At 40.1% G+C, this 60,948-nt stretch overlaps 2 protein-coding genes and 1 long non-coding RNA gene across 3 annotated transcripts; 2 read left to right on the top strand and 1 right to left on the bottom strand.

Moving 5' to 3' along the window:
- Nucleotides 1-17,663: 17,663 nt before the first annotated feature.
- syngr3a (synaptogyrin 3a) lies at nucleotides 17,664-45,184 on the top strand. Its single transcript, XM_022214512.2, has 4 exons — nucleotides 17,664-17,841; nucleotides 21,227-21,461; nucleotides 23,563-23,708; nucleotides 40,267-45,184. Exons 1-4 carry the CDS (start codon nucleotides 17,740-17,742, stop codon nucleotides 40,474-40,476), a joined length of 693 nt encoding a protein of 230 aa, XP_022070204.1. The 5' UTR covers nucleotides 17,664-17,739; the 3' UTR covers nucleotides 40,477-45,184.
- Nucleotides 36,035-37,591, top strand: LOC127531622 (uncharacterized). The gene is made up of 2 exons (XR_007938755.1): nucleotides 36,035-37,183; nucleotides 37,343-37,591. It is a non-coding gene; the product is annotated as an uncharacterized LOC127531622 (long non-coding RNA).
- A 467-nt stretch (nucleotides 45,185-45,651) lies between the features above and the next one.
- znf598 (zinc finger protein 598) lies at nucleotides 45,652-57,667 on the bottom strand. Its single transcript, XM_022214513.2, has 12 exons — nucleotides 57,373-57,667; nucleotides 56,841-56,953; nucleotides 55,914-56,043; nucleotides 53,731-53,942; nucleotides 53,388-53,605; nucleotides 53,196-53,289; nucleotides 50,972-51,171; nucleotides 50,722-50,800; nucleotides 49,751-50,625; nucleotides 48,712-48,877; nucleotides 47,655-47,802; nucleotides 45,652-47,468 (listed from the first exon to the last, which is right to left on the bottom strand). Exons 1-12 carry the CDS (start codon nucleotides 57,544-57,546, stop codon nucleotides 47,094-47,096), a joined length of 2,784 nt encoding a protein of 927 aa, XP_022070205.2. The 5' UTR covers nucleotides 57,547-57,667; the 3' UTR covers nucleotides 45,652-47,093.
- Nucleotides 57,668-60,948: the final 3,281 nt, after the last annotated feature.

Genomic DNA, 60,948 nt, shown 5'->3' on the forward strand with positions numbered 1-60,948 from the left:
AAGTAAACAAAGAGAAAACAACAATCTCTGCTGTCAAAGACCCAGATGGAAACATCAGCCATGACCCAGATAAGATAAATGATAGAGATAGAGATTTCTATAAAGGTGTAGGGTACTACGTTATGATTTATTGCTCTCGTTATTAATAATTGGGGCACCACCCTAGATCTCTAGGGAAAAATATTAATTTTAATAAAAAATTTAATATTCATAAAAATTTTGATCAATCTCATATCAAAAAGTCTTGAATCCTCGGTTAAATTGACCACATTCTACACAAAGAAACACAAGACTGTAATTGGTCTATAATGAGGTATTTATTAACTATTCTATGAAAATAATGACAAGTGAACTATGTACAATGTAGATATGGTGTGTGTGTGTGCGTGCAGGACTACATGTGTGTGTGGAATGTGGGAGTGTGTGTGTGATGTGTGCATGTGTGAGGGATGTGGAAGTAGGTGTGAGAGAGAAGGAAATATGGTGAGGATTAGCCAGAGCTAACCTGACGAGGTAACCGGTAATTTGGATTAAGAATTCTAATGATTTGTAAAAGAATAAATTGATGAAATGAATAAATTGACCAGGCGGTTAGTACATCACCCATAGAATGGAATCAGAGCAAACTCAGCTGGAGTTATTGAAGTGAACCGTCATGGGGCTGGGACTTGCGGGGCCTTCAGATTCGCAGCACACGGTCTGGACCTGCGGGTTCGGAGCGGTGCGTCGTCGTCGTTGTGGCCACGCCTAGATGTCCTGCTGCGGGTTGATCGGTTCTATGCAAAGACCTGATCCAGCAGGTCTCCGGAGTTCTCAGCTGAGTGCTTAAAAATTATGGTTCTCAGGCTTTAGCCAAGAAAAACGGGTGTTGATGAAAAATTGTCAAAATTAAGAAAAATAAATGCTGGTTCTGAATCGGTTCTTCAGATTAAAACGAATAACGAGCAAAATGTCTCCTTAAGTTACAAAAATGTTAAAAGATAAATAGTTAACAAACTTAGATGGTGAGGGAATTTCAAAGATAGGAAAAACGCGCTTTAGGTAAGAAAATAATGAGAGAGACTTTGGTTGGCCTCTCAGTAAGAGAGGGGTAAGAGGCAAGAGAGAAGAGTCGGTAAGAGAGTGGTGATGTGGGCTACGGCTGACTTTATCTGTGGGTCCAGCTAAGGGGAGGACCTGGGCGGAGAGAGAGAACTTTTAGGCGCGAGTCTGGTGGAATTTGGAATCTCTTTGTTCTCACAAAGTAGAGAAGAAAGAGGAATCCAGAATGGATTAAAATATGATATTAAACGCGCAAAACACGATCTGTCTATCCCACCATATTCAGTTGTGTGAAAGTGAAATGTGTAGATTAATACATATGTTCATATTATGTGAATCATTTCATTCATAACTATATGTTTATGCAACACGGTCTCACGGGGATTCGTGAAACTGTTACGTAAATTTTTTGTTTCTTTTTCGTGCGCACCAACACGATTTCGTCATGTTTTTCGTGCCGCTCACCACGAAATGTTTTTCGTGTTGCTCACAACGAAACCCGCTGTGGTAATCACAGCTGAAAGTGGTTTATACCAGCGGATTCATGACGATCTAAGCTGTCCATCGGCGTATACTGCTTGTGTGATCGCGTTTGCGGCCGCCGGCCGCCGGACATTCTTGAAATTCCTATGCAAATTGGGAAAAAAAAAAAAAAAAAAAAAAAAAAAAAAAAAAAAAAAACAAGATAAGTGTACCACCGGGTTATGGTTATGGTTAGGGTTATGGTTAGGGACGATGTCATGCAAAATATAGCGTTGGATTCGCCATGGTTTTACATTAAAAATATAATACACACATTCGTTTGAAATACGTTCTGGGTGGCACGAAAAGTCCGCCGTTTAAAATACATTGGTGCGCATTTCGTGGTGAGCGGCACGAAAAACATGACGAAATCGTGTTGGTGCGCACGAAACCGAAACTAAAACTTACGTGACAGTTTCACGAATCCTCGTGAGATCGGGCTGGTTTATGACATTAAGAATATGTATCACAGTGAAAATATAACAACAAGTCAGAGATTTGGTAACAGGTAAATACAATGGTCATCATTCAACCTAAATAGAGAGGAAATTCAGAAGTTAATACTGGAATTCATTCCAAATCCATAGTATCCTGGGGAAGAAATGATTAAACATCACAAATTAATATCTAGACTTCTATAACAGATATAACTGTCAAATTCGGATATGATGTACAACATAATCTCACTATAACTTTGGTAATCAGGAAAGAACAAAATAAATCTCAGAAATATGAACTTTGAAGTAATTAGTTTCTTCAGTTAAAGAGTGTGTCTCTCTCTGTTCCAGCCTCCTGCCATAAAGTTTTACGACTTGTTATCTGATCTGTGGAATGCAGAGACATCTCCGGCTGAGGGTCTCCTGAAGCTGAAAAGGGATTTTAGCATGAAAGTTCATTAAACAAACATCCATAGCATATAATTGAAAGTCATTGTCTTTTAAAAAGAAGAAGTTATTCCAGGGGTTTAAATGTTCACAGGAGTTCCATCCTTCTGTGAATGAAAACCTACAGAAATACAAATGTCTCAATCCTCCTATAGAGATGGGCGTTGGTCAGTGCTGGAGAGAGGGAGAGCTTATCTGAGTTTTGATCAGCTCAGAAATTCCAGGGCCTTTGCAGTCTTGCTACAAAGGATTATACAAATCACATATAAAGACAACAGAAGAGGACATTAATCAGTTCTTTAGTTCAATTACTCTACCAAAACTACAACATGAAAATAGATTGGTGTTGGATTCTCCTCTGTCAGTCGAAGAACTTCAGAAATCTCTGCAGCATATGCCGAACAATAAAGCACCCGGTCCAGATGGCTATCCAGTTGAATTCTATAAAGAATTTTGGACAACGTTGGCTCCCACCTTTCATAAAATGGTAACAGAAATTAAAAACAAACAAAAAATACCTTCAAATATGAACTTAGCCAAAATTATTTTGTTATTAAAACCAGAAAAAGACCCCACACTTCCATCTAGCTACCATCCAATTTCATTAATAAATGTAGATCTCAAAATTATCAGCAAAGCTCTCGCCAGTAGAATAGAAAAAGTAACCCCCCTTATAATACATCCTGATCAAACAGGTTTTTATTAAAGGGAGACATTCCTCTACTAATATGCGCAGATTAATTAACATAATAGATTATTCCACAATACATCATTTAGAATCCACAATCATCTCGTTAGACGCAGAAAAAGCATTTGATCGAGTAAATTGGAAATTTCTGTTTGCAACATTAAACAGATTTGGTTTTGGGCCATCTTTTATAGACTGGATAAAAATCTTTTATAATAACCCGGCTGCTTGTGTTAAGACCAGTGACCAGACTTCTCCAAGTTTCTGTTTGCAGAGAGGCACTAGGCAGGGCTGCCCACTTTCTCCATCACTTTTCGCCATCTTTATTGAACCTCTTGCAGCTGCCATAAGACAAAATACAGACATCAGAGGAATCCAAGCCAACAATATAGAACATAAAATAAGTCTTGATGCAGATGATGTATTACTTTTCCTAAATAACTCCAAATCATCTATCTCCCAGACAATTACGCTTATTAATACATTTTCATTGATATCTGATTATTCTATCAACTGGTCTAAGACTACAGCCATGCCTATTACACACGTGGACAAAATTGTTGGTACCCCTCAGTTAAAGAAGGAAAAACCCACAATTCTCACTGAAATCACTTGAAACTCACAAAAGTAACAATAAATAAAAATTTATTGAAAATTAAATAATCAAAATCAGCCATCACTTTTGAATTGTTGATTAACATAATTATTTAAAAAAAAAAACTAATGAAACAGGGCTGGACAAAAATGATGGTACCCATAACTTAATATTTTGTTGCACAACCTTTTGAGGCAATCACTGCAATTAAACGATTTCTGTATTTGTCAATGAGCGTTCTGCAGCTGTCAACAGGTATTTTGGCCCACTCCTCATGAGCAAACAGCTCCAGTTGTCTCAGGTTTGATGGGTGTCTTCTCCAAATGGCATGTTTCAGCTCCTTCCACATATGTTCAATGGGATTCAGATCTGGGCTCATAGAAGGCCACTTTAGAATAGTCCAACGCTTTTCTCTCAGCCATTCTTGGGTGTTTTTGGCTGTGTGTTTTGGATCGTTGTCCTGTTGGAAGACCCAGGACCTGCGACTGAGACTAAGCTTTCTGACACGAGGCAGCACATTTCTCTCCAGAATGCCTTGATAGTCTTCAGATTCCATCGTACCTTGCACACTTTCAAGACACCCTGTGCCAGATGCAGCAAAGCAGCCCCAAAACATTACTGAGCCTCCTCCATGTTTCACCGTAGGGACAGTGTTCTTTTCTTCGTATGCTTGGTTTTTGAGTCTATGAACATAGAGTTGATGTGCCTTACCAAAAAGCTCCAGTTTGGTCTCATCTGTCCAAAGGACATTCTCCCAGAAGCTTTGTGGCTTGTCAACATGCATTTTTGCAAATTCCAGTCTGGCTTTTTTATGAGTTTTTTCAGCAGTGGTGTCCTCCTTGGTCGTCTCCCATGAAGTCCACTTTGGCTCAAACAACGACGAATGGTGCGATCTGACACTGATGTACCTTGGCCTTGGAGTTCACCTTTAATTTCTTTGGAGGTTGCTCTGGGCTCTTTGGATACAATTCCAACGATCCGTCTCTTCAATTTGTCATCAATTTTCCTCTTGCGGCCACGTCCAGGGAGGTTGGCTACTGTCCCGTGGGTCTTGAACTTCTGAATAATATGAGCCACTGTTGTCACAGGAACTTCAAGCTGTTTAGAGATGGTCTTATAGCCTTTACCTTTAAGATGTTTGTCTATAATTTTTTTCGGATGTCCTGGGACAATTCTCTCCTTCGCTTTCTGTTGTCCATGTTCAGTGTGGTACACACCTTTTCACCAAACAGCAGGGTGACTACTTGTCTCCCTTTAAATAGGCAGACTGACTGATTATGAGTTTGGAAACACCTGTGATGTCAATTAAATGACACACCTGAGTTAATCATGTCACTCTGGTCAAATAGTTTTCAATCTTTTATAGAGGTACCATCATTTTTGTCCAGGCCTGTTTCATTAGTTTGTTTTTTTAAATAATTATGTTAATCAACAATTCAAAAGTAATGGCTGTTTTTGATTATTTAATTTTCAATAAATTTTTATTTATTGTTACTTTTGTGAGTTTCAAGTGATTTCAGTGAGAATTGTGGGTTTTTCCTTCTTTAACTGAGGGGTACCAACAATTTTGTCCACGTGTGTAATTGTGACATACCAAGAATATCTAACATCACAATACAGTCTGGAAACCTCAGATATTTAGGCATAAATATCTCTCCCAGGATATCAGAACTTACAAAACTAAATTATGTTCAGTTATTGAAAACAATAGAGGACGATCTTATACGGTGGAAGCACTTACCCATATCACTCATGGGGAGAGTAGCCACTATTAAAATGATGGTTTTACCTAAAGTTAACTATGTATTCTCAATGATACCATCCAAACCATCCTCCTGTTGGTTTAAATCACTGGACTCATATATATCCAAATTTCTTTGGAAAAACAAACCATCACGTATCAGTTTAAAGACTCTACAACAGACTAAAGATAGAGGTGGACTGGATTTACCTAACTTCACTCACTACTTCCTAGCAAGTAAGTTGCAGTATATTTCCAAATGGCTAAAACCTAGTAATGTAGATGAGTTATGGTTAGATGTAGAGCAAGCAATATGTGAGGACATAGCCGTTTCTGACTTGCCATTTATCAGCACAACTATTAAATCTCATCAGTGTTTCAAAAGCATTAATATCAGCTCCTCTTTAATGGATTGGTGGGAATTTCTAAAATTAAGTAAGTCTTCAGTCATTCCATGTAAATTTACTCCAATCTGGAATAACCCTGACATTCTACAAAATAAAAAGATGATACATTTTACTCACTGGAGAAACCAAGGGATAAAACAGTTAGAACATATCATAGAAGATGGTAACTTTCTGTCATTTCACACACTCACTTCACAATATGGAATTAGCAACACAAATTTTTTAGAATACCACCAACTTAAATCGATTATTGGAAAAAAATACACTCTCAACCAATTACACTGGCAGCTTCCTCTTAGAGTAGAAGAATTCTTAAATTTTCGTCCCCCAAAGCTATTATCAAAACTATATAGAATATTATCAAAGTCAGAAGATACAATCTTTCTTCCTACAACAAAATGGGAAGCTGACCTATCCAATAATCTTAATCAAAATCCATGGTCACAAATATGTTTAAATACCTTTAAAATCTCAAAGAATTCAAATATGCAACTTATACAATTTAAAATTCTGCACGGAGTTCATTATACAGGACAAAGGATGTTCAGGATGGGTCTGTCCCATTCGAATATTTGCTCACACTGCAGTGATAACATGACTGACAGTTACCTCCATGCCATGTGGTCCTGCGCACCTGTGCAAAGGTTCTGGCTTGAGGTATGTGAAGACCTGTCATTATGGTTTAAATGCAACATTACTGCAAGTCCCACATTGTGCCTATTAGGTGACCTAGGTGAAATCAACATAGGATCTAACTCTGTATGTATGGTTCTCACCAGCTTATGCATCGCAAAGAAAACTATCCTTATAAATTGGAAAGCCAAAAACAATCTGAACAATAAGCAGTTTAGGAATCTCTTATTAGACTACATCAGCTTCGAGACAATGTCTGCAGGTTCAAGGGATCAGTTAGCTGATTTTCGTTCCCTCTGGTCCCCTGTGATCAGCTCCATCACCTAATGTAAGGGGCCTCGCCACCTTGGCGGTCGGATGTCGGTACGGGGGGCCTGGGGACTGGGTGCTTGGTGCTGTCTTGGAGTGGGGGTCTGGGCTCCCGCGCTGGGGGGGCGGCTTCGTGCTTGGTCCGGTCTGGGGGCGGGGTGGTGGCGGCGGTTGGGGCTCTCTGGCGGCGGTGGGGTTGGGTTGCCGGGGGAGCCTGGGCCGGTGGCTGCCGACCCTGGGCCGGGTGGGCAGGGTGTTCTGGGGTGGGCAGGGTGTTCTGGGGTGGGCGGGGTGCGGGGCCCTGGGTCCGGGTGTCTGGGGTTGCCTCCTCCCTTGGGGGTGGGGGGTCAGCCTTGCTGGGGGGCCTGGTTGGCCCGGATGTGCTGCTGCGGGTCTGGGCCGGTGCCTGGCCGCTGCCCGGGGATCTGGGGTGCAGGGGTGTTGGGGTGAGTGGGGGGGGGCTTGGGTGTGTGTGTGTGTGTGTGTGTGTGTGTGTGTGTAAGGGGTCTTGTGCCCTTGGGGGGCGGCCGCGGTGGGCCTGGGGATGGTGGGCCCTGGGTTGGGCTCTTCTGCTGCCCTCTGTCCTCCCTCGCCTTTCCGCCTTTTGATGTGTGGCGGTGCCCTGGATCTTGCTCTGCGGTGGGGGCACCGGCCCATGCCGGGTGGCCGTCTGGGGTGGCTGGTTCACCTGGCGATGTTGACCCTCTGCCTGGGGGAGCGGGGGTTGTCTCTTTGGTGCCTGGGGCCCGGGGTCCTGTGCTGGGTCCGCCCGGGGGTCGGCGGCCGCCGATCTTGGTCGCCTGGGGCCCGGCCCTGCTGGGCGCTGGAGGTCCTGGCCGGGTTCTCCCTCTGCCCCCTTCCGGGCCGGTCCGTGGTCGTCCTCGTGGTTTGGTGGCTCGGATCTCTGCTCTGGGATTGCTGCCGGCTCGCCTGGGTCTTGTGGGCTCTCGGGCCCGCTTCTGGCCTTCACGGAGGTCAGAGGTCATAGTTGCATGATCACAGTCACAATTGCACCGTACTCTGCATGTGAACATAGCAACCATGTTGTCTTGGGGGGTGTTAAGTTTGTCCTGGTGCCAAAATATCAAAAGACATGTTTCCTCAGTTTGTGTGTTTCACATAGATGATTTGAATAATTACTAGCTGTGTTTCGTAACAAAACCCGTAGGATGCGTTCCGGTGTGTCTTTGTTAAGATGTACTAGCTTGTTATCTGTTGTGTCGGTTTCAATTGAAAGATAATTGTATTCTTGCACTTTTCCTTTTCTCTTCACTATCCCCTCTTGTTGTTGTTTTTTTTCTCCTTTTCTCGTTTCTTTCTTCCTGCCTTTCCCCTGTCAGGTCCGGCAAATTTATGTATATTTAACTAATCAACAAGTATTCAATCAAATAAATTACTGTACAGTATCAAGGGGAGTCTTATACTTACGAACTCCCCTTGGAAAAGCAAACTTGTATGGCACAATGCAGCAGCCAGATCCTCATTCTGCCTGCTCTGTTGCCGGACAGGACACATACAAAAAAAAAAAAGAATTTCACAAAAGAAAACGGCACCTGCCAAACACAAAGTCACAACAGTCAATACCGAGTATGGCCTCCATTTGCTTCGATGCAGGCAGCAATCTGCTGGCGCATGCTTTGGACCAGGCTTCTGATTGTGGGTTGGGAACAGCCCATACGCCTGGCTACATCACTGTAGCTCAAACCGGCCTCCATCATACCCAGTGCCCGGAGACGTTGTTCATGTGATAGACGCGGCATGATGCTGTTCACTGGACTAACAATGGTGGCCTTTTTTGGGCCTTTATATAGGCCTTCAAAACCCATTCTTAAATTGTGCAGATACTCACTGAGTATTGCTTGGTGTGTATTTGGTTCACTTTTGCAAAGTGACCAACCCATGTGCAATGAATCATGACAAAATGACAACTCATCATTATCTCAACTACCAGGGCACTAGATCATCAGTAAATCCACAATGAATAATTACAACCCCCCTACAAGTAGAATTCTGCGTACATTTCTACCTCAAAGTTTCTATTGACTGTCAGTATATATTGTTGCCACTATAGTAACATATGACAATGTGTATTAATTAATATATTGCATTAGCTATATCATTATAGTATATTTTTTATAAGCGTTTTCTTAGTTATTCAGATGACAAATTTCTGTGGAAAAAATATTTATTTGCATAAAACAATCAAGAAAAACAGACAAAAGGCAAAGATGAGGCTGCGATACACACCTATGACAACTGCATATGACTAAATGTGTCCATTGTTTGTAGTTGTTACAGGTATCTGGCCTATCGGAGTTTTGTGAGCTGGTGCTGGGGGTTCTTGGGATGCAGAATCCGTGTTGTGATTCCCGTTTGTGTGGTTCTTTGTATCCGCACACAGTTTCCTGATGTGCAAGAACACTATGTGGGATTCAGACTGGCCCTCGGTTAAACCTGGACACATAGCTGGCAATGACCTCCTCCTTGTCAGGCCGCTCATACTGCGCAGTTAGGTCCTCTGGAACAGGGATGGCCAACAGTGCATTCACGTATGTTGCAGGGTCCAGAAACACTTGGTCAAAGATGAGGTCCATCATGTCAGCAACGTACCGTTTAATTGAAAACATGTACAAAAGACCATTTGTTTATTATCTTTGCTGTTTTTTGTGTAATTATTCTTATTATTATCTGGTCTGATATAACACCTGTCTGTCCTTGTACTTGCTTCTAATTTATTTATTTATTTGTGGTTTTTTTTTTTTACTGTTTTTTCCCAAATCTCCAACAATTAAAAAAAATTGTGTTAGAACATTAAAAGAATGTAATACTTACGAAATGTTGGCTCTATCTTGTGTGGGTTGGCCCTGCATTCTCCCTTCATGGCCTTTGGAAAGTGGACCTTGAAGAGAGGTACACCTTCCTGTGTTTTTGCTTGAGGCCGGTCAGCGTTTTCATTGTAATACATAGCAGCTAGGTACAGTCTGAAAATACAACAAAAACAAAGTTACAGATGTTTATAACAAAGACATGATGTGTATAGTGTACCAAAATTTCTAAATTACAAAAGTTTGATTTACCTGCACAGCATTCCAATAAATGGGAAAACCACATTCTTCGGGGCAAATCGAAGAATCACAATGTGAAATGCCTCTAATGATGAAGTCTGGTAGCCTAGCCGCACTAGACAACCCACGGCAACGAATTTAATTCTCTGCCAGGATGGGTCTACTTACCCTCGGTAAACCTCGAGGTTGGATGCTCTTAAAACTGGCCAACAAATCACCATGAAGTCTCGAGTCAGAAGGCGGGCATAACTAAGTGACGACAGAGGCGCGATGATTCTGACAGAAACAACCGGAAACAACTAGCCGAGCCGCGCTAGACAACCCACGGCAACGAATTTAATTCTCTGCCAGGGTCGACAACAAAAACGACAACAGTCGTTGAGGTCCATTAGCACAGACTCTGAATAATCTTTCTGTTAACATGTCTGTAATATACTTGAGCTTCAGCCATTGACTGTATAAATAAGGGTTCACCGAACTACCGCATCCTCTGATTTCCGGTGCTCTAGGAACTACGTCAGCCTATTCGTTGCGCTGATTGGTTGTATACCTATCCAATTGCTGCAGAGTGATTTGAAAGACAACCTTTTAGCCCGCCTCCCTCCCTGTCGAGAGTTCCTAGACCCTTGTGTCTTCAGACCTGGGTCTAGCGCGGCTAGGCTAGAAGTCTGGTGGTGAAGGCTCAGTTTTGCAACATCCTTCAGTGTTCTTTTGTTGGTCAACACCTTCTCTAACTTATAGAAAGCAGGAGTCGCTAAAGTCAGAAAAAAAGGAGAAAATGAGAAAAGCATTAATTTGTAAATAGTGTAGTAAATTTTCAAGACATATTTGGAGATGAACTTATAACTTATAAATTATTACACTACTGTGTTAAATATAGGTGCCTTTCAAAGTATCTGCTTATCAAACTAGAATAATATTGAGAATAAATTCAATAACTTTTAGTCCTTCTATGAGTACAATACCTGCACGTAGCCATTTGTTCTTGTCACGTGTGTGGTGGATGTCATGCAGGCACTTGGGGGAGGGTCCTCATGTGTGTGGATGTCTTGTGTGATGTCACGTGGTTCAGGATTGAGGTCCATTTTGCTATTCTCTCTGGTCCTGTAGTTGAGGTAGCTGCAGTCCAGTATATGTGGTTGTTGATGCTCCTCACCCACTTCTGGATGTTTTCAGTCTTTCTGTTTGCTGATCTTGTCCATTTTCTTTCAGTAAACATAGCCCTCAATAGAATGATATTGTAAGTGCAGTATCTGATAAACAGTTTCAAAAGATGTGATACATATGACAGATGATTTCACAAGTTACTGTTTGGACACAAATTGTCTTTCATATTGCTCTGCTTCAATGTGCAACAGAAGTGTATGGAAGCCCAGAAAGACAAAGTGAAAAAACAACAACAAAAAAAAAGGCAATGTTCAAGTTTATCTTGTACGCATGCCACAGCCAGGTATCCTTTTGAGACCCTGTATTTGCAGGACGGTAAGTTTTGTAGCCTTGAATGGGGGTACAGCGACATATGCTGGGCAGTTTTCCTAAGATAAACAAGATAAACTCGAACATTGCCAGTTTTTTTTCTCCACCTTGCCTTTCAGGGCTTCCGTAGACATTTTGCTGTGAACAGCGCACTTTTAGTAGCTACTACTATGCAGATGGATAACAATGTGGATTTATATAATAATAATAATAATGAAACATACCTTTTGCCATGTGCCATACATCATAGTAGTGGGTGATGTTTCTTTCCCTGAGGAACTTCTGAATTTGCGGATGACGGTCAGTAAAAATGCAATCAATCACAATTCCATGTGCCTCCAGAAATTCCAGACTCCTCAGCAGGCCCTCTTTCTCCATGTAGTAACTACCCCCAACCTCGTTACTCTGTAACCCCCCACACACAGAAGAAAAAAAAAGACATGTTGTTAGAATGATTGTAATGGATATCTATTTTGTAATTTCACTGAGTAACCTTGTTAAAGATTTAATTCCAAGCACCCACCTGATAACCTGGCAATAGCCAGATTAATAATTGTGTAGTACTTGATAGTACTCCACAATATCAATCTGGGACCGCTCCATGTAAATCCGTTCAGAGGAAACAGGCACGGATTGGACAATGCAACAGTATGTCCCGCCTCTGACAGTAGTTATGTTGAATGTCTCTTGCATGTTAACGGGAATGCAAACGTTAGCAGCAGTAACCGAGCTATGTTAGCTGCCATGCAAACGTTAGACGTACACATCAACAACCACCAGCTTATCCGTAATGTAGGGTTATGCAGTAAAGATACAAACAAATGATAAGAACTTACATCTCCCACACTTGTACTTGGGTCACGAAGCGTTGGTACTGCGTCCTTCTTGATTCGGAGTCTTTGTGCTAAGCCGGAGCTGTATGGGCCAATGTTCGAAAAACACTCGTCCGTGAAATGCCGGGCACACACATACAAGCGTTTCGGAATGTTGTTTGGTACCATAGACTGTATATAAAGTGGACGTAGCATCTGGCTCCAAAATTGAAGCCCACCCGGAAGTGTCAAAAACTTGCAATATCACGCCGTCCGCTAGGGCTGGCTCCAAAAAGCTTTTGCTCCAGAGACCACAATTCATTTTTGGAAAAAATAAAATTTGATAGACTGATTTTCTACAGCTCAGGTTTTTTTCCAGTTAGTTTTCATGGTCAAAATGAGAGATCAGGTGGCCGATCTTAAAATAAATCAATACTGAATTTTAAATAAATCGTTAAAGTTGGTGGAGCCAGGGGGCGTGGCTATGCTTGATAGACAGCAACAGAAGCCTCTGCGGTAAAATGTGGGCGGGATAAGAGAGTCTTCAGCCAATCCTGCCCCTAGTTGCTCTCCGGTCCAGCCTGTTTGATGATGCTTTTTACGTCACTGGCTCCAAAAAATCCAAAACGGCGACGAGGAAGTAGCAAAATCTGGGCTTCATTTTCTCGGCGTTGAAACCAATGGGTGACATCACGGTTAGTTCACGCCTGTTTGGTACATGACCATCAAAGATATAATCCAGCCACTTTTTTCGGAGAGGCTCGGAAGTGGGAAGCAAAAATAAACACCACAACTTGTTTGTCTCACCTTCGCCATGTTTGTTATCCAAGAGATACTTTGCTTCTTCTTCTTCTTGTGTATTTCCGGCAGGCTGGATGCCTTGCGGCACATTGCTGCCTCTCACAGGTCATTCGAGGTACTTCATAGATTTTAGGTACTTTGCCAGGGTGGGGTTCACCTTTTCATGCAGGGTGGGGGCACAGTCAGGGGGAGGAGTTAAATCCGCTTATTTCGTCATAAGCGGACCCAACTCAAACTCAGCCGTTTGAGCAGGCGTTTTCACAAAATGTGGTGTAGCAAGGCAGGGAGGAAACAGACAGTTTTCAAATTCGAACCTCATAATGAGGCTACTGCAACACACACTACTATAAGAAAACTTTCACAAAGTGAGATTTGCATAATATGTTCCCTTTAATGCTTTATGTTGCTTTATAGCCATTCGTGGAACTATGAGACATGTAAGATCAGATCAGGGAACCAACATTGTTGGAGCAAGAAATGAAATGGAAAGAGCTCTGAATGAAATAGACAAAGACAGAATCGCTGTATTTCTGGCAGACAGGCAATGTGACTTCCACATGAATACCCCGAGTGCAAGTCACGTTGGAGGCATATGGGGACGTCAGATTAGTGAGAAGTGTACTCAGCTCTGTCCTTGTAAGCAGTTCTGGCAGATTGGATGATGCTTCTTTAAGAACATTCTTCTATGAAGCCATGTCCATTTTTAACAACCGTCCACTTACAGTGGACACTATCACAGACCCAAAAAGTTTGGAACCTTTGACCCCCAACCATCTCCTCACAATGAAATCCTCAGTTCCACTGCCTCCACCAGGCAAATTTATGAAAGAGGATTTGTATGCCAGAAAGCATTGGAGAAGAGTGCAACATGTGTTGGAGCAGTTTTGGGGCAGATAGATAAAGGAGTATCTTGCCAATATCATCCATCCATCCATTCTCTATACACCGCTTTATCTTCACTAGGGTCACGGGGGTGCTGGAGCCGATCTCAGCTGACTCGGGCAAAGGCAGGGGACACCCTGGATAGGTCGCCAGTCTGTCGCAGGGCTACATATACAGACAAACAATCACTCTCAAATTCACACCTACGGGCAATTTAGAGTAATCAATTAACCTCAGCATATTTTTGGACTGTGGGAGGAAGCCGGAGTACCCAGAGAAAACCCACGCATGCACAGGGAGAACATGCAAACTCCATGCAGAAAGATTCCAGGCCCAGGCCGGGATTTGAACCGGGGATCTTCTTGCTGCAAGGCGAAAGTGCTAACCACTAAAGCACTGTGCAGCCTTGCCAATATCAATCTAAGGCAAAAATGGCTCACTCCAAAACGAAATGTGAAAGTTAATGACATCATCATTGTTAAGGAAGAGGAGCTCCCTCGAAATGAATGGAAGTTTGACAGGGTTCTTGAAGTGTATGAGGATGATGATGGACTGGTACGAAGATCAACAATATGGATTGGAGAGCGGAAGTTAGGAAAAGGTGGTGAACGCCTCAGCAAACCATCTATACGAGAAAGACCCATTCAGAAGTTAGTTGTTCTAGTAGAAAGCAGCTAATAATTTTACCTAAGACTGAGATCCAGCCACTCATTAATAACCAGTCCCTCTCTACATTGAGATATGAAGGTGGTTATTTAACTCCTTTTGCAAGGAAAAGTCTAAAGTTTGACTGTTTTACATACTGTTATACAAATCAGTTTCAACATGAAAATTATAAACCTTTATCAAGCATATTGTCCTGTTTGTAATGTTTTCTGAAGAGTTTAACAAGTCACTTGGAAATTACCTTTGATTTAATTCATGAAGAGCATAACATGTTATATATGGTTACTGTTATAGGTGTCATTCAGTATTCAAAGGTAATTTGGCGGGAGTGTAACTGACGCTGTTTAAGAGTCCTCAGGTTGCCATGATAGCAAGGGAAGTTGGTTATTTACATTCATTAAGTACATTTTATTTTGGAAAGCAGTGTTACAGTATTTGTCCTGTTGTGCCTTTGATCATTTTCCATCCATCCTCTATACACCGCTTTATCCTCAATATGGTCGCGGGGGGTGCAGGAGCCTATCCCAGCTGAATCGGGCGAAGGCAGGGGACACACTGGACAGGTCGCCAGTCTGTCGCAGGACTATATATACAGACAAACAATCACACTTGCATTCACACCTACGGGCAATTTAGAGTAATCAATTAACCTCAGCATATTTTTGGACTGTGGGAGGAAGCTGGAGTGCCCGGAGAAAACCCACGCATGCACAGGGAGAACATGCAAACTCCATGCAGGCCCGCCCCGGGATTTGAACCGGGGATCTTCTTGCTGCAAGGCAAAAGTGCTAACCACTAAACCACTGTGCAGCCTTTGATCAGTTTGTCTAGATAAAATGTATTATTTTTAGTTTAGTTTTTGTTTGATTTATTTGTCCTTGTCGATAAAGTTGTACTAGTTGTCATGTGACTTAGGCTGCGGACGTGAGGTGCAATGTGGGAGAGAGAAGGAGATCGGGTGGGTTTATATGTCTATGGGTTCAGCGGACAATTTTACATCCCGTCTGCTTTTATTTATTTTCTGTTGGTCATTCAGGCGAACATGGTAATTATTCATTTTAATAAATTTTCAGAGAACCGTGTATTTGTATAGAGAGAAATGAGAGATGAAGATATTTGGTTTATTGTCATGTCATGATTTGAATGTGATGCTATGTCTGTGTTTATAGTTTCATGGTGTACCACCAAATGCTAAAACTTCTGTGAGACTAAAGCTTTTTGTGGACATCAGTACGAAACGTGGACTCTTTCAATGACCAGCAGTTACATTTTATAAGATGGGCACTTTGGAGACAAACCAAGTATGTTTATTTACAGTATGTAGCCTTAAATCACAAAGAGCTTTTCAGTCTGCAATGTAAATAAGCCAATTTAACTTTAGACTTTTGACCTAGAAAACTTACTCTGAAAACAAAAATGCACATACACTGCAGGGCAGAGAAGCTTACTTCCCAATAATTATTGCATGTTATTAAATTTGTGTCTTCTTTCAGCTCTCTATAGATGTTTCTGACTCTCAAGTTGAACAAGGGCTGCACAGTAGCATAGTGGTTAGCACCTTCACCTTGCAGCTAGAAAATCCCTGGTTTGCATCCCAGCCTTAATGGGATCTTTCTGCCTGGAATTTGCATGTTCTCCCTGTTCATGCATTGATTTTCTCTGTCTTCCTCCCACACAGTCCAAAAATATGCTGAGGTTAATTGATTATTCTAAATTGCCCATAGGTGTGAATATGAGTGTACTTGTTTGTCTGTATATGTAGCACTGTGACTGACTGGCGACCTGTCCAGGGTGTCCCCTGCCTTTGCCCCAAGTCAGCTGGGATAGACGCCAGCACCCCTGCCTTTGCCCCAAGTCAGCTGGGATAGACGTCAGCACCCCTGCAACCCGAATGAGGATTAAGTGGTGTACAGATAATGGATGGATGGATGGATGAAGCTGAACAAGTCTGTTCTGTAGTTACTGGGCCCATCAGCCTGTCAAGTGTTCATATTCTCTTGTTTGTTGTCCGATTTCTAACTGGTATCAGATTATCCCTTCCCTTTAACCTCACCCCAACCAGTTGAGGCAGACGCCCGTCCTCCCTGAATCTGGTTCTGCCAGAAGTCTCCACCAGTTAGCATCGATTTCTTCCTCTTCACTGTTGTAAATATGCTGCTTATAGGGAATCTTTAGTAATGTTAATTTTTAAATTAGTCAGACAAATAGCCATAATTAATAACAGTGCAGAGTCTTAACCTCAGTGTTCATTTAGGCAGGAAAATGTGTCTTTTGTATGTTGACTTTTAGCCCTAGCATTTGATTTGTTGAGTAAATTTGCAACACCAGTCTTATTTTTCTACTGGATAACTCTTTTGCTGAAGTGCTATTGTTTTTAATGTGCTATATAAATAGCTGGGACTTGGCAGTATGTGAAAATTAGTTATGGTTCTGATGGGAGTCTTAATTAATAATGAAGATGATTATGATTTCAGACATCTAAAAGCTTTTGTTGTAAATTTTCACCAAAGACTTAGGGAGGACAGGAAAGTGTGGCCCCTCCAACTAAAAGTCAGGAAACCCTTTACTTTGTTGCATGGGTTCTTTATAATTTATTCGGTGAGTTAGCCACAATGCTATATTTTTAGACTAGCATTTAAAGGTGAATGTAATTCTTATATGTAGCCCTGCAACATACTGGCGATCTGTCCAGGTTGTCCCCTGCTTTCACCCTAAGTCAGCTGGGATAGACTCCAGCACCCCCTGCCCCCGACCCCCAACTCCTCCGTGACCTTGATGAAGATAAAGTGGTGTATAGATAATGGGTGGATGGATGTATTTTGTATGTAGTGTTTGTGCCTGTAAAGCACTTTGAATAAACTGTATTTGTGATAAAGTGCTATTTACTAAACTTGTTTTGAAAACTAATTCCGTAATATATATCTATACATATGTGTGTGTGTGTGTGTGTGTGTGTGTGTGTGTGTGTGTGTGTGTGTGTGTGTGTGTGTGTGCGCGCGCGCGTTTTGTTTGCAGTCTCACACGGAAGACTCCTGTCATTTGACTTTACAATCCAATTTTTAGTTTTTGTGTAGAAGCATTCACGTGCCGTAAATGTCCTCATCTCCTCTGGAGCGCGGGCACGACACACCCTGCACGTCCGCCTGAGCGCAGGCGCGCGTCTGGGAGCGCGCAGGACCCGTCCCTACAGCAGCGCGCACACAGAGAGCCACAGAAGATGGACGGAGTGGGATCGTTCGGAGCGGGCCGGACCGGGTCCACTGTCGACCCGATTACCTTCGCCAAGCAGCCGCAGACCATCCTGAGAGCGCTGTCCTGGGTGAGAGCGTGTTTTCCTGTGTGTGGATGTGGTGGCGTGGGGGGGTCCGCTCTGTTGTCGATGCTGCGCGGAACCCGTGACGTGTTCTCACTGCAAATACAGAGTCTAGAAATCCGCCGAAAGCTGATAAGCAGGGTGTGTGAATGGAAACCTCAGAATTAACGCTTATTTATGGGGGAGTGTGGCAGAAATGAAGCGCTCAGGGTGTAACCAAGGCCTGGTGGTTATCTGACATCATAACCATAGATTCAGTTCACTCCAGATGTTTTTGGAGCAGAAGCGATCCTCTCAGCCTTTTATTTCCCGGTAGTGCTTTAATAAACACAGCAGATGTGCAGCATATTGTGGTGAAAATGAGAAAAGACTGATCCATTTTCATCCATCACGCTCCCCGTGTTTCTGCCACCTAATTATATTTTTCTGTCCATTACAATATTGCTTCATTCACAAGACATTCCTCGTCCTTTTATATTGTCAATCATATTTTCTGTTCGTGATTTTGCTGATTTACCCTAAATGGTTGTCGTCATTCGTCATCCCACCCATGATTGGTCCGCGCTCCTTATTACACGCGCATGGCCACGGAGACGCGTCGTGTCCTGACGTTTGATGTAATGCATCACCCTTGGGTGACACGGAGAAGGTCTTCTTCAGCAGTGCAGGGATCTTCTGAAACAAAACCAAGGAATAGTGTGCAGTAAATGGCTTTAAAATAACCTCTGATGTAAATGCTTCATTGTGATCAAAGTGTAGAATCACAGATGTGAAGAAATGGCAACTCTGATGTTTCATTTAGGTGAACAGGGTCAGTGGTGCAACACTGGTGTTAGGTTAATTGTATGCGTATTGTTGTATTAGTAATATATAATATAACATCCATCCATCCATTATCTATACACCTGTTAATCGTCATTGGGGTCGTGGGGTTCTGGAGTCTATCCCAGCTGACTTAGGTTGAAGGCAGGGGACACCCTGGGCAGGTCACCAGTCTATCACAGGGCTACATAAAGAGACAAACAGTCACACTGATATTCACACCTTGGACAATTTAGAGTTACCAGTTAACCTCAGCATGTTTTTGGACTGTGGGAGGAAGCCAGAGTACCCAGAGAAAGCCCATACTGCACAGGGAGGACATGCAAACACCATGTAGAAAGATCCCGGCAGGGCCAGGACATGACCTGGGGATCTTCTAGCTGCAAAGTGAAAGCGCTAACCACCAAGCCACTGCACAGCCCATAAAATAACATATATATTTTATTGTTATTATGTTTATTGTTATAATTACAAAGTTTGGTCTGCCTCTCAGTAGTTGTGTGGAACCTTCACTGGGGGGTGTCTCTGTACCCTTACATATGCTATGAGCTGCCCCACCCTGTCCTGTAACTGAGATTTTCCCCTCTTACCTCTCGCCTTTTGTTTTTATGTTCTGTGAGAGAGGTGAGCGAGATTTTGCTGTTTCAATTTGTGTATTTTAATATAATGTAGTTCTACTTATAAGTTCCCTTTCCCAGTCTAATATGGTTATGCATTATTTAATTTCTGTAGGGGTATAAGTCTAGTAAATTGATGGAAGATCTTGTGTGTTTTGTTTTACCGACTGTCAAGGTATGTGTTCCATCTTGTACTGTACATCTACTGTACATGCATTGAATGCTTCGTGTCTTATGCGATGCCCTTTTGTTCATATGTTCTGTGAGAGAGGCTGTAATAAACAGAGATCGCCCCCAAGAAAGACCTGTGTCTCAGCTAACTAAATACAACACAGAGAAGAGAAGGCACCGGTTACACACAGTAAATTGAACACTGATCCTGGTTGAGTATCATTAGAAAAAATATACAAAAAGATTCATAATATATGTGCAGAAAAACAGTCGCTTTTACTATTGTAGCCAAGATAAAGCCTTTTTTAAATCTACTTTATGCACATTAACATAGTCTTATCTGGTGTTTCCATCTAAAGTTGTGCAACATGGAAATATCAAAGTGGCACATAAATGCCTCACTATTATAATTAACTTGAGTACTTGAGTAAATGTGCTTAGCTACTTTCCTCCACTTCTTGAAAAATGTGCAAGAAATCAATCAGAAGCCACTTCATCTGCTGTGGGAATTCTCAACAAACCAAACGCATTGCAACATAGGGGCATTCTGCTATTGGAGTTACTACAATCTACAATTTCATTTAACAGATGCTTTTATCCAAAGCGACGTGCATCTGAGAGTAGACAGAACAAGGATCTAGTCAGGACAAAACAACCTGGATAAGAGCCATAAAACAAGTTCAAGTGTGATCATAGGACTGTGGTGTCTACAGGCAGTGCAGACATAATAGAATATTTATTTATTTAGTTAGTTAGTTATTTGCAGTCTGTAAAGTGCAAAGGTGTTCAGCAAAAGCTGGGTTTTTAGTCTTTCCTTTAGACTGAGAGGGACTCTGCAGATCATGCAGAGTTTGGTAGCTCATCCACAATTGGGGAACCACAGAAGAAAAGAATCTAGCTATCGAATCTAGAAACAAACTTCTTCCTCTTCTTCAGTTTTACACAAACCTCATAGCTTGTAAGAAAGATTCCCAATTAAGGAACAATTAAAGACAAATTACAAAATGATCAGGCAGAGAGGAGCTAAAAAAAAAAGTCAAAAATATGCAAAAAATTAGTGAAAAAGTCATTTGAAGATGCAGCGCTTTGACATATAAGCAGCTTTATCATGCTGATGCGCTAAAAGCACCTGAGAGTGTACCTGCTCAGATTAACGTGATCAGTTAAAACGTGGTGCCGACATTATCCCATTGTGTGTCCTTCCACCATCATATGACCCAGACCCCCCAGTACGAGCGCATTTGTGTGTATGTGTGTGTGTGTGTGTGTGTGTGTGTGTGTGTGTGTGTGTGTGTGTGTGTGTGTGTGTGTGTGTCACATGGCCCTATTCTGCCCCCGAGTGTTAGTCAGCTGATCGGTGTCAGCGTGCAAGGCAAGAACAGAGAGAAGAAGAATGAAGAATTAACTGGAGAGATCAGTCTGTTGGGAAAAACATAGGGATGATCTGAGAGGAAAAGTTTACAGCTGTTTGCTATTGCACTAATTTCTTTATGGTTTACATGCACAAACACAGCCAAAGCGCCTCAGTGATTCTTGAGAGTGATTCTTGAGGGGAAATGAAGCATTCACCTCTTCAGTCGTTCAGTCAGAGAGAAAGGCAGGAAATTAGGTTAATGCCTTTGGTTCTGAGCACGGTCAAAGAGATGCTTTTGAGTAGCGCAGCCACAATCTCTATGACAGTGTTTGTGTGTGTTGAAGACAGAAAGAAAGAAGAAGTTAAGATATTTGTTTTGTCTGTTTTTCTTATCGAATCTCTTATTTTCTTCCTGTTCTATGCACAGATATTTTCCCTGGTGGTCTTTGCCTCCATCGTGAACGAGGGTTACGTTAACTTGGGCAGTGAGCGCCTCCACTGTGTCTTCAACAAGAATGCAGATGCGTGTAACTACGGTGTGTTTGTGGGCCTGGTGGGCCTGCTGGCCTGCTCCTTCTTCTTCCTGCTCGACTACAAGTTCGCCTCCATCAGCTCTGTTAAAGACAGGAAGAAGGCTGTGATGATTGAGATTGGATTTTCAGGTAAAGATGCAGATTTTACAAACGTAAACAGACAGTGAACAGATAAAGTCTTTCTTTCAGACTGTTCGTAGGTCACTGGTTAATATCAACTATTTCAAAGTGCCAACACAAACTGAGTAATTCTGAAATGTTCTCTTTTTGTGAGTTTGCTCCTTTTTAAATGAAATGCCGAGGTGCTATGAACAATAAGACTTAGATATTTTGTGACCAGCAATGTATGATACAATAATGCTGTTACAGTATCCTCAATGCATTAATTTTACTTGGAGAATTTGATTTGAGGGTGCTAAGGAGTACAATATAACAAATTATCTAAATTATTTCAATTTCATACCAAATAGACAAAACAATATTAAATATATAATAACTAATGATGACAAAACATTGAAGCTCTTACTCAAAATTGAGATGCACTTTGACAAATCACAATTGTCCAAATGGCCAAAAGACCACGAAATTATTATTTTAACCCTGAACCCCAAAAGCAACTGGTAGATCTGAAAGGCATGTTGTTTTTGAAAAGAACCGGCAAAATTACATTATATATTTGAGTTTAAAATGACAAAAACAAAAATGGTGTTGGTGATACATACTTCAATGTGGAAGCTTAACCCAATTTGGGCTTAAAATTGTGATATTTCACACAGATTTTTAAAATGCTTATGCATCATTATTCTTGATGTCCCAAAATAAATGGCTCTAACCCGATTCTGTAGAAATTAAAACTTCTGTTATCCTCTGTGCAACCATGAGACAATTCAGACATTTTGGCTGAAATACAGAAGTGTTTACACTGTAGTAAAACATCCATACTATTACAGCTCACATTTTTTCCAGCATCGCTGAAACCTGTGGGCATTTTATATTGCAATGAAAAATGAGCCCACAGTGAGCAAAAATGTGACAGAAGCACAAAAAATAGACCCTCCAGAAAAAGGCAATTATGCGATCGCATGAATTCCTGCATTAATCACCAAAATGCCGCTGATTATGCGGGGGTCAATTATTTCCCAAAAGCCCGCATAATCCCCGCAAAACAGCGCATAATTCCCACAAGAATCTCACATTTCAATGAAAAAAAAGAGAAATATGCGGGTCCCGCTTGATTTGACAATTTCCGCATAAAATGAGAAAACTATAACCAATATAAATGGAGTTGTGAGTGAGTTTTTATGTGACGCCTGGCCTGACGTCATCAGTTCACGCATTCACACACACACACACACACACACACACACACACACACACACACACACACACACTAGAAGCACAAGCTGATGCGGAGCGCGGCGCCAGTGTTGCCAACTTAGCGACTTTCTCGCTAAATCTAGCGACTTTCCAAAGCATCCTAGCGACTTTTTTTGTCAAAAGCGACTAGCCACAAATCTAGCGACTTTTTTTGCCGTTTTGGAGACTGACAGGAAAACTCGGATCATTCTGCAGTTACTGTTTTCAATGAGCAGCAGGTGCTGCTGTGAGCTTCTTCCCCTCCCAAAGCACAGGCTGTCAGTCCAGTAACCCCGCAGAAGTCCCGGTGTCTGATTAGAGGACACATCCCTCCGCGCCCAGACTGCAGGTGAATCGCGCATATTTTTGCATATTTCACAACTATTCGCATACTTTGCAACTGTCTGCAATTTCCCCGCATAAAATGGCATAAAAACCCCGCATGTTTATTTGCATAATCAAGGATTTTTGCCCGCGTTTTTCTGGAGGGTCTAAAAAAACACCAAGAAACTGCTTTGGTTTCAAAAGTTAAAATGTTTGTGAAGGTTTTTAGGAATGTGAAACCAAACACAGGATTCGAAAGGCAGGGCTTCCCCAAAATACCAAAGATGTGGGCCTCCTAGTCTAGCCTCTTTGTTTCAGATATCTGCTTTCCTGCACCACAAGACATCAAGAAAAATGAAACCTGTGAAGTAGCATCAAGTATAGGAGAAATGAGAGTATTTTTAAACATGAAAAGAAACAAAGAAGCGCTCCGGGTAGATATGGTTGGATAAATTAGCACGTACATGTCTTTGTATTTTTTTATTTGCCTCAACTGTGTGAAAAGTTAACTTGAAAAATAACGACTCATTGTTCCACTGGTTTCTTGCAGGTTTCTGGGCCTTTCTGTACTTCGTCAGTTTCTGCTTCCTGGCCAGTCAGTGGTCTCGGACCGAAACTGCCGATTTGCCGCTCAACCAGGGGGCGGATGCAGCTCGAGCAGCAATTGCCTTCTCTTTCTTCTCCATAATCACCTGGGTAAGAAATGAACACTCACCAACACATACACAAGCATACAAACTCACAACGCAGGTGCAAAAGTTTAACACAAAATAGTAACACAAATACTTTGAGACTCGAATCAATAAAAAAAAAAATCAAAGCCTTCATCTTTTGAGTAAATGTAAAATATTGCTTAAACCTTTCACCACCCCCAAGCAGTTTCTGGCTCTGGGTGAGCCCACGGTGAAAAAAATATGACTGAAGGAAATTCTGTCATATTTTTATTCACTGTGGGCTCACAAAGAAATAAAACTGCCTAGAGGAGTCACAAAACAGCCTCAAAAGGGCACAAACTGCCTAAAAAAGACCCAAAACAACCATCAAAAGACACAAAATAGTCTCAAAAGATCACCGACAGCCTAAAAGAGATGCAAAATGACCTGAGACACGAAAGTCTAACACTGACACAAAGCAGCCTCAAAAGGACACAAACAGACTTACAGAGACACAAAGGTACAAAATTACAAGTGACTAGAAGTAGCCAAAACTGCAGTATGACAAAGTTATAATGCCATAAATTTAAGTTGTATTTCTTTCATTATTTATTTTACAAAAAACTGAAAAAAAAATTCTCAGAGGTCTTACCAGTACTGAGTGAAAATGGTGACAGCCTGCAGTTCACCTGAAAAACCACAGAATTTTTGCCACATAACTGTTGGTTTCACATCACTTTTGGCTAATGGCTTATTAGATGTGCAGTGCATAGTTTCAGATTGTTACTAAATCAATTTTGATAATTTTTTTAAAAACAGAAACACATAGAATATTGTGATTTTGAAGACTATGATGATTTTTAACTTCCAGTACGGCACAATACGGGTGAGTAGTTGAGGAACAGTGAGGACCAAAAGTTGAAAATCCAATTATCCTTTCAGTTTTTACAGTTTTTGACTCTAAGAAATAGTGTAATTCTATTGATTTCTAAAACACAGAGAGCCTCTCAAACCAGCTGGTGGGTTTGGAGGTTTAGACGGTAAGATTTCATAGTATTATTAAATAGGGAACAGAATCCTGAAAGGCTCCTCACACCTACCAGCACAAGCCCCAAGAGATAGAGAGGCTGTCTGACAACCTTCTTACTGCTCTTCTCTAAAGATTTAATAAATGTGATGAGACACGATACAAGAAACGAGTGCTACATTTTTGTTAAACACTGCATAACTGTGCAAATTATTTAAATTGCAACACAGCATGATTTTAGTATCAGTGTGTCAACAGACACTGATCTTAAGAAACTCTTTCCAAATCCATTGATTCAGTTTGACAGGTCTACAAAAGGAGCAGTTATTCCAGAGGATTTTAAATACAAACTTAAAGATCAGCTTGCAGGTGAATTAATAAAGTGAAAAGTACCATTCAGAGAACTTAAAAAAAACATGCCTCAAAAACAAAACTAGGTGGTAAAATAGCAAAACTAGATCAAGTTTAACAATAACAAATAGAGATTGACAATGGTTTTGACAAATGTATATTCATTTGTAGGGCTGAAACGATTCCTCGCGTTATTCCAGTAATTCGATTACTAAAATTCCTCGAGGCAAAATTCTCTGAAATGAGGCATTGTTTATTCCAATACATAATAGACGCCAGGTCACCAACTGAGGGACCCAGACTTCATCCTGTATGGACCCGGGCCTGTAATCAATAAAGTGTAAGGGGATTTTAAATTTGACGGGACGTTTCTGTTTTAACTGGAGCAGCTTTTCTAGTGCTTACAATGTTGGTTTAGTTGGTTTAGCACAGTGCTTCTCAAATAGTGGGGTGCGCCTGCGCCCCCTGGCATTACAAGGCGGGCGCGAGAGACTGGGAGGAAAACGTCTGTCTACGTGGAACTAATTAGCTGAAATATTATTTTAACATCGGCGTGTTTTTCGCGGTGCACAAACTGTGCTGGCCGTTGTGCAAGTCCGAACTTGTGTACTTGGCAAATACAGACTACCGAGAACGCATCGTTAATGTGCAGTTGGAACACCGGCGTACTTGATCACGTCACCACCTTGGCTCGTCTACTCCGATTATTTTCACCAGGGGTGTGAAACATGCGGTCCAAGAACCGGCCAGCCAGACGATCCATTTCGGCCCGTGGGACGACTTTGCAAAGTGTAAAAATTACACAGAAGACCCTAACTACTGATTGTTAATTTGTATAACTGTAAATTTTAAATAATTTGTAGACCGGGACAAGTTTTTTTGATCATAAAGTAAAATACCAGATTGCTCAGTTCCAGATGGGTGTGACTGAATGTTTTTTTTGCATTTGTAGATAAACTGTGATCTGTAAGTTGTAATGCACGTGTAAATGATCAACTGAGGCATGATACTGAAGAAATTTCAAGTTGTTCATAATGTTTTGTAAAAAAGAGAACTCATTAAATGTGAGCATTTTCAGAATGCACTTTTTTGAACTAAAACAGAAGGAGTTTGAGTTGTGGAAGTTTTTTGTCCTCCGAAGGGGGCCCTGGGAGAAAACATTTGCACGACATGTGGCATGTTTGTCCGGTTACAGTGTGTTTACACAGAGCGAGCCGCAGCTCATTTGCATAAAGTAGACGTCAAGTCTACTTTATGTCTACAAATTTGATGTGGCGTGCGGAGATCGTGAAACTATACTTAAACATCTATACTAGCTGTTGGTGACCTAAAACAAGAACAGATTCAAATACTGCACAGCTTATTTCTCGCCTCAAATGCTTTCAGAAATACTGTTCGCTTAATTATTTTTGAAATAAAAGGGAAAGTTTGCGGCCGAGCTGCTGTGTTTGTCCGACTCATCTGCCGGACCGTCAAGCTGCAAGCGCTGTCTTGTGACCACGTAGTGGTCCGCTAGTGACGCCCGCCGTCCGTGCGATCTTCAGATGCACTGTGTTGCCATGTGGGAAAATTGCATCTAGTGGACGTGCACCTTTCAACAGAGACGGAAAGCCCTTTGGTTGCTGGTATAAAAAAATTGAAGGAACTGGGTGCTTGCTTCTGCACCGTGTGTTAAAAAAAACCTCATGTACGCAACTAATGGCAAAAAGTGCTGTCACATCACGAGTTAGACCCATAGAGCTGATGTCCACTCTGAAACTCACAACTCTTTTACCGGGAGCAACATCCACTGCTGAGGTACCAACATCAGACTGACCGGGTTTGTGATTTAAAAACACGCATGTGCACATTCATTGTAGAACACTGGATCTCAACCACACCTTAATCTGTGCTGAAGATAAAAATGCTATGTCAAAACTATTTGTGTCAACACAGCATGCTGGTTCCATAGATACACATGGCATAGCACCAGCATTCAAGAAATTAGCACTTTATTGTATTGTTATTATTTGAACTGAACTATAGTTTGCTATTATAAACTATATGTTTATTTATTTTTTGCACCTTAACTGTTTGCATAGTTGTATTTCAGAGTAAGTAGTGCAAATGGTGCACACATTGTTAAAAGGGTTATCAATGTCCTTTTCCATGTCTATTACTGATTGGTTGCTAAACAATATATTTGCACCATGTTTTAGTCAGATGGAGTACCTACTACCACCTACTGATCTTTCTAGTATTACTATTATCTGCATTCTGAGTTTGTGAATCAGATATCTTAACTTCTTATTAATTAGCGAGATTGTACCCCAACCCCCACTCAAAAGGAATAAAGTTCAGGTTTAGGAATATTTTTCACTTTAAGCCCTGTAAGTGTGGCTATAGTAACAAGCTTGCTGTGCCTGACTAACAGTATGTCTGTGAATTATTTCCAAGATATATATATATATATATATATATATATACATATATATATATATATATATATATACCACATATATTGGCATTGATTGATACCGGAATGGGAAATTGAGAGTTGGACAATATCGGCATTTCAGTTTTTGGCAAAAAAGCCAATATCGGACATCTCTTTATATATACACTGCTCAAAAAAATTAAAGGAACACTTTCTAAGTATTGCATCAAATCAGTCAAACATGTGGGATACTGATCTGGCCAAGTAAGTAACTGAGGGGCTTTTTAGTCAGTTTCAGCTGCTTTGGTGTTCATAAAATTAACAACAGATGCACTAGAGGGGTAACAATGAGACAACCCCCAAAACAGGAATGAGTTTACAGGTGAAAGCCAGTGACATTTTTTTCCTTCCTAATGTTTTCAGACTGTTTTTCACTAGTTTTGCATTTGGCTGGGGTAAGTGTCACTTCTGGTAGCATGAGACAATACCTGGACCCTACAGAGGTTCCACAGACAGTCCAACTCCTCCAGGATGGCACATCAGTGCGTGCCATTGCCAGAAGGTTTGCTGTGTCTCCCAGCACATTCTCAAGCGCATGGAGGAGATTCCAGGAGACAGGCAGTTAGTCTGGGAGAACTTGACAGGGCTGTCGAAGGTCCTCAACCGATCAGCAGGACAGGTATCTGCTCCTTTGTGCAAGGAGGAACAGGATGAGCACTGCAATAGCTCTACAAAATGAGCTCCAGCAGACCACTGGTGTGAATGTCTCTGATCAAACAATCAGAAAGAGATGTAATGAGAGTGGTCTGAGGGCCCAGCGTCCTCTAGTGCCCGCTGTGCTCGCTGATCGGCACCGTGGAGCTCGGCTGGCATTTGCTATAGAACACAGGAATTTGCAAGTCCACCACTGGTGCCCTGTGCTTTTCACAGATGAGAGCAGGTTCACCCTGAGCGCATGTGACAGGCATGAAAGGGTCTGGAGAAGCTGTGGAGAATGTTATGCTGCCTGTAACATTGTTCAGCATGACTGGTTTGGTGGTGGGTCAGTGATGGTGTGGGGAGACATATCCATAGAGGGACGCACAGACCTCTACAGGCTGGACAATGGCATTCTGACTGCCTTTAGGTATCAGGATGAAATCCTTTGACCCATTGTCAGACCCTACATTGGTGCAGTGGTCCTGGATTCCTTCTGGTGCACGACAATGCCCAGTCTTATGTGGTAAGAGAACTCATGCAGTTCCTGGAGGATAAAGGAACTGATACCATGAGCTGGTCCCCATGCTCACCTGACCTGAATCCAATAGAACACCTTTGGAACATTATGTTTTGTTCCATCCGACACCATCAGGTTGCTCCTCAGACTGTTCAGGAGCTCAGCGATGCCCTGGTCCAGTTCTGGGAGGAGACACCCCAGGACACCATCTGTCGTCTCATTCAGAGCTTGTCCCGGCATCGTCAGTCATGCATACAAGCACATGGAGGCCATACAAACTACTGAATACCATTTTAAGTTGCTGTCAAGGAATTTCAGCAAGATGGACTAGCCTGCCACATCAGTTTTTCACTTTGATTTTGGGGTGTCTTGAATTTAGCCCTCCTGGGGGGTTGATAATTTTCATTCCCATCAAACAATGTGGTACTTTTCATTCCTAACACATTATCCAGTCCATATCAATACTAATATCCAGTTTGTTTTTTCCCCGTATTGAAATATGATGTATTTTCAAAGTGTTCCTTTAATTTTTTTGAGCAGTGTGTGTGTGTGTGTATATATATATATATATATATATATATATATATATATATATATATATATATATATATATATATATATATTATATATATATATATATATATATATATATATATACATACATATACACACTGTATTATAGAGTTAAAGTTAAGTTAAAGTTATGTTGTTTTCTTTCTTTCTTTTTTTTTACTGTTGGTACACCATTAATTTAAAGAACATGCTGTGTTTAAAACTAATGATACACCAATAAATAACAGCAAGTGTTCATTTATTTAATTTTTTTTTCAATATTACGCTTACCATCAAATAACAGCAAAATGACATTTTTTTTAGTGTTCATGCTCTATTAATTTACATAATATGCCCACAATAGTTTTGAAAATAGTTGCACTATTAAAAATAGAACATTTAGAGTTTTTCTTATAAAACATAAAATATTGAAAATGTCCTTTTGTTTGTTTTTACTGTGGATGCAGTGGTATTTAACCAAAAATTTTTGCTTTTTTAAAATTTATGAATTTATTTAGCATTTGCAGTGACAGAAACTGTCCATTTTTTATAACCCGCCGGCCGTAGGCACGGAGGGGGGTATTGGCGTGGGCACGTCCGTCCGTACGTCCACATTTCGTGTCCGCAGCATATCTCAGAAAGTACTTCAGGGATTTCATTCATATTGCACCCAGGCTATCTCTATATAGTATAGGGGGTGTATGACCTTGACGTCATTTTCAAGGTCATAGTGAGGCACTTCAAATATTTTTTGGTTTCCGGATCATATCTCAGAAACTACTTGAGGGATTTCACTCATATTGCGCACACTAAGCCTGTTGGTAATGTAGATGTGCCTTTTGGGGTACATGACCTTGACCTGATTTTCAAGGTCATTGTGAGGCACTTCAAATATTTTTTGATTCTGTTTCTGGAGCATATGTCAGAAACTACCTGAAGTATTTCATGCATATTGCACCAACGCCACCTGTGCATAATGTAGATCTGCCTTTTTTGGTGTATGACCTTGACCTGATTGTTTTCATTATAGTGAATATACAGTGCCTTGTGAAAGTATTCGGCCCCCTTGAACTTTTCAACCTTTCGCCACATTTCAGGCTTCAAACATAAAGATATAAAATTTAAATTTTTTGTCAAGAATCAACAGCAAGTGGGACACAATCGTGAAGTGGAACGAAATTTATTGGATATTTTAAACTTTTTTAACAAGTAAAAACCTGAAAAGTGGGGCGTGCAATATTATTCAGCCCCCTTGCATTAATACTTTGTAGCGCCACCTTTCGCTGCAATTACAGCTGCAAGTCACTTGGGGTATGTCTCTGTCAGTTTTGCACATCGAGAGACTGAAATTCTTGCCCATTCTTCCTTGCAAAACAGCTCGAGCTCAGTGAGGTTGGATGGAGAGCATTTGTGAACCGCAGTCTTCAGCTCTGCCCACAGATTCTCCATTGGATTCAGGTCTGGACTTTGACTTGGCCATTCTAACACCTGGATACGTTTATTTGTGAACCATTCCATTGTAGATTTGGCTTTATGTTTTGGATCATTGTCCTGTTGGAAGATAAATCTCCGTCCCAGCCTCAGGTCTTTTGCAGACTCCAACAGGTTTTCTTCCAGAATGCTCCTGTATTTGGCTCCATTCATCTTCCCATCAATTTTAACCATCTTCCCTGTCCCTGCTGAAGAAAAGCAGGCCCAAACCATGAGGCTGCCACCACCATGTTTGACAGTGGGGATGGTGTGTTCAGGGTGATGAGCTGTGTTGCTTTTACGCCAAACATATAATTTTGCATTGTGGCCAAAAAGTCCGATTTTGGTTTCATCTGACCAGAGCACCTTCTTCCACATGTTTGGTGTGTCTCCCAGGTGGCTTGTGGCAAACTTTAAACGAGACTTTTTATGGATATCTTTGAGAAATGGCTTTCTTCTTGCCACTCTTCCATAAAGGCCAGATTTGTGCAGTGTACGACTGATTGTTGTCCTATGGACAGACTCTCCCACCTCAGCTGTAGATCTCTGCAGTTCATCCAGAGTGATCATGGGCCTCTTGGCTGCATCTCTGATCAGTCTTCTCCTTGTTCCAGGTGAAAGTTTAGAGGGACGGCCGGGTCTTGGGAGATTTGCAGTGGTCTGATACTCCTTCCATTTCAATATGATTGCTTGCACAGTGCTCCTTGAGATGTTTAAAGCTTGGGAAATCTTTTTGAAGCCAAATCCGGCTTTAAACTTCCCCACAACAGTATCTCAGACCTGCCTGGTGTGTTCCTTGGTCTTCATGATGCTCTCTGCACTTTAAACAGAACCCTGAGACTATCACAGAGCAGGTGCATTTATACAGAGACTTGATTACACACAGGTGGATTCTATTTATCATCATCAGTCATTTAGGACAACATTGGATCATTCAGAGATCCTCACTGAACTTCTGGAGTGAGTTTGCTGCACTGAAAGTAAAGGGGCCGAATAATATTGCACACCCCACTTTTCAGTTTTTTATTTGTTAAAAAAGTATAAAATATCCAATAAATTTCATTCCACTTCACGATTGTGTCCCATTTGTTGATTCTTGACAAAAAATTAAAATTGTATATCTTTATGTTTGAAGCCTGAAATGTGGCAAAAGGTTGAAAAGTTCAAGGGGGCCGAATACTTTCGCAAAGCACTGTATATCATTTTGTAGGTGTATCGTCCAGTATATATTATTATTTCTTGCACTCAGAGGCACTATATACACACGTGGACAAAATTGTTGGTACCCCTCAGTTAAAGAAGGAAAAACCCACAATTCTCACTGAAATCACTTGAAACTCACAAAAGTAACAATAAATAAAAATTTATTGAAAATTAAATAATCAAAATCAGCCATTACTTTTGAATTGTTGATTAACATAATTATTTAAAAAAAACAAACTAATGAAATAGGGCTGGACAAAAATGATGGTACCCATAACTTAATATTTTGTTGCACAACCTTTTGAGGCAATCACTGCAATTAAACGATTTCTGTATTTGTCAATGAGCGTTCTGCAGCTGTCAACAGGTATTTTGGCCCACTCCTCATGAGCAAACAGCTCCAGTTGTCTCAGGTTTGATGGGTGTCTTCTCCAAATGGCATGTTTCAGCTCCTTCCACATATGTTCAATGGGATTCAGATCTGGGCTCATAGAAGGCCACTTTAGAATAGTCCAACGCTTTTCTCTCAGCCATTCTTGGGTGTTTTTGGCTGTGTGTTTTGGATCGTTGTCCTGTTGGAAGACCCATGACCTGCGACTGAGACCAAGCTTTCTGACACTAGGCAGCACATTTCTCTCCAGAATGCCTTGATAGTCTTCAGATTTCATCGTACCTTGCACACTTTCAAGACACCCTGTGCCAGATGCAGCAAAGCAGCCCCAAAACATTACTGAGCCTCCTCCATGTTTCACCGTAGGGACAGTGTTCTTTTCTTCGTATGCTTGGTTTTTGAGTCTATGAACATAGAGTTGATGTGCCTTACCAAAAAGCTCCAGTTTGGTCTCATCTGTCCAAAGGACATTCTCCCAGAAGCTTTGTGGCTTGTCAACATGCATTTTTGCAAATTCCAGTCTGGCTTTTTTATGAGTTTTTTTTCAGCAGTGGTGTCCTCCTTGGTCGTCTCCCATGAAGTCCACTTTGGCTCAAACAACGACGAATGGTGCGATCTGACACTGATGTACCTTGGCCTTGGAGTTCACCTTTAATTTCTTTGGAGGTTGCTCTGGGCTCTTTGGATACAATTCCAACGATCCGTCTCTTCAATTTGTCATCGATTTTCCTCTTGCGGCCACATCCAGGGAGGTTGGCTACTGACCCGTAGGTCTTGAACTTCTGAATAATATGAGCCACTGTTGTCACAGGAACTTCAAGCTGTTTAGAGATGGTCTTATAGCCTTTACCTTTAAGATGTTTGTCTATAATTTTTTTTCGGATGTCCTGGGACAATTCTCTCCTTCGCTTTCTGTTGTCCATGTTCAGTGTGGTACACACCTTTTCACCAAACAGCAGGGTGACTACTTGTCTCCCTTTAAATAGGCAGACTGACTGATTATGAGTTTGGAAACACCTGTGATGTCAATTAAATGACACACCTGAGTTAATCATGTCACTCTGGTCAAATAGTTTTCAATCTTTTATAGAGGTACCATCATTTTTGTCCAGGCCTGTTTCATTAGTTTGTTTTTTTTAAATAATTATGTTAATCAACAATTCAAAAGTAATGGCTGTTTTTGATTATTTAATTTTCAATAAATTTTTATTTATTGTTACTTTTGTGAGTTTCAAGTGATTTCAGTGAGAATTGTGGGTTTTTCCTTCTTTAACTGAGGGGTACCAACAATTTTGTCCACGTGTGTATAAGGTGAGGGATGTTTTAAGCGGAGCGTGTTTTTTACTATAGATAAACCAGTAAATAACAGCAGATGCCACTTTTTAAAATTATATATTTATCATAAATTAAAGTCAAAGTTATGTTGTTTTCTTAGCTTTTTACTGTTCGTATACCTTCAATTTACAGAACATGTGTTTAAAACTAATGATACAACAATAAAAAATAGTGTCAATTAAATATATATATATATATATATATATGAACACTAAAAGATGACATTTTGATTTTATGATAAGCCTAATCGATCTATCCATCTATCACTCACACACACACACACACACACACACACACACACACACACACACACACACACACACACACACACACACACACACACACACACATATACACATGTGGACAAAATTGTTGGTACCCCTCAGTTAAAGAAGGAAAAACCCACAATTCTCACTGAAATCACTTGAAACTCACAAAAGTAACAATAAATAAAAATTTATTGAAAATTAAATAATCAAAATCAGCCATCACTTTTGAATTGTTGATTAACATAATTATTTAAAAAAACAAACTAATGAAATAGGGCTGGACAAAAATGATGGTACCCATAACTTAATATTTTGTTGCACAACCTTTTGAGGCAATCACTGCAATTAAACGATTTCTGTATTTGTCAATGAGCGTTCTGCAGCTGTCAACAGGTATTTTGGCCCACTCCTCATGAGCAAACAGCTCCAGTTGTCTCAGGTTTGATGGGTGTCTTCTCCAAATGGCATGTTTCAGCTCCTTCCACATATGTTCAATGGGATTCAGATCTGGGCTCATAGAAGGCCACTTTAGAATAGTCCAACGCTTTTCTCTCAGCCATTCTTGGGTGTTTTTGGCTGTGTGTTTTGGATCGTTGTCCTGTTGGAAGACCCATGACCTGCGACTGAGACCAAGCTTTCTGACACTAGGCAGCACATTTCTCTCCAGAATGCCTTGATAGTCTTCAGATTTCATCGTACCTTGCACACTTTCAAGACACCCTGTGCCAGATGCAGCAAAGCAGCCCCAAAACATTACTGAGCCTCCTCCATGTTTCACCGTAGGGACAGTGTTCTTTTCTTCGTATGCTTGGTTTTTGAGTCTATGAACATAGAGTTGATGTGCCTTACCAAAAAGCTCCAGTTTGGTCTCATCTGTCCAAAGGACATTCTCCCAGAAGCTTTGTGGCTTGTCAACATGCATTTTTGCAAATTCCAGTCTGGCTTTTTTATGAGTTTTTTTTCAGCAGTGGTGTCCTCCTTGGTCGTCTCCCATGAAGTCCACTTTGGCTCAAACAACGACGAATGGTGCGATCTGACACTGATGTACCTTGGCCTTGGAGTTCACCTTTAATTTCTTTGGAGGTTGCTCTGGGCTCTTTGGATACAATTCCAACGATCCGTCTCTTCAATTTGTCATCGATTTTCCTCTTGCGGCCACATCCAGGGAGGTTGGCTACTGTCCCGTAGGTCTTGAACTTCTGAATAATATGAGCCACTGTTGTCACAGGAACTTCAAGCTGTTTAGAGATGGTCTTATAGCCTTTACCTTTAAGATGTTTGTCTATAATTTTTTTTCGGATGTCCTGGGACAATTCTCTCCTTCGCTTTCTGTTGTCCATGTTCAGTGTGGTACACACCTTTTCACCAAACAGCAGGGTGACTACTTGTCTCCCTTTAAATAGGCAGACTGACTGATTATGAGTTTGGAAACACCTGTGATGTCAATTAAATGACACACCTGAGTTAATCATGTCACTCTGGTCAAATAGTTTTCAATCTTTTATAGAGGTACCATCATTTTTGTCCAGGCCTGTTTCATTAGTTTGTTTTTTTAAATAATTATGTTAATCAACAATTCAAAAGTAATGGCTGTTTTTGATTATTTAATTTTCAATAAATTTTTATTTATTGTTACTTTTGTGAGTTTCAAGTGATTTCAGTGAGAATTGTGGGTTTTTCCTTCTTTAACTGAGGGGTACCAACAATTTTGTCCACGTGTGTATATATATATATATATATATATATATATATATATATGGCATGCCGTTTAGGAAATTATATATATAATGAAAGTCGATATATATATAATGAAACTTGATATATATATAATGAAACTTGATATATATATAATGAAACTTGATATATATATAATGAAAGTCGATATATATATAATGAAACTTGATATATATATAATGAAACTTGATATATATATAATGAAAGTCGATATATATATAATGAAACTTGATATATATATAATGAAAGTTGATATATATATATATCAACTTTCATTATATATATATCGACTTTCATTATATATATATATCAACTTTCATTATATATATATCTCGACTTTCATTATATATATATATATCGACTTTCATTATATATATATATCGACTTTCACTATATATATATATCAACTTTCATTATATATATATCAAGTTTCATTATATATATATATCAACTTTCATTATATATATATCAAGTTTCATTATATATATATCGACTTTCATTATATATATATATCAACTTTCATTATATATATATCAAATCTTTTTTTCCTACCGAGCCCCGGAAGGGACATGTCCGTATGGCGAAGCGACAACGAAGGACACTCACCCGGACGAGAATTTTATTGAGTTTTATTTTAAAATCGGCCTGAAACACACAGACATTCAAGCAGTGCGATGCGCTAAGAGTCTGCCATGCAGACCAGCGATCCTGATAATGGTAAGTTTTATTTCTCCAACATCCTGCTGTTATCCTACTATGAATACGCTAGCTACAACAGTCCCACATCAGTATTATGAACGTTCCGCCAGCTAACGCGGTCCGGACACCGGATCAGTGATTAGAGGTTGGCGTTCAACTATTGTTTGCCAGCCAGTTAGCCGCTGGTAAGCTAACAAGCTATGAAACAACTCCTTATAAAACCGGAGGAAAGCAGCAGCAATATTTCAGTCCAAGACCTGTATTCAGAACCTCCCACGCTGTTACACAATGACCCATTAATCATATTACTGAACTATATGGTTATCATTGAAATTTCCCTTGAAGAACCAGTGAACTCTTTGCGAACACATTTTAATTTATGTGTTGATTATGTTTCGTATCAGTAATACAAGTCTAAAAAACTGATTGAAATGATCAAGTTAACACAATGAAGTAAAGAGTACTGGTAATCTGCAGCTATTTTCATAATTTCAAGGTGAAATTCTGATGTGTGATTTTCTAGCTTTGCAGATGTGGAAATCCAATGCACTGATTTCTTATACACAGATGCTTTTGGTGTTTTTTGTTGTAAAATAAAACAAGGCATTTATCACTGTTGGAAATTATTACAGGTATTATTTGTAACACTTTCTAACATTGTATGGACAAAGCAATAAATCAGTTAATGGATAAAATCATTTGTATTACAGATGCTATCAACAGCATGTCTTGTTCATTTTATTTAGTTGTCAGCCTTGGATGATGAGGTCCAGTTACCAGGAGCACTAGTCTGCAGCTTACTGGTTCCGTCCTGCAGCTCCTCCACGCTGTCCTCCTCTCTACAGACCAAATCAAGTAAGATCTGTTTAGACTATGCAGACATCAACATGATCAGTATGTTATCTTTTGACCCATCCTAAAATCACAAAATAGAACATTTACTTTAAGTTAACTGTGTTTATGAAAATAGAAAATAATTACTGACAACTAGTACTTTTTGGTGCTTTTATGCAGGAAAAGGGAACCAGGAAGCTGCTGTGGATCCTCTGCAGTATCTGGAGAGGTCAGAGGAACGGTTCTTGGAACAGATCGGAAGACACCAAGACGTGACCTCTGCCATGCTCCAGAACATCCAGAAGATGAATGAAAACCTTGGTTGCACTGATGGGACGCATGGTGTCGGTGCTGGAGCAACTGTCCCAGAATTAAACTGCATTGTTGACTATTGGCTTTTCTAGAAAATAAATCTTTTTTAGTACTTCACCTGTTTTGTATTTTACTCATGCACTTTGGATGAATGAACAGAAATTTGTGATGAGAGATGCAAATTTTGTCTATAATCTACAGAGACTTTATTCAGTGTTCAGTGCACACTTTTGTTACACACATTTTGACAGATAAGCAGTTGTGCTTTTCAAGCAGATTTTAGTCAGAAACATCAGTAGCATACGTTGTTGTTTTTTTACTGTTACACCAATCTAGGTAGATAAACTGCACTACTGCAGCAGACATATTATTGAAATGTGCTTCTATTATGTGTCTACATACACTGCTCACAAATAGTTATTCAACTTTTGGGTGAAATTGATGGAAAATATAAAAAGTGCATGCTGTAGTGATATATCATAAAAGTAGGGTATTTAACTAGAAACATGCAATAGTGATTTCCTCATCTCAAAAAAATTATTGAATCAAAAGCTAACAACAGTGGAGGGTATGTCACAATAAAAATGTCTCAGTTTGGACAGAACAGCAGCCTTCAGCTGAAATCCAGTACAATTGTGTCCCACCAGTGGCGTGATCATGGATGTGTCCAGGCAGCAGCTGACCTCTGCCTCGTAATTAGCCTTAAGACCAGCTATAAAGATAAACATAGATATTATCATTATCATCAACATATGGTGCATGTGTTTAACCTTTAAGCTATGTAGGGATGCAAATGTAGTCGAAGCTAAGTAGCTAAGCTAATGCTAACACGTTCAGTGTTCAGAATCAAAACATCTCTAAAAATTACCTGTTTTCTCAAACGTAGTCGCCATTCCCTGTGACAACCATGAAGACAGATAGATAATCACAGAAGAGCTCATCTGAAGAGCAAATGTCCAATAAGGTTCCTGTTTTTGTTTGCCATGTCCTTCCAGGGCTCAGTAGGAAAAAGTCTGAATATATGGAATGAAACTTTGAATAGATGGAATGAAAATCTGAACATTCTATATTCCGACTTTCATTATATATATATCAAGTTTCATTATATATATATCAACTTTCATTATATATATATATCAACTTTCATTATATATATATCAATTTTCATTATATATATATCAAGTTTCATTATATATATATCGACTTTCATTATATATATATCAACTTTCATTATATATATATATATATCAACTTTCATTATATATATATATCAACTTTCATTATATATATATCAACTTTCATTATATATATATATCAAGTTTCATTATATATATATCAATTTTCATTATATATATATCAAGTTTCATTATATATATATCGAGTTTCATTATATATATATCAAGTTTCATTATATATATATCGAGTTTCATTATATATATATCAAGTTTCATTATATATATATCGAGTTTCATTATATATATATCAAGTTTCATTATATATATAATTTCCTAAACGGCATGCCATATATATATATATACACATATATATATATATATACCGGGCTTTGCAAAAGTTCTGTTACACTTGTTGAGACATTCACGAAAATGAACACATTGGTTTTTTGGTGCAATAAGCTAAAACTTTTGGGTGGCCACATTTCTGATTAATATTATCATTAACACATATATTGAAATATAACAGAACTTTTGCAAAGCCCGGTATATATATATATATATAATAACAGCAAAATCTCATCTTTTAGTGTTCATGTACTATTAATTGACATGAAATGCCCAGTTTTTTCACAGTAATTGCGGATTTAAAATAGAACATTTCTAGTTTTTCTTATAATAAATTAAAAATTAGAAAATGTCCAGATTTTTAAAAAATATATATTTTCACTGTGGACACCGTGGTATTTAAGCAATAAAATCTCCCTTGTTTTTAACTATGGGGACAAAACCCAGGTAATGACCTGCCAGGACATTTTCTATTAGGTAGTGTCGATTAGGTCCGTACCTCTAGCATCAACCTTTCTATTATTTTATGGATTTAACATTTGCAGTGGGCTGACAGCGATGTAGTGGTTAGCACTTTCGCCTTGCAGCAAGAAGATCCCCGGTTCGAATGTAGCCCTGTGACAGACTGGTGACCTGTCCAGGGTGTCCCCTGCCTTCGCCCGAGTCAGCTGGGATAGGCTCCAGCACCTCCCGTGACCCTAGTGAGGATAAAGCAGTGTATAGAGAATGGATGGATGGACATTTGCAGTTTTTAAACTGACATTACATGTCAGAAAATGTCTAATTTTTCACGATAGATACACCAGTAAATAACAGCAAATGTCACTTCATTCATTATAAATTCATCATATATTACAAAGTTTTCTTAAAATTTTTTTATTGTTGATGGACCATGAATTTACAGAAAATGTTTTTTTCCACAATAGAAGCACTATTAAAAAAATATAACATTTGTAATTTTTTTATTTAGTGTAGACTCATCATTAAAATATAGTAAATGTCCTGTTTTTTGTTTTTACTTTCTTCAGTGCGGACACACTGGTAATTAACTGAAAATGTCTATTTTTTATTTAGTTATGGGGACAAAAAACATGAGCATTTTCTTGATAATGTCACAGATTTATTTTTGAGAATGTATAACAAATGATTAAAGCCTGCTTGTAAAAATGCTTTTCTAATTCATGTGTGGTTGAAATGAGCTTTAGATCAGCTTCCAGCTTAGTTTAAGTCATTTGTTCTATCCTGCTACACATTTTGCCCTCCTCTTTGCAGGCTGGTCTCACAGTGCGTGCGGTCCAGAAGTATCTGCTCGGTACAGACATGACCCTGTTCACCACCGAGCACATGGATGGCGGCGCCCCCACCCAGCCGTACCCCTCCAACTCACCAGGAGCCGGCACCACTGAGACCACAGAGAAATACCAGAGCCCGCCTTTCACTGAGAACAACGCAGCACCAACATACCAGGTTCCCATTTACTGAGAGAGATGGAGCTGCTGGTGGAAGAGAAAGGTGGAGATACAGAAGAGAGAAAATTGCTTTCTGTGATGTGCAGTTGTTTATGTGTTGATCTGGGCTGAGTTTTCAGTAATCGTTGAAAAAAAAAAAAGGCCTGTACTTCTTTTGTTTCCTCCTCTTGTTCCCTTTTTTTTTCTTCCTTAACATTCCAGCTTTATCTGCACTCTTCTAGACCTGTGTTTACTTTAGCAAATCCAGTGTCTTGGCATCAGAGGCAGATAAAACATAAGAAAAGCAAGAGGAGGAAATGTAGAAGAGGAGGCCGCCTTGCAGTATTCAAACACTATTTTGACAAGAGAAAGAGACGAAGGGATCAACAAGTGAGCGATTCCCCGACAACAAAGCAGCATAAGATTAATAAAAAATAGTGCAGAAGGCACTCTCATACAGCACCTCCTTCATATTATTTTCATTCATGTAGGTGACAAAGCTGAAATTCACGGCAGAGTGCGGATTTTTAATTTTCTAGCTGCAATCCGGTCTGATTGTTCCTCCCTTCGCTCCCTGCTGCAGTTAAAAGTGATCATTTGCATTGAATCTGCATGTTTCCAAACTTAAGTGCCATACAGTACTGTGTGTTTCAGACAGTGACTTAATTTAGTAGATTTCCACATGCTGTAAAAAAACACACGCAAAAAAAAATTCTGACAATGTTTTGTGACCAAGTGCAATATCTCACATTCTTATAGGTATATACTGTACTGTAGATAGGCTAGTTCTACCAGCAGATTAGGTGACTTTTAGGCACTGTCTCAAATTACATACTAGTCTTTGAATTGTACAAATAAATCTCAGGCAAATTTCCAGGATTAAATTGTTAATCGGACTTCTTTGCAAGTTTTGCAAGACATGGAAGTTTTACGAGATGATCACACAGCTCCAGACAGAAACTCTCCTCCACAGAAATTCAATATAATCAGTATGGTTGAATAAGCTAATCTTTTCAGTCAATTTTGTGGGTCTTCCGTGATGTCCAGAATGGTGTTCATTACTTTAAAGGAAATCATTGTCACAATGCAAAATATACCTTCAGCACAAGAATCTATATTTGGTTCATTCATGAATACAGGTCAGTTTACACTTAAAATTCACTGGGGGAACCTTAATCCGCAGTGAATCGCTTTTCAGGTAGGAATGGATTGTTAGACAGGCCTAACAGGTTGGGAAGTGATTAATATTTCCTGATCGATATTGGATTTCTTGGGCCAATACTAGGTTGTACCAAATTCAGACATCAATTTATCGTCCAATATTACTTATGTACTACATGTACATATAGTATGTTACACGAAAAATGGCAAAGTTTTAGGGTTATTGTGCCTTAACTTTGCCGCAGCACTCCATTTCACAAACGAGCCAGCATCTCCAGCGCTGTCTGCTCAGCTGTGATACGTTATTTGCTACACGTGCTGCAGACAGTGCTGAGTGATGCAAAGAATGGAGTCAAAACTGCTCTGCTAGAAAAACATTTCAAAATTACTCAAAGCATCTATTTCTGTATTATGATGTTATATCTGTGTATATTGGACAACCAATCTATCAGTTAGGCTCCAATTCCTTGCTCAAAAGTCAATTACCTGACTATAAAAAGACAAAATAAAAAAAGACAAAACCTCGAGGTCTTAGCAGGGCCTGTAACATAACTGTTCATAATCCATCCACGGTGCCAGGGAATGTATGCAGTGTGTTATTTGAGACAGTGTCTGCTGTTGAGTGTTGCGTGTATAAAACGAGACGAGCGGGGATATTTTGGATAAATTGGGTCTGTTATATGTTTACGTTTTAGAAGCTGCCAAACTGCCCTGTGTTCTTATTACGGTGTTCCAATTACCACGTTACCACTATGTCGTTAATTTTCAGGGGGGGCAACAGATAAGCTTTTGTTAAGTGAGGGAGTTTGGGTGGATTGAGGATTCAATTCAGTCTCAGGCAAAACAGAAAAATCTGGTTGTGGGATGCTAAGGATTGCTAGCTGGCTAATTAATTGATCCTGCAGTCCTGCCACTGAGGGAGAGGTTGGCAGGGTGGGGTGGGGAGTGGAGGTCAGAATTAGTTGCCATGGCGACAGGGACAGGGTTTGGCGGATGTGGGTCACCGAGGGCCCTGATGTAGATAGTAACCATGCCAACCATGTCAGTGTGTAGCAGTATCTCTGTGTTGTGGTTCACGTACACTTGGCATCAGTGAATCTGTTCTTTTGGTGAGTGTGCAAGCGAGTGCGTCCACGTGCAACGGCTGTACATGTGCACATGGGTTGACGTGCATGGGAGAGGTGTAGGTCTGCGTGCCTGTGTGCAAAAGGTGTGTGTGTGTGTGTGTAGTTTTAGTTTTGTGCTGCATAAAAGTTATTTTCTTGAACATGTATATGTTGATGCGCAGGAGGAGGAAAACTGTTATGTCATTTAATAATTTACCCCCAATATAAAAATAGTCTTTCAGCTAAATGTATTATCAGTATCACCGTTGAGAAATCAGAAAGAAAAGTATGAATTTAGGAGATATTTGTTTGTCTGTTATTAATGAACAGAGCCAAATATAAAAAGTGATATAATTGACCTGTTGAATGCCTTGCCTACTCTTCTACTCTTCTAATGGATTTAATCAGTTACCTCTGCAGACCAGAGATCGTAGGACAAGCAGCAGGACAACTGAGGCTCTCAGAGATTTTGAAAGTAATCATGATAGCAATGCATGAATTTGTTGTGTAGAATTCATTATATACTGAATACTGTGTAATTCTTAAGTTCACTCCAAGATGTTTTGCAGAGATTTGACGGCCATCAGTGCAGCTGTGTTCTGTTAATAACACTTCATTGTCAGAAATGGGAACAAACAGCTCTTTGTTTCCTCAGTGTTATTTAACTCTCATGATCCTGGTGATCACTCGTGTACAAGTGTGTGCGTATCTCAAAGCTTCAGGATAAAATTGTTCCAGAGGTCGGATTTTTCTGCACCAAGAACCTTTAACCAGTTGTGAAAACAATATGAATCTGATGATTGATTTCAAGGACTGGAGCTACAGAATCGTAACGGACAGAAAATTTTAACTTGTGTTCCGGTTCTAAGGAGGGTTTAATGTGAAGAAGTGAAGTTATCTACTTTCTAAAATTAAATCAAAACACATCTATTCACACAAAACAGTGAGTGTTTAAGTCATTTCTGATTTTGATGATTGGATATATAAAACTGTTATTCTGCAAGTGAAGGCAAATAGAAATGAAGCCCTGAATAGAATTTCTGTTTGTCCTTTGTTCCCGTGCTAAAAGAGACAGAACTATTTCAAAGTAGTCTTATAAAACAGAGCCAAGAATACCAATTTATCTGTTTGCATGGTTTATTTTTTTATTTACATTTTATTCACCAGACTCTGTCAGCGTGTGATTTGTTGAGTATTTGTTTAAAATCGAGATGATGATCCGGTCATGGGATTTTATTCTGGGAGAGGGTGCAGCACTGTTGGGTGCTGAACTTACAGGGGATGGGATGATACGGGTGGAGTACCATTAAGCCTTTTTGTTGGAGTTAAAGGACAACGCAGTGTGTTTTGTCTGTCTTTTAGCTCATCGGTTTCAAGTTGCGCACAGTGAAAATCCCTATTTTCTGAAGCATGCAATGTTTTTTCAGTGATTTTCTAGCTTTTGCACAGCCACTGGTTATTCTTCATTCTAAAATGATGTGAATATAGTGGTACTTTTCAGGTTTAACTGTGTGATAACATGCAGTACTTTAGCCCCTGCTTACAAATGTTAGATTTCAACCCACCATAATAAAACTTTGACGTGATATTAAGTTTACATATGAAATAAAGTCTCAAAACAAGGATATCCACTTATGGCATGCTTTGGAAAATGGCCAGTACAATAAAATGCACTGTGCAGTCCTTTAAGTCTTCAGTGTCATTTCCAGGGCAGGTAACTGATTGGGTGAGGCTGGGGGTATTGATGGTGGCATTAGGTCCTGTTGGGGTATTGTTAGGTAGTTTGGGGTGTTGTCAGGTCAGGTTGTATTATTGTTCTCAGTGCTTCAGTCTCTTCTTCAATCAGTGTGGTAGACAAAAATTACAATACAAGCATTCTCTGCGTTTTGTGCTCTGGCCCACGTACACTACCGTGGTATTGGTCGATTGTAAAATTCAGTACGTTATTGAAGTTAATGGAACTTGTGTGTGATGCTGTCCAGGGTCTGGTTTGTCCTGTACTACTGAAAATAATATTTAAAAAATATCAGTAATTATTATTTATTAAAATAGAATGCACTTTGTTGGAAACACCTTGTTCGACCATTCTAAAGAGGGGCCAAAATCAAAGTTTTATGCCATCATGCTTTTCTTCATACAAAGGCTATGATATGTGGCAACACTGGCACCATCAGTTGTGTGGTTTCCAGTATGATACATTGCATGGATGTTATAATACTCCCCACCTCCCCCCCAAAAAAAACCACTGATTAAAATTTAACCCCCATCAACCAATGAACAAGCAAACATTAATTTTGTTGCGTGCTACCCCTTCAACATGTTTCTTCTGAGTTGTTTCTTCCTGTTCTGAAGGTGTTTGACCTCTTCAGTGTAAAAAAATGCTGTGTACAGAGATGTGTGTCACTGTCTATTACCTGAATGTCTCTGGACTGCAGTCTGACCGTCACTTCAATAAAAAAGAAAACATGTTTTGGACTGCCTGTTTCTGTCCCTGTGTTTGTATCATCTTAAAAGTTGCTATACTCATTACTCTTGTAGAAGCACAATATCAAATGAAAATAAAAAGAAAGAACACTCACCCAAATCTGCAGCTTCTCTTGGCTTTAAGTAGCTTTTTGCAGTTTAAGTTGTCCGGCCAACACATTTACAGTTTTGGTTCACCCTCTACAACTCATTTTCAGCAGCAGTATGAATCACGTTTCAGTGAAAAACCTCAAAGTTCACTGCACATCTGGTCAGTGCCAAACAACAGATAAACAACAGACAAGCTGGTGCACGTAGTGGAGCATGACAAAGGTAAATATTTCTCTCTGGAGTTGGTAAAGATCAAAAACATAACTAAAATAGAGTGACTTACACTCACTAATTCTAAAATTCAGATTTTATTTTTTTTATACCATAACTGCTGGATGTGTAAATGAGCAAGTTTTTGACGTTTCATGTGAGTCTTGTGTTTAGCACCTCAAGGGGCCACAAATCTTTTATTGCAGGTTTAAATCACATAAAATGTTTAACCAGACTTGGAATGACATTTACAAGTTATGGACTACAATCATTGACGGACAAGAAAAAAACAAATTATGAGCTGAATTTGAATTACTTCTCAATCACTATATTTGTAATGAAGATGTAAAAGTGCTGTAAGAAGTACAAAATATGTGCCCACAAACCAGAGATAGGGGACGTGCAGTGCCGACAGAAACAGCTTTATTGAAGGCCAACACAAAATAGCGTAAGCTGCTGTATGATGTATAGACCGACTCTGTATACAAACACACTGACTCAGGCACGCAACACAGGACAGACAGACACCCAGGTGGGCCGCAGTGCAAGCTAAGGGTCCTGAGAGAGACTATGAACTGATTTTTGTGAGATGTAACCAGTCACCTCGAACAAACAGAATAAACAAGGCCTTCAATTTTCTTAGTTAGGACTAAATCTTTACTTACACAGCTACCCTTGACACTGATCCTTAAAGGTTATAAATATTAAACATAACACGAGAAGACAGTCTCATCGTTGTTTTATTGTCCATTTGAACCCTTGTGCAACAGTACAGCCCTGATTAACCAGTCCATCAATCAGCAAACCAAATCTACTGATGAGTGATGTGAACGGAATAAAGGAGAACTAGTTATTGAAAAACATCCAAACTGTGAAACAAAACTTGTTCTAATTTCAGCAGCAGCTTACTTTCTGTCACTATCCTCCTACATAAAGCCTCAGACAATCCATTCACTCAGATGTTACCAGGCCTTCCTCCGCATGAGGCAATGCACAATTAAGAGTGATTAAAGAGCTAGCCTTAAATAAATAATGGTGCTAAATATTTGAACTGAATGTGTTTATTTTGTTTTTTAAGCAAGCAGCACCGCTGGAGAATCATGCATTCTTTATTAACTTTGATGTTAACAAGACAATGTGTGATCTTCTGATAAAGTGAATGCCCAAAGCAAGGTAGAAATGCAAAATCAAGGTAATATCTGTGTTAGGAAGCAATGCATTCTTCAAGTAAATCCTCAGCTTGACTCTCCACTTTCATTAAATAAATTGGGAACTCTAATTAGATGTTGCCAGTGCCAGCTGGAGACGTCCTCAAAGGATATGAGTTGAAAGAAGAGTTAAGCTGAAGCGACCCTGCGTGTCTAAACTGTAAAACCATTCACACAAGCCTATCAATATAATCCTCCTTCGAAATTACTAACACCATAAATCACCTTCCTGTGTTATGGGATATAGGCCTCAGACTCCTCTGGGATGAGTTCAATCAGGAAACAGGCAGCTGTTCCCCCCCACTGGGTGCTGCAGGGCTTTGACCAAACTGCAGGGGCAACTGAAGATTTGCCCCAAAATGGCCAATCGAGCAGAGGAAGAGTGAGGGGGGCTAGCTGATGATACGACTAATTGACTGCAAGGAAGGGAACTCCTCGCTCTCGCCGATGTGCATGGTTTTGTGAGAGTTGAAATCTTTGGGGGCCAGTACCTGTCTGCAAGTGGGGCAGATCTGGCAGTCCAGCTCAGCTACTGCGTTCGCAACTGTAGCAGGCGTCTGCCAGGCGTTCTTCTTGTTCTTGTTTTTCTTTCCTCCTCCAGCCCCAGACTGCTTCTCTCGTGCCTTACAGTCTCCATGAGCAGTCAGGAGCTCCTGCTGCTTGCCAGTGTCTGGTAAGAGTACCAGCAGCTCGTTGAAGATGCGGTTAAAATCATCACCGAGAAGATCCTTGCAGCTGCGGTGGTAGTGGGCTGCTGATATCACACCCTGGAAAGAAAGAGTGAGGATGAACAAAGTAAGTGAGCAGTAAGAGTGTCATGCTAGCAACATTTCTTCTGTATTGTACTCAAGCATTTAAATAACACAGAACACAGTTGCAGCTGTTCCACTTATTGATGTACAAGAGGAAAGAGCACTCAGCTCAACACAACATTTAGCCTCTGTGGCGAGTACCTGTCTGAACTGGGCAGAGTAGTTTTTGAACTGGTTGAACTTTGACTCGTCATCGTGGAGGTACTTTCTGATGGACTGGATTAGGTCCAGGTTCCTCTGGTGGAAATCATCTGGCACCAGGTAACCACTACTCCACACCTTGGGGGGGCTGAAAAGGAATACATACATATATAAACACCAACAGTGACTATTAGACAAGGAAAACAACTAAATTAGACCTCATGATCTTTAATCTACTTTGAAGCATGATCTCATTTTTATAACAGCATGGTGGATGAAGAATAGCAGCAAGTGGACCAGTAACCTGGAAGTAGTGTTGTAGTATGTTTTGAATTCTTCAATTAAGAAACTGTATGGTCTGTGAACACACATAATTACTGCTTACCTGAGGTGCATGATGTAATTATGTGAGCTCTGTCTTCGGTACCTTGTCAGCATTCTGCCTAATCTGCTGATAGATTCTTTATGCAGCATATGCATAGGTCAGAGACAGTGTAAGGTTTCTTCGCCGTGTGTTCGCGTTTATTTTTGGTTAAACTGTGTTCTCTTCATACACTGGCAAGCTTATTAATTAATTTGGCCTGATGTACAGTATAGTGCTGTCATTGTGTCTAAAGCTTGTTTGAATGGGGTTAGTTTGGCCTATGCATTTGAAAGTAGCAGTTTACTGACATCTGGATATTGTCAGATGTTTATTCCGAAATGCTGCAACTTCAGAGGATGTAGTTTTCATGTTCCCTTTCTTTGTGGGCTAATTTTACAAACTACCACAGCAATGTATCAGCAAGCAACCACTCCGGATTCTTTCTCCTGTCAAGAAGCTAAACATCAAATGGGGACTCTCTTCTCTTTGGAGTTCTGTAGCAATTAATACTGATTATCCAGCCAGCCGTACAGGACAGAAACTGAGCAAGCATCAAGAAGTGGAAATACAAACCACCACCCCCAGTTATAACTTTCAGAATTAATTGGATTCAGTGATTGTATTTTATCATATGAACTTCTAGTCAGATCGCCTAGCCCGACATATACTGTATGAAAAGTGAGATCTGCTCACGGGTTGACTGCAGAAGGTGAAGGCTCCACCACATTGCTGTTGAGAGGGATCCCTGTGAATCCTGGTGGAGGCTTAGGGGCAGAGATCCCCAGACCCGGTGGAGGAGGGGGCATTGTGGAGGATGGGGCAGAAGTTGAGGCCTTCAGTGGGAAAGAGGTCTTGAAGCCTGAGAGAGAAACAAAGTTTGAAACCTCCCAAATCAGCAGTAAACTTGAAAAGGCACTAGTAATTCTGAAAAAGAGGTCTGTGGGCCTGATAAAGCCAACAATATCACATCTGTTGTGCTTAGGCAAACAAAATGGCAATTATTATGTAAGCACCACAAAGTGAGATATTTTATCACCCCGGTGTGCCACAGCTGCAATTCCAGCTTCTTCAAAATTTTCACACTGCATAGTTTGACTGCTAAACTATTGTCCACAATTTATTAGCAACACCATACTGTTTTTCCCCCCATGCATCAAAGTTTTTCACATCTTGTGTTTACACCACTAAGCCACAGACTGTTCTGAATACAGTGTCTGTAACTTCACAGAGGACGGTGGGAGAAACTGGGTTTACTACTTTGTACTATGCTGCCTGTCTGTATGCCAGTCAGCTGTATATAAAGAAATCACAGACCTCTCCAAAATGCAATATTGATGGAGCAATACCTTTCAAAAACAGCCACATAGCGGGAAAGTGAGATTAGCTATGGAGCCTCCCAACTTTCTTTCATACTTATTGACTAAAGATTTTGAGAGGCAACTTGAAAGGCTTCCAAATGACTTCCAGAAAGTGTTTTTTTGCTTGCTGTAATATCTATAAGCCATTAAAGCAGTTGCACATTCAGCTTTAATTCTTTGTGCCTGCTGTACAAGGACTATTTGTGAGGAAGCCCTCATTGTTCTTGCTTGGATGTCAACTTATTGTGAATTATGTTGCCAAAAATGACAGTATACTATGCCTGAGATTAATAGCATTACAGTATACAAAACCAGTTACAAGGAGAAAAGAAATGAGCTTGAAAGAATAGAGGAAAAGTCATGCTGTGCTGTACCTGGTGGTGGTTTCTTGGTCATGAGTGCAGGGAATTCCTCCTCTGGTTCAAGACTGGGTTCTGCGATGGGACTAGGGGTTACCACAGCTGTAGCTTTGCTAACAGGAGGTGATTTCTCGGGGTAGCCATTAGCCAATCCGCTTGGCAGTGCTGCTGAGACGGAATTGGAAAGCGGTTTGTTCAAAGTTTTCTCTGGGACATTTTCCTTTTGTGCTGCCGTTTCCACTGAGATTGTATTTGCAGTTGTTGAGGTCCCTGACACCGTAGACACAGATGTAGAGGGTGCAGTGGTGTTTTTCTGTTTTTTCTTCTTGTTGGCTTTAGAGGTAGACAGATCAGTGTTGGGGGTTGGATTTGAAGAGCTGGAGGGCACAGTGGAAGCTTTGCTGTTACCTCCTTTAACAGTGAGCAGAGAAGAGATATCCAACATGGTGGGCACCGACCGGAACTCCTGCTGCGTCATTCCTCCGCTCTCATCATCAGAAAGAGCAGGAGAGTGACTAGACGCTGCTTTTCCATTGTCCCCTACTTTCTTTTTCCTCCGTGAAGATGACGAGGTTGAGGAGGACAAGAGCTGAGGGCCAGAGGATGATAGAGGAGGGGCAGATCTGGAGGAAGGAGGAGGATGAGCGGTGGGTTTAGCTACAGCAGTATGGTTGGACCAAGCAGAGCTAGCTCCTGCTGTAGGTTTGAGGGGCCGGATTTTGGAGACAAGAGCAGGGAAATCCTCCTCTTGAAAAGAAGAAGTCTTCCTGGGTTGGGCAGAGTAAGCCGGGGTCATGGGTGATGAAACCGCTGCAGTTGAGAGGCTGGGGAAGTCATCTTCTTTTAGTGCTGTATGTACTGCTGTAGCCACCACAGGAGCTGACTTTACACTGGAGGGGGATAAAAAAAAAAAAAAAATCAAACATTTCTGCACACACCAGACTATATGGTGACAACTTGTGCTTGTACCACGTGCTGAAGCTTACATGGGTGCAGCAGCTGTGGCTCCTAAAGCTGGGAAGTCATCCTCTTCGTCCCCTGGATTAGTGCTCTTCATAGTTCTTACTGTTAAAGAGGTGACAATAAAAGCATTGGAACTGATTATGATCTCTTTTATATCCATATTGCCAAATTACTGGAATTAATGATGCAATAAAGCTGTGTAACAAAACATGTAAAACAAACAAAAATACAACACATGCATGATATCTGGCAACACATTAACGAGTTATTTACCTGGAGGTTTGTTTACTGGTTTGCTTGCTGGTTTAACATGTCCTGTTCGGTGTCTGGGCTCTTCTGGTTCTGTTCTCTCTGTCCTCTCCTCTCTACAGTGTTTGGGAGCGCTCCTCTCCTGCACTGCTCCTCTCTCCTCTTGTCTACGCATCGCAATAGACGCCCTCATAGCAGCTTCCATCTGCCTGTCCTCTTCTTCTCTGCATGGTCAAGCAGACAAACAGTCAAAAGCAAGAAGAAACTGACAGTATGACAAAAAAGAACCACAAATAAGGATAGAATAGATTTTGTCTGCTACTTAAATTGATTACCTTTTAAACAGCAACAAGCCTTCATAGACCGCCAAATGCTACATTTCGGTACTAAAACTAGGGATGCACCGATCCACATTTTTTCTAGAGCTGGACCCGAATATTCGGTCGTGACGGTGGTATCCATATATTAATTTTGACATCTGAATATTCGTCGTCGTCACCCCCCGCCCCCCAATAAATAGTTTTCTGACTTGTTCTTAACCAGGCAACCTGTGCTAAGTAGTGACTATCTCCAATTGACATGGGCACGTTTCCTGAACAATCACCAGGTGGTTGAATGACAAAGATCTATGTGGATGAAGCGGGATGCTTGTCGAGCTGATCGGGAGCACAGTGAGGAAGATGGTGGTCTCGTAATTTTATTGCTAGATAACTTGGTTTCGAATCCTCTCACCGTACTTGAAAAATATGTGTTTTTTATTTCGGCCCTCACATTTCTTTTTACTGTCGTCTGTAAATTATATTCATAAGGATATAGACTTTATTAAGTAGCGATGCCGACGTTTTACGGCGAGGTCTTCTTTTTCTGGTATCTTTGTTCCACGCATAGACAGGTCTGATCATGACGAATCTGCGGACAAAACATCTGGAGACTTCAGCTATCGCCAGTTAACCTGGTCGCCAGTTAAACTGGAACACCAGTTCAGGATAGTGGTCACAATTTAGTTTCCACCATCCAAGTGGGCCAGACTGGACTCTAGTAGAGTCCCCCAAGTACTGCTCCATCTCTCGCTTGACACTTTGATCTTGCTCCTCAAGGTGCTCATCGTCACAGTCCGACAGCAATAGCATTTGCATGGATATCTCGCTGTTTCGGCATTTTGTCATCTGCTTACACATACGGGCAGATGTCAGACTTAAGGCTGGGTCCACAAGACTCAGATACACCAATGCTTCTTGACAGTAAAGCAGCTACTCAGCGGTGGTGGGGGATCCAAGTATTCGGATCTCAAAATTATTATTCGGATACCACCACAACGAGTCCAGCCCTAGTTCGTTATATTGTAGGTCGCGACCTAGCTTCCGCCTCTCGGTACAACGGCTTTGCAAACATTGCACGTTGCTGTCTTGCTTTTTGGTGTAAAATATTTCTACACAGTGGACATGTTGTGATAAAAAGTTGGTTAGCCACAGTGCTGCTCGATGTTCGCCTGTGAGCCGGTGTGGAATGGAACTGTGGAATGGCTTTCCTGAATGGAGGCATGTCTCGCTACTCCGCGTCTCATTGAGACACCCCTCCGTTCAGGAAATTCATTAAACAATTTGCAGCCAGCTACCAGGGCAACCGGAATCACTTCAGCGTGCCATTTCAGCAGACAACATTAAAGCACAGATGTAGCTCGGAAATGTCCGCGGGTTGGATCTGAAATTTCCGATCCGTGAATTACGCTGGTATTGGAACCCGATACCGACACTGAATCGGATCGGCCCTATCCCTAATTAAAAATGCACATTAATGTCATATACACATACACAAGCAATCTACACATTAACAGAACAAGCTTGTGGCGCATTGAGTTTTGACATAATCACACAGATACCTATAAGGTATCCTCCATGTTCAATCCTTAGTGATAGCATTGGTTACATGGCAGTCTCTGCAGCGAGAGGCTTATTATTCCATTTGTGTAAGCAACTGTACCATATAACAAAAAATTTCCGTTTAGTCAACACTTCTAATTCTGACACAAGGAATACAGTATAATTTTCCTTCAGGTCAATCTTATTTATTTATCCGATTTACTTCAGACATGCCACAGAATCATAAAGACTAAAGAGAAAGTAAAACACACAAGACAAATAAAACAAAACCAACCAAGCCAACTACAAAACCAAAAAAAACACCTGAAAATGAGTAGGATGAAGTCTAACTTATTATTATAATAATGTTACTAGTTATTTTGACTCACCTGGAGTATCTCCAACTCTTCTGTCCCCCCTGGGGCCTTCCCTTTCCACCTCGATTGTGACGAACCTCCTCATAGTCCTCACCTGAAACCATACCTAAGGACACACACACGTTTTATTCACATTACCTACCTTGAAACAACAATTATATTAACAGTAATCTGAGTGATATGGCAACATGAAACTGCACTGACCTTCATTTCTCCTCTGCTGTCTCGGGGCGTAGTTAAACTGCAGGTCGATGTGGCGGTTCTGTCGAGCCTCTGCTCTATTCTTACTGTGTGCTGCAGCCTTGTGGGCCTTGTAGTCAATCTCGGTGCGGAATGCATGAGTGAACTGTTCTGTGGCACAGCGACCTTCCTCACACAGATAGTGACTCTCTCTGAAGTGCTCACTTAGATACTGGTAATCACTGTTGACAGCAGGGGTTGGAAGAAAAATGTCATCATCTGGTTTAATGGAACACAGAAAACTTTGCAGCAAGTACAAAAATTATGCTGCAATAACAAAAAGGACCGTATAAACAACTATCCACACCTGTAGTATTCCTGTGAACCGTCTGCGTCACAGAAATGGCAGAAATAGTGGTCCCTGCGCAAGTGTTTAAGCAGCTCGTCATTGTCAAGGTAACGGTCATCGCAGAATTTGCACAGTGGGTGTCCTCTGTGACTGGTGTCGTCTGGGTCTCCGTGCGCTCTGTGACGTGCCAGTTCCTTTCGATTATACCATTTCCGCTCATGGGAGAAGATCTGGTGGGAGATGTGAAAAGGTGACACCACATGAGTTTGATTTCCTGTACTGTTGTTATTAAAGGATGGGCTAACAGAAGTCCTCGTCACAATATAAACACTGTTTGCTTTGCATCTGGCTTGCTTCAGAGTACTGAAAAGTCAGCTTTCAATATCAATAACACCTGGAAGACAAAATGTTTTTTAGAACGAGCATCATCAAGACAAAAGCTCTTTCAAATGTGTAACTTCTAATAAATATGTCCTACTTTCTGTTTGTATGTGTAACAATGTCCTGGATTGTCTGGCAGTCTCATGTGATAGATCTGTCCATAAATAAATGTATTATGTAAAAATGTTTAACTGCTGGAGAAAAGCTGTATGTTGTTAATCCGTTACTTGTTCCTTAAAAAAAGTTAGTTTTTTTCTTTATAACTCTGAACTTGCGATTATTTTGTTTTTGATGACCTAAATATTTTGTTTTTATCTCCTGCCAGCTTATTCCATTGTAGCGTATTCACTGGATTTGACTGTACTGTTGAAAAAGAAAAGGAAATGTGTGTATGTTCTAAAACTTTTAACCATTAGTGTATCAATATTTGCTCTTAATACTGAAATATCAATGTGAAGAAAACCTTTCCTTGTCTGGAACGGTTGTGTGAGGATTTCTCTTTCAGTGCATCACAGCTACTATCATCATAATTAAATATTGGACGAAGACAGGGGCTTGGTTTTGCTGCATATAATATATTCCAAGATGGAATTGTACTGTGTAAGAACTTTTGTCATGGCTTAGTAAAATACCACTGACAAGCACAATGTTTTGATGCCCTCAGGTGCCACATGAAGTGAACTGCTTGTGCTACAAGGGCTGCATATGACACCTTTCCACAAAGTATGTCTCTGGCCAAGCAGCCAACCTCTCACTGAAGTGCAGACAGCTACATTATTGTATTACATTTTGATTCTAATAACAATGTTTTGGTTGTAACTTGCTAGAGGTGTGCACTTACACCCACTACTTTACATTCTGAAATAATGCAAACATGATGATCGAGAAATGTGCCTGTCTGTGTATCAGTATAGGCCTCACATGCTTTATATAAACCTGTGTTTGTGTCCTGCTGAGTAAGGAGTAGACAGTTATCTTAAGTGTTTGATAAATATTCACAAAATAACGAATAACAAAACACATTAAGAACTGCATTAATCACACAGACCGCAGACAATTGATTGTGCAGTCAGTATTATAAAGCCCACTGACAGCTTTACAGAAATGAATGAAACATCTTTACTGACATGGTGCTTTTTCCAGCAGAACATGGCTAGAAGTTGCAGTGATCAAGTAGATTTACATGTTTTAATTACAATAGGTTAATTTTGTCGCTCACTTAATTTGAAACCCATACATAGGCTGTATAAGACATGGGATTAAAAAGACGCCTACATCTTTAAAAATAACCGTGTTTAGTTTTTTTTTGGATAATAATACATTCCTGTTTATAGTAAAACAATACATTTACCATCATGGTGACATACATTGATAAATACTATAGTGACTGTGTCACTAAATAAAAAAATAAATCAGGTCAAATGATTATTACAAAGGATTTTATGGTTTGGATTACCATACTAACACTTTACTAGCCATTTTCCATTGGATTTGGGTCACTTTTGACCCATGTTGTGCATCAAAAGGTTAACAACTGTTTACTTACTCTACAGGCAAAAATACACAAGACCCCTAATTCTCCTTTACAATATTTCAGTGCAGGGGAAGTCAAACACATAAAAATGTGCAATAACCAAGATTGGTATAAATAATGGAACAGTGGCATTACGATGTGCCACAGGGCACCAGATTTGCCTCCTGACACCATTCTCTGGCTACTCCATATCTTATGGAAAGCCCTGCTGTATATATGTGGTGTAGCGATCATGTGCTACTGTGACTGTTAAGCCCCTGGATGGACCAGTTAGGAATGAGCGTACCTTGAGATGCTTTGTGCAGAGTTTGCAGCTGAACAGCTCATGCTGTTTCCTCATGTGCTGTTCCAGCTCCTCAAATTTGGAGAAAACTTTGGGCTCTGCACAGCGCGGACACGTTGCCAAGAGCAAATGCCTGGTGAGACATACACCAGAGGAAATTTCAGCTTCAGCCAAAGTAAATAAAGACATCACTAAGGGCAGTAAATTGTGTTATATACATACTACCAATCAAACAACAATTTTATTCATTATTTTCCAGCTTAGTTTACTCATAGCTAAGATAAAGGCTTTTTTTGTTGATTTAATCATAGGATTTGCACATAAAACAAACTCGCCCCCCTGAACCATCTCACTGATCATCACACACTTACTTTATTATGAACATTAAGCTTTAAAAAGTAGGAAACAGAAAGTGAATCAGAAAGACAACAAGATGCATGACTGTAAAGGAAAATAAAACTTAAGACTTTTCTGAATTTATCAATCATTTCATACTATTGTTTGCTGAATTAATCAGCAGATTTGCACATAAAACAAACTTGCTACCTTAACCATCTCATTGGTCATTACACACTAATTTTACTATAAACATGAATCTTTAACAAGTGGGATACTGAAGAGTAAGTGGGGAAAACAAGCACACAGCACCACTGGAATGGAAAACGAAACTTAAATGACTTTACCAGCCTTCTCATTTATGTACATGGTTGTTGTATACATTTCCACCATAAGTAATTAATCAGGTTGCTGTGATGACAAGGGCTGCAGCCTTGGTGACTGTAATCGTGGTTGAGTACATATATTGCAAGAGTTTATGGCTTCTTAATAACTCCTATTTGAAGGTTTAGCAGTAGTGAAGTTTTATTGTCCTTAATGATTCCACAAAAGCAATAAACGGGCAACACAGTCATAAAAAAAGTCGTCCAGTACCTGTATTGGGCATAAATCTTCTCGTCACCGAAATAGATGTCATGCTTCTTCTCACAGGGGAACTGCTGATAGGGCAGAGTCTGAAAGGCCTCCAGTTTTTTCACAAACACCACCTGAGAACAACATGTCAAGTCAGATCATAACAACCTCAGACACAGAAACGCTCAGATTCGGGAGAAAAGTCGACGTAAATGGCTGTAAAACATGAATGATGTACAAGATTTAGAATCTAACTCTTCCTGACTTGAGGTAGAGTTAACAAGCTAATCTACACTCAGGGACTTGCTAACGTTAACGACAGCTAGCTCAGCTAAGCTAATGGTAGCGAGTAAAAAGTAGTCAAGCAGTGAGTAGACAAAGTTCGTCACTGTCTGTTTTCTTCAAGCAACACTTCTAATTCATTATGACTACGACTAAGATATCTTAACACAATGTATGCTAATCCCCCCTAAAATATGACTACCGGGGCGTTGCGGCCTAGCTAGCTCCACCTGGCTCAATCCTCGGGCAACAGTAGCGGAGCAACGCGCACCTTGTCGAGCTCCTCCCGGCAGACGGCACAGTACTTCTGGTCGCACAGCACCCTCATCTTGGTGGAGCAGCGGTAACAAACCGGGTGGTCGCATTTCCCTAAGGCGAAGATGTCGACTTCTTGGCAGCACAGGACGCAGTTCTTCTCGGCCTCTTTAGTGGGTGTTGAATCCATGTCGGCGTAAAGGCACAAATAATGAACGTTAATAGTATTTGAACAGCCACAGCCACTGAAGTTGCTTACGTAATAATGAAAGTCTGAGCCACTGCCGTGTCACGTAACTGTCGGAGCTCCGAGGTATAAAACATGAGGATGTACCGACACGGACTCACCACATGGGCGATTATTCCCATCACACAGGTGCGATCTGCGCAGGTGGTCATGAGTGTTCCACGTGTGGACCGTGGTGTGAACGTAACCGGTGTCTGTACTGATAGTAGGTACTGTACTTTGAAAAATATTCACGTGCCAAGAAAGTAGGTGTGTAGCTACTGGTAGATTCCTTGAGTGCAAGCCACACATAGGTCAACGTTAGAGAAGCTTATATGTAACATTTTGAGAATAGAAATGTCTCATATTGGTGGCCACATGGGTCCACTGAATTTCAGGGATTGCAATAATGCGGTTATTGTACTAAGGTTATTTAAAAACTATGTCAGTGTGAGAGTTAAGGGATCACATACTGATATATTCACCTTGTTTTCAGGTTTTAGAGTGAGTTGTTTACTACAGTGACCACTGTTTAGAGCAGGGGTGTCAAACATGAGACACCAGAGGGTCCAGTCCAGCGCAGGAGGACTTTGTTGAATGCAAAAATTACAGAGAAGACATTAACTGCAAATTGTAAATTTGTAAAACTGTAAATTTAAAATAATGTGTATACCTTGACAAGTAGTTTTGATCATAAAGTAAAATAGGTACTATGTCGCTCATTCTGCGTATTCTGTTTTTGTAATATTTGCCTTGTTTTAGTTTTTGTCTGGCTTTTGTTTGTCTTGTGTTTGTGCCATTTCGATTCTCGTTTTTGTCATTTTGTGTTCTTTTGTCTCTCTTATTTGTCTACTTTTTTGTTGTTTTTTCTCACTTTTGTCATTTTTTGTTCTCATTTTTGTACTGTTTTGTCTTGTTTTTGTAGGAGTTTTTTGTCTATTTTTATCTGACTTTTGTCCTTTTGATCATAAAGTAAAATACTACATCATTAGGTTCCAGATACCTAAATGTCTAAATGTTTTGTGCCTTTGTAGATACGTTGTGATCTGTAAGTTGTAATGTGTAAATGATAAACTGAGGCATAATATTGTTGAAATTGTACATATTTTTCTTGAAAAATTTCACGTTGTTCCTAATGTTTTGTAAAAATGATAATTCAGTAAATGTGAACATTTTCAGAATGAACTATTTTGCACTAGAACAAAGGGAAATATTTGGAATTGTCGTTAGTTGTGGGTTAATATGCTGTGACTTTACTGGTCTGGGCCCACTTAAGATCAAACTGGGCTGAATGTGGCCCCAGAACTAAAATGAGTTTGACACTCATTGACTGGTTTAGAGTCACCCAGGAATAAAGGTACTGGTCTATTTGAGGGATCAAAGTCCACCTACAGGCTAAACATCCATAGTTCATTTATGATTTCAATGTTTAAAATTGTGTCCATGTGTGATGATAATTTATCTAATGACAGCAACTTATGGTACAATAAAATGTGTTTTCATTGTTACTGGGCTATCTGTTGCCATATTTTTGGTAGTTACTTTAATGATTAGAGACTCTTAAATGGATCCATAAACACATTAATGTCACTGCTTTCAAGTGACAATATATCCCTAATTATAAATAAACATTTTTTAAAAAAAATTAAAACAACTTTATATGACAAAAAATGTTTTCAATTTAGTAACTGGATCATATGCAGTTGTGACGGAGCTCAGGATTCAACTGTGTAACTAATGGCTTAACTGGTAAACTGAAACTGTGTGACAGCTCAGTTGTCAGAGGTGAAGAAAAAGTACACAGTGTTATTTATTCTGATTCTGATTCTGATTTACGGTTAGATTCTAACCAATCCTGTCTCCATGTCAGAGGCAACTTTTAAGTAGAAATAATTAATGAGGTTGCTGCTGTGCTGTGTTCATAAAAGACATCAACTCTTTCTTTTTGGAGACATTCATATGGATCTTACTGCTATCTGATGCAGCAAGTATTTAATAAACGAAGAGAAAATACTCCTATTAAGCATTGAAAATGTAAATATATCAAGCTTTTTGGCCTCCAATGGTTTACAGAAAGCAGTATGTTGTTGAGGTCACATTTCAAATGTTTGTGTTGTTAGCAGTTCCATGAAATAGCATTTTTCTCTGTATACCTTTACATGGTATACATGGTATACATTACCCCTCTCACCCTCTCCACGAGGAGCTGTGGGACATGGACAGCTCGTTCAGCCAGCGCATCATCCCACCCAGAAGCAGAACTGAGCGCTTCAGGTGCTCCTTTGTGCCCACCGTCATCAGACTCTTAAACAGCAGCGGAGGCCACAGTACATCACTGCACTGACCACCCCTGTAACTACTGTACATAACTCCTGTTGATTATTACTGTATTTAACTCTTGTTACCCTTCGCATTGTCACTTTAATATCACTGTCACTTTACTTCACTGCACAGCTCAGTTGTCCTGGATGACACTTTTTTGACATTGTGAATACCTCATACTGTTTGCTGTTTATTGTTTCCCCATTTTGTTTTGTTTATTATATGTCACACTTGGTTTGTCCTAAAACTATGTGTAATTCTTGAACCCAATGTTCAATGTAAATACCCTTGTATCCTTGTACTTGCTCTGTGCTGCTGCAATACCTGAATTTCCCCTCTGGGGATCAATAAAGGATCTTATCTTATCTCATCTCATCTCATCTCATCTCATCTTATCTTTTCTTATCTTATGACTTCATGTCAGAAGTTGTTCAGATGATCCAACAATTGGAAACAGATGTATGAATCAGGCCTTAGTATTCTCTTTCTTCTAAAATATATCATGTGATCGTACACTACTGTTCAAAAGTTTGGGTCAGCCAGGTAATTTCATGTTTTTCATTAAACTTCACATTTTTATTCATGTGCTAACACAATTACACAAGAGTTTTCTAATCATCAATTAACCTTTCAACACGATTAGCTAACAGAATGTAGTATTAGAATACAGGAGTGATGGTTGCTGGAAATGGGCTTCTGTACCCCTACGCAGATATTCCATTAAAAACCACACACACACACACACACACACACACACACACACACACACACACACACACACACACACACATATATATATATATATATATATATATATATATATACAGTGGGTATGGAAAGTATTCAGACCCCTTGAAATTTTTCACTCTGTGTCATTGCAGCCATTTGCCAAAATCAAAAAAGTTCATTTTATTTCTCATTAATGTACACTCAGCACCCCATCTTGACAGAAAAAAACTGAAATGTAGAAATTTTTGCAAATTTATTAAAAAAGAAAAACTGAAATATCACATGGTCAGAAGTATTCAGACCTTTTGCAGCGAC

The sequence above is a fragment of the Acanthochromis polyacanthus genome, chromosome 21, assembly GCF_021347895.1.
Source record: "Acanthochromis polyacanthus isolate Apoly-LR-REF ecotype Palm Island chromosome 21, KAUST_Apoly_ChrSc, whole genome shotgun sequence".
Taxonomy (NCBI): domain Eukaryota; kingdom Metazoa; phylum Chordata; class Actinopteri; family Pomacentridae; genus Acanthochromis; species Acanthochromis polyacanthus.

Bases quoted from the DNA above. Each gene is read 5' to 3' on its own strand.
- syngr3a (XM_022214512.2), top strand. From the start codon at position 17,740: ATGGACGGAGTGGGATCGTTCGGAGCGGGCCGGACCGGGTCCACTGTC. The intron at 21,462-23,562 runs GTAAAGATGCAG...GGTTTCTTGCAG, and splicing joins GATTGAGATTGGATTTTCAG to GTTTCTGGGCCTTTCTGTAC. The intron at 23,709-40,266 runs GTAAGAAATGAA...TCCTCTTTGCAG, and splicing joins TCTTCTCCATAATCACCTGG to GCTGGTCTCACAGTGCGTGC.
- znf598 (XM_022214513.2), bottom strand. From the start codon at position 57,546: ATGGATTCAACACCCACTAAAGAGGCCGAGAAGAACTGCGTCCTGTGC. The intron at 56,044-56,840 runs GTACTGGACGAC...ATGTCTCACCAG, and splicing joins AAGATTTATGCCCAATACAG to GCATTTGCTCTTGGCAACGT. The intron at 47,469-47,654 runs GTACTCGCCACA...CTTTCTTTCCAG, and splicing joins ACTCTGCCCAGTTCAGACAG to GGTGTGATATCAGCAGCCCA.